We start from the raw sequence: 56,502 nt of genomic DNA on the forward strand, positions 1-56,502 counted from the left end.
GGGTTTTGTGTCTCTCTGTTTGAATATATGAAATTTCAATTGCCAAAGAAAATTCTAGGAATTTTTTTTTGTCCAAAAAAAGTTTTTCCTTGCTCCTAAAATATGTTATATCAGCAAAAAAGTAAAATCTGATTTTTTTTTAAATGTATTTTCTCAAAACAAAGAGAAAGCATTTACATTTTGAAAATGTATTTTTTGAAACGAAGACAAAAAATGCTTCCATATACCCTCATACCAACCCATATGGGTTCAAAGTACAAATAAAAATAAAAAAGAAAAAAGGATAAATTAAATAAAAATCATTCAATCAAAATCTTTATGTGAATATACTTTATAGAACATAATATCAAACCATTAATGCTTAGTTGGAAGGAGTACAAATGCAAATAAGCAGAATGCAAAACCTTATATTTTGTATGTATTTGCACTGTACATATTTATATTTATACTCTTTCCAAACTAGACCTAAAGGAAAATATATTTCTGATCAAGAACATGTTTCTAGTTTCAGTTTTAAAAATATGACTATACAACCAAAACATGTCTTCTGTATTTTTGTTTAAGAATCAAAGGTTTTTCAAACCAGTTGTAAGATCTTCATTTTGGGAATTAACCAAAAGAAAACAAATCATGTTCACATTGATGAGCACCCTCTTGATAGATTTACTAGCTCATGACCATATATACTCGTATGGGAAAATTATACATAAGAATTTTGTGTGAGACCACGACCCCATCAGCAAGTTAATTTTGAAGTATTTATTAAAATGCGTGATTTTTTTTTTATTTGATATAGTAAAATGGTATTTTGAGATTACTCGTGTTAAAATTTGAATCCTCAGATGAAATATTCGTACGTAGATCATGCGATCAACCCAATTCCCAACATTAGTCATATGGAGTCAATTTTGGACTCTTGGGCTTTCTATTCCTAATCTACTACATACCCAATAAGAATATTATTACTTTGCTCAATTCCATAACGAGTCACAGAATCATATGGATGCTTATTTGTACTACTCTTTAGGCCTTGTTTGTTTTTTTGGTAAGATACTTATTCGGATAAGTGTCTTTTATAAAAGAATTATTCGGATAAGTGTATTTATCCATATTCTTTTATTTTCTATATAAATAAAGTAATGATCATTTTAATTATAAAAATCCATTATTAAAATGGGTATTTTTATCCCATTCAATTATTGGTAACTTCCTGTCAGGTGAAAAAATTATTTATCCATTATTCCCTGGTACTCACATGAATCTGAATGTATTTTCTTAATCAAAATCACATTATCCAACTTTTCCCAAAAAATACTCCTTTACGATTGGACCTGTTCAGCCCAATTCCCAACATCAATTACAAGTTGGGCTTGGACTTGTTCGTTGCAATCCTTTGCAGCTCTTTCTTTTATTTATTTATTATTTTTCCTCGTAGAACTGCACAGACACAGCCCGTGCGTCCGAATTCGGATCAGCGTCCCATAGAGAATGCCCCCAACTCATCTCATCTCAGCCGTGTATTGGAAACATCTCCCCGTAACAAATACGTATGGGAGATGTGCGATTTGGGCGCCAATCTGATATCAGCTCGTTCCCAAGTCTCCAGACCTGTATATAAGACTATAAGCTCCCAACCCTGGGCCTGGTGGCGTGGCAGAAGTTGCAGCTCTTCATTTCATACACCCCTCTTGAAAACGACAAATTATATAGGAAACCTAACTTTAGGGTTCATGAATCCTAAACAAAGTAAATATACGGAAATGTCATGTCAAACTTGAAACCTTTTAATACGTACGTTAAAGGTCCCAAACCGACCATGGATGTATTTACATTATTTCATCAAACAATACAATAGGTTCAAATTAGACATTTAGAACCCATTCCGTGCACTCATTCAATGGTGAAAAGCTACACCACAACAAAACCCCAAGTGAAATTTTGATGTCGGTATTGGAACAATGCGTAAGCCTATAGGCCTTATACCTTGGGAGGATATGTCCCTTTCGTATCTTTTAATGTTTTAACTTGTTCCAAACTAACCGTTGCTACAAATAATAATCCAGAGAGCTTTTTCTACGGCTCATCTCCTACACTATACCGCTCTCAACTTGGATCATCGATCATCTACTTTTCCCTCTCAGCTCAGCCCAGCCCAGCTGTATCGATTATGGATTTCCATGCGGCCAAGAAGTCGCTTGGGACTTTCTTTGATGATGATGAAGAACAAAAGCCCATCCAATCACCTACTCATCTCTCGTTTGTAGCCCCCCATCATCATCAACAACAATCGGCGGCTGGTCATCAATATGATCCCCAGTTGAGTCCCGAAAGGCTTTCCTCCGCGTCTTTGGTCCACATTGCACCGCCCAGTCCGGTTTCGCCATGGACACTCTCTCCTATCCACACACCCTCACCCTCTCTACTCTACCACTGTGTCGCCTCACTCCATCGACACGAAGGCAACATCTTCTCCATCGCAGTCCTCAAGGGATTAGTCTTCACAGGTTCTGAGAGCAGCCGGATTCGTGTATGGAGGCAACCCGACTACGTCGAGCGCGAGTTTGTCAAGACAAGTTGCGGTGAAGTTCGTGCAATTTTAGCCTTTGGCAACACTCTCTTCTCAGCACATAGAGACCACAAAATCCGTGTATGGAATGTGTCGATTTCAGACAGTTTCAGTTGTAAGAAGGTGGCGACCTTACCTCGCCGAAGCGCGTTTCTGTTGTTTCCGAGAACAAACGCCCAGCAACACAAGGACTGCATCTCTTGCCTTGCCTACTACCATGCAGAAGGGCTGCTGTACACAGGTTCTTGGGACAAAACAGTGAAAGCTTGGAGGGTGTCAGATAAGAGATGCATCGATTCATTTGTGGCACATGAAGACAATGTCAACGCAATCGTGATCAACCAAGAAGATGGATGCGTCTTCACTTGCTCCTCCGATGGATCCATCAAAATATGGAGGAGGGTGTTTGGGGAGACCGCACATACTCTCACCATGACACTAAGATTCCAACCATCACCTGTCAATGCACTGGCCTTGAGCTGCTCCCAAAACGAAAACGATTGCTTCCTGTACTCGGGGTCTTCAGATGGGTTCATTAATGTGTGGGAGAAGGAGAAAGTTTCGGGTAGATTCAACCATGGAGGATACCTACACGGCCATCGCTTTGCGGTTCTGTCGTTGGTAGCTATAGACAAGCTGGTGTTCAGTGGGTCGGAGGACACGACCATAAGGGTGTGGAGGAGGGAGGAGGGGTGCTGCTTTCATGCGTGTCTAGCAGTGTTGGACGGTCATCGCGGGCCGGTGAGATGCCTGGCCGCTACCTTGGCGATGGAGAAGGCTGTAATGGGCTTCTTAGTCTACAGTGCAAGCTTGGATCGTACGTTTAAGGTATGGAGGGTTAAGGTTTTCCCCAGGAAACAAAGGTGGTGAATCTGGAAGACACAGAGAAGCCCGATCATCATAATAAGACAAAACTCATGGAGTACGAGATGTTTCCGGTTCTATCGCCATCGTGGGTCGAAAAGAAGCGTCAAGGTAACCATTTACGTTAACAGAGAAATGACTGCTGGTGAATGGTGATTATACCAGATCGAGAATGAAGAAGAGAAGCCCGGCCAATTGTTTATCCTGAAAGCATTTTACTTTTTACTTTTAATTTAATTTGCCTAGTTTTAGTAGGTACGTGTACGTAGTTAGTTAGTTAATAACTAGCTAGTGTTTATATTTTATACATAATAATAAGGGAATACTAATGTGCGAATTGATCTTTGTGAAAAATAAATGTGGCCTTAAATTCTTAACGGTGGTGTGGTTAGACAATGAATGCTTAAGCTTCTTCCCAATGTTATCATTGCTCTTTCATTTTCACACTTATATGTTGTGGACCACCCAGAAGGCCACAAGTCCAGAACTACTACTCTGGTGGCTGGTACTCCAATTGCTTCACTCTGCTGTCTGGTCGTGGCTTTCAACCAATTACATGTCAAAATTAGTACCGCCAGGCCAGTGCTAAATTGTCCTGCTATTTTCATTAGTCACTATGCCTTACGTGGGCTCTCATGGATTATTGGTTCCACAGCCCCTCACTGTCTTAATTACACACAGGCGTTCATGGAGCCAAAAAGCTGTGCACTGTAGAGAAGGAGGAATTTGAATTGAGGGAAGATATAATAAGAGTAAAGACGCGTCGACGTCGTTCATCCCTGTCTCCTGAGTCCTGACATCGGGCGTAAGTTGACGAATCCCGCAAAGTTTCATCCTAACAAGATTAACCCTCTTCATACTCCTACTCACATATATAGTCATAGAGCGATTCTCACAGCACTTGCATCTGCACCCAGTGAATTAATGAAAACATAGTACAGGGAGATGTTTCCATTGTACGAGCTGTAAGGTAGGTGTGAGGAGTAAATGATCTCGTCTTTTTTACAGTTTACTGTTATGTTCGTTATGTATATAAATATCCTTCAATGCCAAATTAAAACAGCGACACAGTGCAGCAATAAGGCAAACAAAATAGCGATCCGGGTCATCTGCACTCTACGTATAGGCGTGACATATACGTATATATAACATTCATTATAGGCGTGACATATAGGCGTGGTCCCATGATATACGTATATATAACATTCATTATAAACCTGAATTAAAACTACAGATCGGGCTTATCTTAATGCGGGATGGACTTAGAAAGATAAATAATTTAGATGGGCCTTGCACATAAATTTGAAGATATGTTTTGGCCTGTGCCTAGGCTTTACAAGGCTCTAGAAGGACCCATTTCGGGTATTTGCAGGAGAGTTGCCTCCCCTAGCTCCTACAGAGTTAAGCTTTAGGAATGGAGGCTGGCTCTCTGCCCGACTCAAATTCAAGCTCAACTGAGGTTGATCCTTGTTAGTTGGTTCTCTTCTTTGACCCCAAAAGTTTGAGCAGCTTAATTAGTTTAAGAGTTTGGAAATTGAGTTCAAGTGGACTTAAATGAGATGCACTGGCTTGGGGTTAAGGTTCTTAGTCCACCCCTCAGTAACACGCTATCAATTTCAGTATCTAAAAATGTTCACATCACATTAAAGCTTTATCAAAAGTCTATTTTACCCATTTTTTTAACCTTCATGTATATCATACGTATTAAAATATTCTCGTTTATGAGGATAAAAAGTTAAAAACAGGTTCATCAAAAAACAAAATTTTTTAAAGTGGTGCAAACTGGCTCAATTGATAAGGTCTCTCACTGGTTGTAGCCAGGGCTGCAACAAGAGGGATGGGTCGGGTTGAAGGTCACCAGCCCAACCCAAGTTTGACGGGCTTAGTCTGATTGAGCAGGTTTGAAAGAATTTATTAATATATTTTTATATGGTTAGCTTTTATCGAGTTTTATAGTTCAATTTAAAAGTAGAAATAATTGAAATATGTACAAATTTTATTAACAAATGTACACATACATGTTTTATATGTATATATAATTATAAAGAAAAAAAAAAGATGGTTTTATCTAAATATAATGCATGTATATATGTATTCGATCAGGCGGGCTCAGGTTGGATTTAGTTTTAGCCCGGTTGGGTTGGACTAGACTAAGGTAGGGCTCCAGTTACTTGAGATCTCAACCCAAGCCTAACTCAAGTTTAGGCCATACTCGAGCTTGAGTTAGGCCTGCCCAAGTTGCACCCCTAATTGTAGCAGAGACTTGTGATTAAATCACACTATCACTAGTGTTAGTGGGGGACCAATTTCCCCCATTGTGTAGTCTCATGAAGTAAATAATAATAATAATAATAATAATAATAATAATAATAATAATAATAATAATAATAATAATGATGATGATGATGATGATGATGATGATGATGATGGTGATGAGGGGTAATTTGGCTAGACTTGTTAGCATGCGGACATGTGGAATGACCTGATGATTAGATGACAACTCAGCATTCTTGGCCACCTTAATAGGCCAGGTCAACTCGGGTATCTTGGGCACCTCAGCCAAGACTGAGGTCCGAGCAGCCTGTGGTGACCCAACCTGCCAAGGTGCCATGTAGCCTACTTCTAGAAGCTAACTAATTGTCTCCGACCTTTCCGGGATCACACTACTCGTCCGCAAGCCCATCCTTATCCCGCTCGGATCGGATGGACTCGATAAGACTTATCAGTTCGCACGAAGTCCATCTCTGGGTGCGAAACGAACTCCGGGGATCTCGGATGTGTTTCATAACGCCTACGACAGCTCACCTTTATAAGGGCCTCACCTCCAACTTTACAAGGTACGCACGATAATAGCTCTCTTGCTTATAAAACTCTTTTCTCGCCCTACACTCTTTGCTAACTTAAGCATCGGAGTGCCCACATCGGGTAAGCCACCCCGAGTCCTCTAGTCATGTTCTCTTGTAGTTCAACCAGCCACTTAAACAAACTGACGTCCAAGCTGCCATCCAGCTAATAGTGACCAGATCGTGCACCATCAAATAATAATAATAATAATAATAATAATAATAATAATAATAATAATAATAATAATAATAATAATAATAATAATAATAATAATAATAATAATAATAATAATAATAATCATGATGATGATGATGATGATGATGATGATGATGATGATGTAATAATAATAATAATAATAATAATAATATAAAATTGAGATGTTAAAGGATTTATATGGTGTTTGCAAATGAGGGTATTTTTGTCAATTTTGAAATATATATTTTAAAGGCAAAACTAATACTCATCATTAATTAATGGCATTGATAAAGAATACTTATTTCATTCTTGATTCCATCTCTTCCCTTAATATACAAGTTATTAGTAGTAAAATATAAATATTTTGGATGAAATATGGTTACAAATTGAAAATACAAAATTACATTGTTAAAAAATTAAAAAAAAATATATCAAATAAATTAAATAAAATTAAACAATTTACAGTGATTTGAAAAAATAAAAAAATTACAATACTTATTTCATTCTTGATTCCATCTCTTCCCTTAAAATACAAGTTATTCCTTATGCTATTAGCGCCTACAATGGATCAACCTATCAGTGCATCTAGACTTCATTATATTTTGGACTTAGTTAAAAACTTATCTTCTATTCTCTTTGTATGTAAAAGCTAGGGATGCAAATGGATCGGATTGGATTCGAATCAGGGATATATTTGAATATGATCTGACATTGTTCATGTCGGATCTGATCTAATCCGAAGATCTGATTGGATGTGATAGGACTTGATTTAAATTTGAATCCTATTGGTAAGTCGGATCTTCGGATATGATCCAATCTGACTTGTTTTCTTTAAAAATTAAAAAGTTACTAAAGTAAAAAATAAAATATACTAATTTAAATAAAGTAAAAACAAAAATAACAAGTATTTTTTAATTATTTTCGTCATATATATACATAATTTTTATAAAAAATAAGTAATATAACAAATTTATAAAAATATAATTATAAATATATAATATATATCGGATTGAATCTTCTCAAATCGAATAAAGAGTAATCCTTATCTGATCCGATCCAAAAATCCAAATAGAAGTGATCCGAATTCGACTAAATAGGACCGGATCAATCCGATCCATTTGCACCCTTAATAAAGCAGACTTTTTACTGTGATTGCCCATTTCTATTTCTCAATGGGCTAAAACTTTTGATGGGGATGTTTTTTTGGTAGGACCGAGGGACCGAGCGCTGGACTGGCTGCCCCTAGTTGGTTATAATCAATATTGGGGGATTGATGTGGATTGCAGTCCACTTATCCCTATAATTCTTTTGTTTGCTTAATGATATATAGTTTTCAAAAAAAAAAAAAGAAAGAAAGAAAAAAAAGGTGTTTGGTTAAATGCACGTCATTCTTCTTAGTTCCAAAATACATCACATAAAAATGATTTGTTTAAGCTTATGGTGTGTACTAAAATGGGCTGATGAGGTTGGTTTTAGGATATAAAATATTGTAGATTTTGAAATATATCAAAGTCTTGTTTCAAAACACACCAAAACTTAAGGCTAGTGTTTTTGAACTGTTGTTGATTTCGACAATCAGACTTTTTGGCTTGAAAACCATTTAGGCAATCAGTTCCATTTCACTTCTAACCTGTTCTTTAGCTAAAAACCGTTAATTTAGTTAGCAACTTGTTGACTTAGGCATTCAAACCATTGACCCGAACAACGTTTTTGACCTTTTTTTATTTTTTTATTTGGAAGAAGCCATCCATTCAAATCGGATGGTCGAATCGCTGACCAAATACTGGTGGCCAAAGCAATTCCGATTCCGGATCAGTTTTTAAAATATTGTCTTGAAACACTCAATAAGCATTGATTTAATATATTTTAAGAATAATAAACATTGATTTAATATCCTAAAATTCACCACACTTTTGATGACCACAATTAATTCCGGTATGAGTTTCCCTATCTTTTTCAACACAGTCTTGGTGATTAAGACTTGAAGTCACTAGCTAGGTTAAGGTCTATATATGATCCTCATTCTCCTTGCCTCTGGTTAAGACACCTGAGCTGCATCACGGCACGATGCCTCAACGTGGAGTGATCCCACCAGTGCCCAACCATGTGCTTTGCCATTTATCCCTGAACCCTAAGATGGTATCTGAAAATGACATATCTTAACATTGGCCTTGTAGCTCTTTTAATAGTGACCTTAAACAACTTTGTGCAACGAACCAGATCTACAAACAACAGATGGCTTGTGCATTTCTCAACAGTACAACTTCCACACGTTTGTACAAAAACTATTTCTGCCAACATGTCTTAAGATTTGTGGACCGAATTAGCCTTCGTCTTAAAGTTTGGCTGACTGTTCTAAACAAACTTATTAATCGGAGCTGACCGGTTCTCTTCCTTCCCATGCAGCTCACTTACATGATCAAGAATGGAACCAACAAGGAAAACCAATAAAACCAGACAACTAACCTTCCTAAACTTACAAAAGTTTAACCGCATACATCAGATCAAAGAAAACACACTATACCAACATAGGTGGGTGGGATACAGAAATAACATGATCAGATAGAATGGAAGAGAGAGAGAGAGAAAAAGAAAGAAAGAGTGCTTAGAAATTTTCATCTTCGCTAGGGAGAGGAACATGAGATCTGACTATGAAGAAATTCTCGTAGAGGAAGCCGGCCAGGGCTCCACCCAAAAGGGGGCCCACCCAGTAGACCCAATGATCAGTCCAAATTCCGCTTACCAAGGCAGGTCCAAAGGACCTCGCTGGGTTCATCGAAGCCCCAGAGAAGAGCCCACCAGCCAAGATGTTGGCACCAACCACAAGCCCAGTAAGTAGTGGGCCCAATCCATCAAGAGAGCCTTTCTTTGGGTCCACTATAGTGGCATAGACGGTGAACAACAACGAAAAGGTAAGAATAATCTCCATTACGAGTCCTTGTAAGGGGCTCACCCCACTTCCGAGTGTGTGCGCCGGAGTCTCCTGCACCAATGAAACCCATAAGTGATAAGCCTAGTCAAGATTAGGGATGACAATTGACATGACATCTCGGATTAGGAAAAGAAAACAGACCAGGATGGGTTTGATCGTCAGGTCAACCTGACAACAGAAGGGTTAAAGGTAAAAGGCTAGCTAGCCTGCCATGTCCATGAAGGCATGAACTAGTTTCTACCAGAGCAGGAGTGCAGGACGATCGAGCAAATTGTAAGAGATGCTAGCTGGAAATAGCTTCTGTTCCTGTTCGACAATCTTAAAATGGATATGAGTCTCCATCCAACCCAACCTTCGGCCGGGTCATTTTCCTGGTCAACCGGTCGGGTCCAATATATGGATCTGAGTCCCCAGGCTTTGAAGTTTGAAGCAAATTATATGCCAGTGAAGCATTGTATTAATAATATAGCACTATAGTGGGAGTTACTCACCAACCCTCCAGTGAGATACTTGAGGAGAATACAAGCCAGTGAAGACGCCAACAATTGATCAATCCAGTACAGAATAGACCGGAAGATAGTTATATGGCCCCCTGCTGCAAGACCGATCGTCACGGCAGGGTTAAGGTGACCACCGGAAGTGCGTAGACCGGCGGAGATCATCACAGCCACGACCAATGCATGTGCCACAGCCACGGCAAATAGGCCCACCAGAGAACCCCCAAGCATCTTATCTGTTCAGGAAAACAGGAAAGTTTAGTATTACATGAATTAATGGGGTTCCAACTTCCAACTTCCAAAGAGGCATATATATACTGCGGCCGAAAACACATGTTAGAGCAGACCATGCAGATATACCAGAGGTCATAGCAGCTCCCACTCCGGCGAAGACGAAGAGGAAGGTGCAGATAAACTCGGCGACGAGGGCCTTGAGGCAGTCGGTGTCTGTGGCCTCTCGGGCGGTGCCCAACGCGATCTTCGCCATAATGATCACTACTCTCACCACTGGAGCTTCTCCCTTTCAGCTAGCTCAGGACCTTTTAACTCAACTCTGTTCACTACTCATCCTTGCAGCCTTTGCCTACTTAATATATATATATATAGGCTTAATAGGCCGAGTCCGAGTATAATACCATGCATCGATCTGGCATCTGCTACACTACTTGTTAAATTAAATATATATAAATTAAGTAAGCATGCAATATCATTTCGGTTCTCACGGTCCCACATGCTAACTTTGAAAGAAAATTGGTTCTCTGTTAAACCACGAAAATACCCTTTGACAATTAGGCTTGTGATGAAGCAAAGGATGGCCATTTTGGGAAATCTGTTCTTTTATTTTAAGGGGAAATTCCAGAACCCTGTACTTTTGGGCCAAGTTTCGACTTTAAAATATGCCAATGTGATATTTGAACTTTCAAAATGTGATAATTTAGTATCTGCCTTAACAACCGTTAGTAATGTATTCCCTTCAGCTAATCCGAAGACGAGGACGATGAAGAGGTTGAAGAAGATGAGAGAGGCTTCTGGTTTTGGATCAAGCCTTGTATAGTTTCGCTCCACCCCTTGCTGGTATCACCAAAGCCGTGTCTCCTTCTCTAGTCTTGAACCCGACTTGTTCTCCCAACAATTTTACATATTTTGCAAAATTTAGATACTAAACACGTTTTAAAGTTTGGAGACCAAAATAACTTTTGAACAAAGTACAAAGTGCTAATCTAAAATTTCCCTTGTAATTTGCACCCACAATAAGTGTGCTCGATGGATTGGTTGGCAAGCATGTGTTCATGTCCGATGAATTTGGATTTGAGTTAATTACATACATAATAAAAATTCTTGATTGCAAATTTTGAGAGTATTGATGAAGATAAGGTTGCTCATATGATCCCAATAAACTGTACTCTTTATATCCCATCACACTACAGAAAGATGAAATGTCTTCATTCCAGTGAGGACGTTTTTTGTCTGTCGTCTCTGTGTGTGTGGAGGTTTATGTCGTGTAAGGTCTCCTCTTCCACCTTTTCTTTTATAATTTTGTTGTTTGATTGTGTTCCTTCAAGTCCACATCTCCCTGCCTCTCCATTTGACTGTATAGTAGAGAGAGTGGGCATTCTGTTCATTAATAAAAGTGAATGCTTCATGATGACAGCGAGGCCACGAGACTTAGATTTGTCTTTTAGTCCATCACTATTCACTACTCTCTCTTCTTCTCCTGCGTGCATATAATATTTTTATATTGCCTATATATTTCACCTCTGCTGTATATTCTCAACCTATCGCAGAGAAAGAAGAAAAAAGGCTTAGGTTCATTGAACCCATATGTCAACTTAATCCAATCCAATTAAATGAACTTGCGTGTAATACCATGCACTTTGAATTAATTAACCATAGTCCATAGGACGTCGGTAGGATGTATACATCCATTTACGTTATTATTCTACGGGTCCAGAGTTTCATGTCTCTTTGGCTGAATTGTCCTAAGTCCTACCCAATTGATGAATTGCTGCTGCTATTGCCAAATCAAGAGAATATTGAAGAATGCTCTCAATACAAATACACCAATCCAAGATGAGGTGGAACATGGGTTTCGTAGGGCCATCTTGCAGTGACTCGTGAGGGAGCCCACACAGTACAGACACATACTCGACCATCATTTGATTCTCATCATGACTCTATTCTGTTTGCATTTAGCACTTGCAATGGTGGTAGTAGACGATTGATTACATAACGTTAAAAGAGAGCACTAAAAGAAAACTGAGCTGGCCATCCCCACATCACATACAATGATGTTGTTGGGCCATACACAGTGAGCAGCTGATGCTGATGATCATCCAAATTTTGCATTTCGTCCCAAATAAACACAAGGGAATCCTCAAAAGCTGTCTTTATGCTGCCGTGTGATTCCCAGTTCGATGGTGATCATGGAATCTGGACCAACTTTTCACGGAAACACAATTAACCTTCCACAACATATGGGGTCCACAGTATGATGTGATCATGTAATGGTGGGGTCACAATTGCACAAACAAAAGGGTTTCTTTCCTTTTTAATTTCTTGAATATTCTAAGTGATTCCTCCTTAATTTTAAATTCATTCAAGACTAAAAGACCATGGGAATCACAATTAATCCCCTTAGAACTACCTTTGGATTATAAATAATTATTATTTAACTTTTCACAATATTATCTCTTTTGTTCGTATGCGTATTAAGTTAATTTAATAAAAGTCAGCATGACATAAAAGCTGCAGATCGAAGATATCACCCCAGGAAGGTAGCACCTTCCACCTTGCTCTTTGCCATCAAATTAACCACCACCCATACATACTACTGTGTCCCCATGAGATTTTTCTAATAACATTTGTTTGCTTGGATCATTTACTCATAAAAATTTAAAATAATAATTGTCACGCCGATTGCTTCCGATTGGATGAAAGTTGAAAACTGAAAGCTATAGCTCAACCATGTGATGTGTCTATCGTAATTAACAGAAAATGGTACCACTATATTAAATATAACAATGATGATTTGGGAAAACTGGCCTTTGATATCAAATATTGGGGCTTACTATCACGACTCCACTAAGAAACCACAGTTCCCAGGTTGCTTTGTGTGTTTTGAGAATGATAACTCGATCGACAATTTGAGAGTTGAGAAAGAAATCAAATGAATCACGTCTTTGGGGCTGTTTAGTTTATAAACGTTTTGTTTTTTTTTTAAGATATCTCACTTGGTAAATGAGAAAATTTGTTGATAATATAAGCTGAATAGTGTAAAAATGCCTAAGCTTCGAGGAACACCAAGAAAAAGAAAAGACATTTCCCCAACAACAACAGATGCCTCTTACACAATATGAGAAAAGTGTTTCTTTGATAGATAATTTCATCAAACTCTATTGGAGGAAATGATTATGTGGTGCCGATTTTAAGTCAATAGTTGATTGCTGGATGCTTCTTGAACTTTAAAAGGTGTAGGAAGGTAAAGGAGGAGCAAATGAAGATATCAAAGATTTTCCAAGAGAAATCATGGAAAAATATATAGGAAAATTCTATGGTACACCATCCATTAATCCATTATAGTAATAGACATGATTGGTTGAACATGATGGTAAATACACTTTGTCAAATATAAAAGTACACTTTATGAAACTTAAACCAATGAAAAATAAAACGTACTTTAACGTGATTGATTGATTGATTGATTGAAATCTAGATTTAATGTTAATGTTCAACCAATATATAGTGAGTGCACTATAATTGAAACTCAAAAATATATAATAGATTTATTAGATTTACATTTACAATCTGGACTATCTCAAGTCTGAACGAGGCAATAGATGCAATATTTGCATAACCAAGTCTTCTCAAATGAGATTATAAGCTCAACATTCTTCCTTTTCCTCTCACCTGGGAGAATTTGTATGAGTACATTTGAGTAGTGCAAGAAACATTTCTCTGCTAAAAACAGTTTTCTAGTGTTTCAATTCGATTTCATTGGTGATGGTTTTTCTTGAAAGATTTGTAGATTTTCTTTTTCTGTTTCAAATATGACATCAAGATTCCGTGGTTCAAAAGTCAAAACAATACAAAAAAGAAAAGGATAGTTGACCAAATTTCACATGGTATCATCATCACAATTCAAATGGTTGCACCAAATCTTCTTTTTGTACAGGGTGCTTACATTTTGCTGCCAGTAAGTGTAATTGAGGTTCTGGTTCCAAACTTCCTTTTCTTGATTGCTTGATAATAATAGGAAAATAGAAAATCATCATCTCCGAAAATTGAATCTATTGCTGAAGAAACCTAAACAAAAACTCTTACGTTTCAATTCTGGTTCCAATTCTTGATTATATCCATGATTTGGATGTAACCATGCGAAGCCGACAGTCAACATGATCATGATATATCTTTAATTGATTGGTTGGAAAAAAGAATGGAGGTGCAAGAGCCAACTATCGCTTTATAAAATGTATAGAAAGTATGAAATATGTAAAAGAAAAAGTAGATCCGCCTTGTTAAAATGCCTAAATTCTTGAAAATAAACGTAAAATCAGGCTCGTTGGACTGTAGGCCCATTGCCTTTCTAAGGAATGAATATGTAGAGAAATCAATACTTGAACCACGTCTAATTCGGGTGAAGTTATTTGTCTCAACTCTCAAATGGGTTTTGAATGAAAATAAGTCAAGCATCATTCTCATAAAAACCAAGGGTTTAAATTTTAAACTTTTACCCTTTTCAAAATTTTTAATTACTATACTTTAGATAATATGAGAAAAAAAAAGCATTTAATAAGTAAGAAAAAAAAAAAAAAAAAAAAAAAACCACTCTAGTCAGGCCCGGCTTTGACCCATTTAACAAAAAATACCAGTCTAATTGCTGAACAAGTTTGTAATGGGTTGGTGCCATTTTTTTTTCATAAGGTCACACTATGGTCTATGGCATACAATGAAAGTTGAATATCTGCTGTTTTTGTTTTTTTTTTTTTCTTCTTATTCCTCATGGTAAAAGAAAATTTTCAACATCCCCATTCTCAATGACTGAAGTTATCTAGCTTGTTTTCCAACAAATCAACAATCCAAACCTTGATCATGTTATATAGATGAAGGAACCCGGACCAGCTGCAATACCAATCCGTTGCTATCTGCGTCATTGCCAATTAGGGGGTGCAAACGGGACACCTGATTTGAAGAATTTACAGTGCAGTAATCAGGCCAGGCCAGCCCTTCCAAATTTTCATTACTCATTAGTGTTCAACCCAGGTCCCAGGCCCAACCAAGCATGACATGGTCATCAAACTTTTCTTCCAAATCATACACACGTACGTATTTACATACAAGAATTCTCTGGCTGACCTATACAATGGAGCATCTTGGATAGTTATTTAAGGTTGCCAGCACCCAAAATAGCAACCTTCCTTGATTCCATTTACGTTGCAAGAACTGTAGGACTGCATCTCTATTATTTGTTTGCCAGTGAACCCGTCATCATTTTCTCCTCTGATGCTGTAAGTCTAGGACCCGGGTAATCTCAGTGAATCAAGTTGATCCGATTGGAGAAGTATGGTCAATCATGCATGTAAGAATCGGATTACCCATCCAGACCTTTTTACCAGTCTTCAAACCAGTCGGGAGTGTTGAGTTCTGGAATGTCTCGAGGCGGAGAGCATATAGGGTTGTAGGCATCCTCTCTCTGATTTTCTAAATGCTGAGCAATTCGCAAAGTGATCTCATGTGGAACAGGGAAGCTACAGTCTTCAAATTTTTTCCAGTCAATACCATTAAACCACGGATGACTTTTCACAGAATCGGGACCTCGGCTTCCCAGCCTTATATATTCATCAACTTCAAGCAACTAGACAGATACAAAAGAAGAGTCAGCTTTTGATCACAGCATCCTATTCCACTTCTTAGGCATGGACAGCTAAAAAGAAATAAGACCTTAGTTATGATATCAGCAGCTTGAGGGCTGAATGTTTGTGGAAGAGTGAAGTGTCCTTTCGCAATCCTTGCAAATGTTTCAAGCTCACTTTCTCTCCATGACCCAAATGGCATTTCAGCTTGAAGCATGAAGAAGATCAAGACTCCTAGTGCCCACCTGCAGATTGTTCATTGCGATCATTAAGTATAATTTGGAATTTTAATAATCAGCAACTCAATACAGTCTAGAGATACAGCAACAACAGGGAAAAAAAGTGTCAACATGAAACAAATCACTAACATGGTTGAGCAGCGCCAGGATTGTAAACGCACCCAGCCACTGATTTTTCAGTTTTACCTAGAGTGGAGATCTTATAAGGTTTCTGAAGCAAAGACTAAAATGCTCTCAGTTCTAAGCCTTTCCCAAGATGAGGAAAGATTCTGATAAATGACAAAAGTATTCCATCTTCCATGCATCTGTACAACTAAGCCTTGTCACAACTATATGGGATTGGCTAAACGAATCTTGTTCCACCAGTCCGCTTTGTTCAATGTCATATTCATGATTAAATTGTGGCCTCTTAAAGTCATTCCTCGGCAGTTTTAACCCATTTCCTTTGATCTTACTGCCCCTATTTATTCTAGATACTTCAACTTGTAACAAATCACTTCTAACTAATCTGTATGGACTTCTCTACACATGACTAAACCATCTTAGTCTACTTTCCCTCATGTTCACGTCTGTTGGAGCTACTCCTAGGCTCCTTCCAACAAGTTTGTTTCTATTTCTAACTTTTCTAGCTTTCTTACTCATCCATCTCAATGCTTGCAATTCTGCCAGTCTTTTATTTTACATGTTTTTTCTTTATTACCCAACACTCTGCTCCATACAACATTACAGACCTTATAACCGTTTTATAAAATTTTCCTTTCAGCCTAAATGGAATTTTCCTATTGCATAGGACTAGATCCAACCCATCTATTTTTCCAATTCTAATCTAATTCTCCCTTGCCATAGATTATCAAATCAAAGTGACAAAAGAGGTCACATGATGATATCTCTTGGTCTCCAATCCTAATTGTACCCTCTACTCCTATTATTATTAAATTTACATCGCATATCTGCTATTTTGGTCCCACTTATTTTAAAACCTCTTGTTCCAAAAGCATTTTTCTATAAATCAAATTTTGCATTTAATCCCTCTCTGGTTTCATCAATTAACACTATGTCATTAGAAAAAAAAAAAAAAAAAAAAAAAACATACACCATGGGACCTTCTCTAGTATGCATGTAATTAATTCAACCATAACTAATGCAAACAAATGAGGGCTAAGGTCTGAGCCTTGGTGAAGAAGTCCCCTCATAACTGGAAACTCTAGTGTCTCTCCCAGAAGTGTTCTAACATTGGTTGTTGCACCCACATATATGTCCTTAATTAGATTCATGTAATTTATTTGGTAGTATGTTCTTTTCCAAATTCCACTGTATTATCCTTCTATTTGTCACATTCAATTATTTAACAGCATAAAATATTTCAGTGTGGAGTAACCACTTTATTCAAGGTGAACAAAGATTTTCTCTGAGGTGCAATCATTTTTATTTTTTCTTTTTATACTATAAATGATGAAAGGAGATAATATCTGCATTTACACTGAATTCAAAGTAAGAATCTTTACCAGTCAGCAGCAAGGCCATGACCATTCCCCTGGACAATTTCTGGAGCCAAAGAGTCTGCCATCCCACATATTGTGAATGTTCTTTCACTGGATAACCTCTTCCCAAATCGGAAATCCACAAGCTAAGATACAGGAAAGATGCATGGTTATAAGCAACATGAATGATAATATCCATTTCTTTCTTTTTTGAATAAAAGATCCATTTAATATCAAATTGCATGCATGCAAATGTTAAGAAAATAATGTATCTCAGCATAATCCAAGGCAGACCTGTAAATGACCTGTTTGGTCAAACATTAGAACATCTGGTGACACGCCTCTGTAGAGAACTCCATGCTGAAGTACAAATAAAATGAAAAAAAGTGGGGAATGAAACCAAATATCAGTATAGCCACATTCTGCAGTAGGCTATTCAATAATAAATCATTTGTAATCCAAAACCTCTGGAAGAGAAGAGAAGGGTAGAACTTTGTATATCAGGACATAACGGACCTTGTGTAATTCTTCTAGTGCAATAACAACAGAAGCAGCACAGAATTGAGCAGATGGTTCATCTAGTGGTGTGTGAACTATTGAAGCAAGGGAACAAGACAAGCATGAATTTAGTAAAATGCCAACATGTTCTTGATTGGCACAAGTACACAGAACTTGAGGCACACAAGGTGAAGGGCTCAAACTCTTCATCAGATCTTTCTCTTTCAGGACATGTACTTCTTTCCCAAGCTGCTTAATCTTCTGCTTTGAAAATCTTTTCAAGCTCAACAAGTTTTCTGGTAGCCAATCAGATTTACAAGAAGGCAATAATCACATGGCTATTCATGATAAAGCGAATATCCATAATGTCATGCATGATGTATCCATGAATACCTCCTAAAGTAACAAATAAAACAGCCAATGGAGATTATGCTCTAGAAACTTTACTAAAAGAAAAGGTTGTAACGTTTACTAATATATGACAACCTGAGTCTTTCAAAAGTACAATCCCTATCTCACTGCAGTCAGTGGAATATATACACTTTTTCCACTCCTGGAAAAAGAAAAAGCCACATAATGTTAGATATCCGGCTATTTCTAGAATAAGACTGTAAACAAAAAGATGCCAACTAGGATGAAGCATGCAAAACCATTGGAGCTATGAAATCCTTACCAAATCAGAGAGCTGAACTTTAGCAAAACTTGCAGCATCTATATTTCTTGACGATTCCTTAGCAATACTCAAAGAATAATCTTTTGACCTGATTGCCATGACTTAGCAATGTAAAGAACATAGTGTACATGGATCAAAGGGTATAAGCATTCATAACATGTAAACATGAAACTCATAAGATAAAAGAGAAAAAACAATTTTAAGAGCTCCTCAAGAAAGATTTATAACATCTTCATGGGCAAGAATTATGACATACTTGTGATCATCCTCAGAAAGCTTTTTTAAGGGTCCAACAACAGAATCAAACTTCTCCTTTGATAAAATTGCGCAGACTACATCACCCACAGCTACTGCACTTAAGGAACCAATATGTTCACCAAGAAGTGCCCATTCACCAAAGTAACTTCCCTCTGCCTTGTCCACTGAGAGTTGTTTATTGATCTCAGTATGATTTTCCTGTTCAAGGTCATCAGATAAGAGACTGCAAACATTTGGACTTGTTATTAAGTCCATGTCACAAGTGATTCTGACTCGACCTTTCTGGATAATATACAAAGCAGAAAGACCTTCATTCTGCAAAAACATGCCAGTAACTCATAAGTGAATGAGTATAGTGTAAGAGAAATGGTTTGAAATGGAAAATGGGGTACCCTATCTATTATTGTCTGGCCATCTGAGAATGAAACTTCGGAAAGAGAATCTGCAATATGACTCAGCTGTAAGATTGTCAGCCTTGAAAGAAGCTCTACTGAGCGGAGCAACTTCAATGATGACAAGTTTGAAAATTCTGACATAAGAATTCCTCGGAAATCTTCTCTTTTCAAAGCCCAGAGAGTCCCACTAGTCACTGCTCGCACAGAAGCCTGGAGTGGTTTGTTGTACCTATTTTACCATAATTGCCCAAGAAAAGCATGGTCAGTAAACATTTTTTTTTAATCCAAATAATTTATTATTCAAAATTGTGTACTTTAAATCAATTGTAGCATAAGTTATGCTTATGCAACCAATCAAAAAAAGCGATACATATGAGATTCAGTAGACAAAACTGAGTTACATTTTACAAAAATGCTACCTGACCAAACCAGGTCAAATGAATCACATTCTTGCAAGGTGTTGCAAGTTGACTTGGTGTGATCAGTCACAGAATCGTGAGTAGGGGTGAGCAAAAAAAACCGAAAAACCAAACCGACTGAAACTGAACCAAAAAATCGGTTAACCGAACCGGTCAGTTCGGTTTCGGTTCGGTGTTTTTAAAAAAAACCGAAGGTACCGGCTTGGTTTCGGTTAACCAATATAGAAAACCGGCGGTTAACCGAACCGACCGGTATACATATATTTCTATATGTTTTATATATATTTATGTATATTATATATATTTTATATTTTTATATATTATAAATTAATAAATATGCATTATATATAAATATATATATGTGATATATTATTTATTATTTATTATTTAAAATATAATATTTTAGATATATATTATAATTTTTTTTATTATATATTTATAAATGTTGAAGATTAATTAGTTTTATGATGTTTTTCTGAGTAGATGTTTTATGTTAGTTGTTAGATAGGAGGTGGGGACCACAGTAGTTATGTGAGTCCAAATTTTATTATGTTTTTGAGTGTTATATATGCTGTTTTATGTTTTGTCGCCCTATAAGGGCATAGTTGTCTTTATACTGTTCTATTATTTTAGTATAAATAATAAGTGAAGGGGGAGGCCAGATTATTGCTCTCTTTTCTTTTCAACTTCTCTTCCTTCTCTCTTCAAGAAACTACTTTCTTTCATATTTTTTAATTCAGTAGATTCCTACTTGGTATCAGAGCATTAGCTAGGGTTTCTTGAAGCATTCTCATGCAGCCCTAGATCAGCCGACTGCATGAAATAGTAAAGGGCTGATCGATCTGCTATAGATTGCCCAGTTCTTGGAGTTTTTGGTGGGATCTAGACATCAGGAAGGTGATCTACTGTTCGGCATCAAAATCAGGAAGAACTAGAGTACGGGGAAGAGTCCCAGAAAAGTTGGACTCTTTGTTTTTGATCTAATCTTGGGCGCCCAGGTATTGTTAGTTTTCTTTTGATTTTCTGAAGAGGGTGGTTTGGTTTCTGGAATTTTCTAGGCCTCCCGGAGTGATCGATTCACTTTTTTCTCTGTTGGGAGGTGTGGGGAGGAGAGAGATTTCCCTCCGGCTAGGGTTTTCTTCTTTCGGAAGGGTTGGTTTCTGTGTGTAATATTAAATTATTTTTTGAAGGTCTCCAATCTATTTTTTCTTACTGTTGAACTGTTTGAAGTAAAATGGAGAGTTGGAATACCGAGATGAAATCTACCGATACTGTGGGACTGGGTGTTGGAGGTAGTAGTGATATTTTTTTGTCTGGGATCATTACTACAGTAAAACTTGATGATACAAATTATTTGGAGTGGGCACAATCAGCTAAGATGGCTATTGGTGCCCGTGGAAAATTAGGGTATCTCAGTAGGGAGGAGAAGAAACCTGATACAGACTCTTCCTGATGGGTGCAAGAGAATTACATGGTAATGTCCCGGCTGTGTAATTCTATGTTACCTCATATTGCAAAAAAATTCCTATGGGCTAATACTGCTAAGGAGATTTGGGGTGGAGTGACTGAAACCTACTCTCAGAAGCAAAATGAAGCCAAAGCATATCAGTTAAGAAATCAGGCGATAAGTATGAAACAGGGAGAAAAACCTCTTGCTGTGTATTTCTCCATGCTGAAAACCCTATGGCAGGAAATAGATCACTTAGAAACTATGGTATGGGAAAGTGTAAATGATGCAGCAACTTATCACAGACTAGTAGAGAGGAATAGGGTTTTTGAGTTCTTGGCAAGGCTGAACCCTGAATTTGACATTGCTAGGCAGCATATTCTTTCTAGGGAGGGTGTGACACTCTCTCAGGCCTATGCTTTTGTCTCTGGAGAGGAGAGTAGGAGGAATGTAATGTTGAGACAGCCTGGGATTGACCAGTTGGCTATGGCTGGTACAACAAAACCTAAGCCGAATGGAGACAAGGGGAGTAGTGAGACTAGAAGGGAAGATAAGGACTTGGTGTGTGATTATTGCAAGAAGCCTAAGCATACCAGGGACACTTATTGGAAGCTTCATCCAAATCTTATGCCTGTTCGGATAAGAAACAAGAAGGGAAATGCAAATGTAGCCACTACAGGAGACTCCTCAACCCCTCTCTCCCAAACTGATTGGGAATCCATTGCAGTAGCAACAGTGAGAACATAATTGGAGAGGTTTGGACAGTTTATGAGTAAGAAAAAATCACCCAGCTCTAGCCTTCCAGATGGACAGTAGAATGTAGGAGCCAACTACACCACTTCCTTTGCACATACAGGTAGTTCATATGCAACTGCAAATCTTGCATCCACTTCAGGTAAGGAGGGACTTCCCTGGATTATAGACTCAGGAGCATCTGAGCATATGACTAATGCCCCTACCATTTTCAGTTCCTATCAGTTGTGCTCTGGTAGAGACAGAGTCTCTATAGCAGATGGTTCACATATGCCCATTGCTGGGAAGGGGACAGTTAGAGTGACCAAAGATATAATTTTATCTGCTTTACATGTCCCTAGACTTCATACCAACCTACTGTCTGTTAGTTCTTTGACATAAATTTTGAATGGAGTCTACCTTCTGGATGAGATTCCGAGACATCAGGGCCATTATGTTAGCAACAGCAGTAGTAGTGGGTCAGAGTCGGTGAACCAGATTATGCTTTGGCACAATCGCTTGGGACATCTTTCTTTTTGTTCTTTGAAATGTTTTTTCCCAAAGTTGTTTGAGTCTGTTCAATTATCTACTTTGGAGTGTGAGAATTGTCAGTTAGGAAAGCATTGTAGACAGTCTTTTAAACCAAGTAATAAAAGAAGTACTTCTGCTTTTAATATTGTTCACACTGATGTATGAGGGCGATATCAAATCCCTTCCATGGGAGGATTCCGTTACTTTCTCTTGTTTGTGGATGATTATACACGATATTCTTGGATATATTTGATGAGATCACGTGATGAATTCAGCAGATTATTGCTCTCTTTTCTTTTCAACTTCTCTTCTTCTCTTCTTCTCCTTCTCTCTTCCTTCTCTCTTCAAGAAACTATTTTCTTTCATATTTTTTAATTCAGCAGATTCCTACTATATATATATATATATAATATATATTGTAAAAATTAAAAAACCGATGAACTGAACTGGTCAACCAGTTAACCGATTGGTTTCGGTTACCGGTTTTCCAAAAACTGGTAGTACCAGTTCGGTTACAAAAAAAAGGCCCACGGTTTGGTTCCCCTAATCGTGAGTTACAAAATTCATTTTAAACCCTTCTTATTGAAATTATTTTTTATTTTTTTTGGGGGGAGGCATCCAACCCCAGCCAGGAACATCATATATCTCTTGCAAAATAAATCTAAACACCATTTATTGCTGCTGGTTTCTACTTGTAAGAGGGATTAAACACATGCAAAAGATGTAGGAAAAATTAAAGTTTTGAGGTGCCCCATTTTTTCGTAATTTCTTAGTCTAAGAAGCACTTTTTTTCCACTATTTTCATCTTCTTTCATGAATCTTTTATATCTGGATAGACTTGAATGGAAAATAGTTGATGTTACATGGAAGCATTGTCAAAGGGTGGTTACATGAAAAACCACCTTGCAAGAACTAAAAAGAATAGTAAGCCTTGCAATACAAGAGGATACACAAAGTACCCATTGCAACCAAGTTACCAAATACATTTGACAAGAACACAAAATTTTTCAATGCAAACCAAACCAAAAAAGAGGATACACAAAGTATTATACTATCATTACCTATATCTTTATGCATTGTTAGGTGCCTAATTTGATGGCAAAATATACTAATGGATGTGAATTGGTTCATCCAACTGTTACTAGATTTTTTACTTGTTTCTTAACAATAAGGAGTTCATTCTTACAAAAGAAGCATGTAGTAACCATGTCTGCTTCTAAAGAATAACAAAGAAGCTGGTTTTTCCTTTTTTTTTTGTTTTGGAAGGCGCAGAGAAGCTGATTTGCAAAGAAGTATGATAAGGTGAATTTCTAGAATATTGCTTGTTTAATAACTTTAGGAATGTAATTAAGTATTGCTTATCACTAGCAGCTCCTCTTGTTAAGGTCCTTTGCAAGGTTGCTTCTGAGGAAAGGACCCCAGTAGACATAGTTACCTTTTCTCAAAAAAAAAAAAAAAAAGGACCCCAGCAGCCAGCAGAGCAGATATATCCATAAAGCAATGCATTGAGCAAATCAAATCATTGCAAGAAATTTAGGCAATGTAAAGAAGAGATATGTGCCATTTTGGAAGATAATTGCTGCATACTGGGATCTTCAGTTACATGGGCTTCCATGCACAGCAGGTTATTTCTTAAATCCATGCTCAATTTCAAGGTTGATATGAAGGTAAAATAAGGACTTTTTGACTGTTTTGAGAGGATGGTGTCATCTTCAAAAGAAAAGGCTTAAGGGATATGGCAGAGATAACAAGGAAAACAAAACAACCAGGTAAGTAATGCTTTCAAGTCTTAATTTCACTGTAACACTTAATTTGTCATATTAAGTTGATTTACTTATTATTAGAAATTCAGAATGCATTACAGCCCTTTGGTTGGATGCCTATGTTGATGGTCCTCCAGACTTGCAAAAATATGCAATATGAACTTTGGGCCTCAGATGTCATTCTTCTAGTTGCCGGCGTAACTATGAGCTTATTTGAACAAGAAATGTTTAGTTACATCATTTTTTATTTTTATTTACAAAATACTAACTATTAAACTAGGGATGTAATAAGTGATAGATATGTTTACTTTGAATTACATACACACAAAGAAAAGGAATAGGTTGGAGCAAAAAAGGCTAAATGGCAAATGCTCATCTAGGGAACTAAGAGCAACTTTCTACTAGACAAATAGATCTACCAACAGCATGGCTGATGCTTTGGCAAGGCAAGCAGTAGATAGGGATCAGCTCTTTTGGGAGATGGTACCTTAAGCTGCATCTGGTAAGAGTGCAATGCTGAACCAAAGTGAATTTGCACTACAGTTCAATTTTGCAGGTGTTTGGTAAGAATACATTTTTGTACTGAAATGAAAGTAAATATATTTTTCTGAGATTTTTGCATTCAAAACAGGAGCAAAGTTTAAGATCAAAGTTGGTCAATGTAAAAAAGTAGAATACTGTCTTGAAATTTGCGTTTGTACCCATCAGTAGGCCATCACAACCAAATTCATTTGGCAACAATGCAAAACCAAACCAAAAATTTGCATCTGCACTCTTGCCAAATGCAGCCTAGGGAAACTCATTATAACATAGAAAATGAATAATACAAATGGATTAGGTAGCAGGGGCTAACCTATCAAAAGGGATGCTTGGCACATTTACTTTTTGTGTTTCATCCTTTTCTTCACAAATCAAAAAAAAAAAATCCTTAATTTTTACCAATCAAAAAGACATATTCATAAAAAGATGCCAAAGCCAAGATGCAAAAGAAAATGGACAGAAATAGATCATACACAAATTATAATTCCCCTCCTTAAGAGTCAAGAATTATAGCATCTCATTCATTACAGAAATTAGTAAATCAATGACCATCAATTTTTCTTAAAATCAACAGTCAAGAGACTTTGGTTCTTTAAATAACTCTAACCACAACTTGGACAATGCAAGACTTTCCTGCAAACATCCTAAGGTTTGTCTCTTTATATGTACACCAGCATATGGCAAATGGAGTGAGATTCCACAAAATATGCACTCTCTTGCTATTACCTTTCAAAAGCCAAGCACCCACCAGGCCTTCTAGATCACCAAGAATGACCCATTTCCACACAAAAACGCTTGTTCAAATGCTACTAGATTTGAACAGAGAAAGTCACAATTAATTAGTAGATGTTGAACCAACTCATAGATGAATGACACAGCACATATTGGTTGTTCAGCACCTTCCCTTAGGCTAGGAGATTATAAATGATCAGAAATTTTTTGAGGTAGGTGGTCCACATGAAGAAATACACCTTCAAGTGGATGTGAGGATACCAAACCCAACAGCAGGATTAGAACCACTAAAGAAAGATTTGAAGGATTCCATAAAGTGGATCCTACTAAGGGACTCAAACCACCTCAGCAGTTATCACCCCATAAGAATCAAACACTGTAGCATCCTTGTCTCTGGCTATCTGGAACAAGCGTGGAAATTCTTCACAAAGTGCCTGACCACCGCACCATATATCTTTCCAAATCGCAAAACAACACCCAGTTGCTATCACCAACTTTAAAAGAGAAGTGTTTCATGTTTAAGGATGTCCCTCCAAACACCTGAACCATGAGGACCCAAGGAATCAATCATTGGAATCCCACCCAAAATGTAAGTTTGGTTCTCTTCAAAAGATCTTTGTTCACCACACAACAATGGAATACCAACATCCCCTGGCCCTTCTTTTGATAGTGTCATGTGATCATACCCCAATCAACCAGACAAATATCTCCTCTTTGTCCAGACCATCCTATAGAGTCTCCTTCTTCTAAAGATACTCCACCACTAAGGTATGAATTGTAAAAAGAAAAAAAAAAGTATACCAAAAAGTTGGACAAAGCACTTTGAGTAAGGATAATTTTAACCCCTTTAGGTAGAATGTCATGATCCTGCACAGCCAATTTTCTATAGACCTCTTGACTACAGGATGATCCAGGGGCAGAGCCAGGGGGGGACCCAGGGGAGCCAATGCCCCCCCCCCCCTCATGAAAATTTCCTAGCTTCACCCCTGGGAGGATCCAATATCATTATTGATTTGTAAATTGTCCCAATAAGAGATCTGATATGTTTGACTGGTATAGAGTTCGATGATGAATTAACCACTGAGAAAGGAGATCCAACCTTTCCTGGGGATACATCATCTTCATCTCTTAACGCAAATAAGTGCTTGAAAGAGGTAGAAGACATGCCCATGAGAATGTAAACTGTAGAACAAATAACTTTCTATTCCTTCAATGTTCAAATTGAGTAGTTTCTAAAATGTAGAAAAATTTTTACAAGTCCTAGGAATACGTTGTATGCAAGAGAGAAAAAGACAAAAGAAAAGGGAAAGGGAAAAGGAGAAGAATAAGAATGTGTTTTTTACATCAACATTAGAGAGTGAAGGAGAAGAGGATTTACCTCCTGAAGTTTTTTTTAATAAGGTAAGGTAGAAAATGAGGATGATTTCAACTGAAGGAAGACTTGACTGAGTTTTAATGTTTACAACTTCGCATTTTTTGATTTGCATATATAGACTTATTTATATTTTAGGTTGGGCATTGAGCAATATGCAGAACTCACAAACTTGACTATGCTTTCTTTTCAGTTGAGTTATTTTTTTAAAACTTAAAATTGGTTTTCGCAATCAGCAACATGCAGAACTCACAACTTTTTTTTGGGTCATGACTTATTTTTTGTAAATCTCAGGTTGATTTTGAGGATTGGGTGATATAGTGAACTCATGACTAGTCCTTTTATAAAGTCATGAATTATGATTTTCTATCCATGATTTACATGTTGAAATATGATGTGAATGATGATAACTTAAACTGATAACTAAATTATTTTTCTCGACTAAGTATGGACATTTAGAGTGGAGATGCTCATTACTCTATTGTTATTTAATAATTATCCATGAAACTTGTTATATAATTGATCAATCCAGGTTTTTTTAATTATATGATTTATAACATTTTTTGATGACTTTCAAAGTTTCAAATTGAATCCTTATGTTTTGAATCCCAATTCAATTTGAATCCTACACTTCAGAATTTTCCAATTCGATTCTACTTTAACAACATTGTTAGTAAATATATTAACAAATATAGCAATAAGATGGGCCATGAAAGGCATTCCTAGAAATCATCCAATTCAATGCAACTCAAAGTACCTAGTTTCAAAGAATGGTGCCAAAACCAGGAGCTCATGCAAATAATACAAAGAAAGCAACAATACATTGCCAACTTAAGGTTAAGAGATTATTTCTCACTTATTATTACTTGTAGAGATGTCAGTAGGTCGGGTTAAGTAGTAAACCTGCACTGGCCCAACCCTATCGGGTTTTGGGTCATGTTCATGTTGAGGTGAGCCCATTCTAAACTCAACCCGTTGACATTGCAGCATTGAAATATTTGTATCTAGGCTTGGTTGAGTATATGTCCACTACATATGGGACGGTCTGGTTGGATTCCCTCCCCCCCCCCCAACACACACACACTTATTATTATTTAGTCGGTCAAACCCATCCATTGAAATCCTGATATACTTGCACTATTTTCAATTTCTAAATTTTTTTCAAAGAGAAAATTGCATCTGCATGTTGACACATCAGAATAGCTCATTATGTTTCTTTTTTTGTCAACAAGTCAAAACATAACATACATGACATGGTGTAGAAAGGTACAGTAGTAGAAAGAACCATCTTACATTAATGCCAACTCTCCGAAGCATGACAACTTTTCAGCTGTATATCTTTGCAGAACCTTTTGCACTTCTCCATTTTTCTCGTCCTGCCATTTCATGTATCTGGTTAACAACCAACCTAAAGAAATTCACTGAAAGCAGGCAAGAATAGCTCAACAAATTGAAAAACAGCAACCATACTGTCAACAGGAAACTAGAAGAACAAAAATGGTTGGGATAATTTTACAGAAAAGAAATTATTGTTTCAGATGCCCTTTATCAATATCCATATATAAAGAAGATAAAACACCCAACTAAACTTAATTATCTAATGGGTGAAAACAAGCATGCCATGCATATCTCTAATAAAATGATTACCTGGGTAGCCAAGACTTCAAACTCCCCGCTGCCAACAACAAAAAAGCAGTCTCCTTCTCCACCCTGCAGTAAATGGAACTCATTATACTTCAGCAGTAATGACTCTGGAAAGGTAACCAAATATCAGAAAAGAAAAACATCCATCATTATGTAGTAACAAGTAAATTCCATGGGTTCTTGTCAGAAACTGTAGAGCTTCTCCCTGAATGAAAAGGCTATTGTTTGCAAGTGGCACACATGAAAAGGAATCTTCTCAGTTAAAAAGGATTGTACTTTTAGGTTTCTTTAATATCAACAGGAACATCCATTTGTACTTGAGACAGCCAGAAATGCCTCTAGGTTTGTTTTGTAGTTCTTCATAAATCTTAGGCAGCTTGTTATCTTGTTGCAACTTTCACTTTCCACTTGGAACTTCATATAATTAGATAATGAATATTGTTCTAAATCTAAATGAAGTTCAGCTATATTTTTAATTTTATACCATGCATCTTGAGGTAAATGCACAATATAAAGTCACCATTATCCACAACTAACAGGAAATTCATATTCTCAATATTTTATATAACTTAACAGAGACATTCTTTCTTGTTCATTTGTTCATCTAAATTTTCACTTTTTTGTATTGGTGCATGTGTGTGTGTGTGTGTGTGTGTGTGTGTGTGTGTGTGTGTGTGTGTGTGTGAGAGAGAGAGAGAGAGAAAGAGAGAGAGAGTAAAATAACCTGCTGCACAACAATGTCTCCAGGCTGGACCTCAACTCTTCGCATGCAATCCAACAAAACATGGCATTGAGAATCAGTAAGTTTTCTGAAGAGAAAATGGTCATGCAATGCCCGTTCAATATGTGCCTATAACAGAAGATGGATATTGAATGATTAGTTTCCAATACTGAAAATTAAAAATAGTTAAATTATTCAAACATTTTATACAAAACCCAGAAATGAAATCATTAAAAAAGAATGGTAACACTTTACTTCTTCTTCCCATGTTTTTCTATGCGATGGAGATGGAGGAACCCAAACTTGCCCATTCTCTAGGGAAGATTCAATGGCACGGAGACGAGCCCGTGACATATCATGCCTTACACGATGGTTCCTAGAATTCCAGCTTATGGTGGAAGGAGATTCAGATCCTGTCACTTCTACAACTTGAGGCAGATGATTAACGACAACATCTTGAGTAACTGATTGAGCACTGCCAGTCTGGGAGAAAAGACAAAAGCACAATTTACTCTTACAAGTACAGGAAAAGAATATGGGAAGCCAACTAGGTTGTGGATGAGAAGGCACCATACATTAGTTAGCCCATTAATATGAACAACTATGATTGTAATGTCATCGGTACGAGTTTCATACTGCAACCAAAGTCGATAAGACTCAGCAACAATTGCGGCACAAGCATCACGAGGGTCTTTGAATTTTGCAACCTGAAAAATCAGTAGCAATATAAGAAAAGAAACACAGAAAAATTAAACATAATAAGAAAAAAAGTAAAGACAAATGACACCATCATCATCTAAGCCTTATCCCAATTATAAGGGGTTGGCCACATGAATCCTGTTTCACCATTCTGTTCTGTTTAATGCCACATAGAAAAAGGTACATGTTCATCTTAGTTCAAAGCAAGTACTGTAGCAATTTGCTAGAAAGCTAAAAAAAAATAGGCCATAAAGAAAATACTAAGGGGTTATTTAATAATGGCTGAAGTGGCTGTACTGTAGCAACTGCCGATACAGCCCTCTTTCTCTCTCTCATGTCTCATCTTTCTTTCCAGTTCCACTCCTAAAATTTTTATATGCAGTATTGCATGTGCTAACCTATGCAATACTGCATATAAAAATTTTAGGAGTGGAACTGGAAAGAAAGATGAGACTTGAGAGAGAGAAAGAGGGCTGTATCGGTAGTTGCCTGTGGCTCTTCTCATGGTTCAATTACAAGTTGAATTTTTTACAAGATTTGTCAATTTGATCCAATTTCTTGACAATCTGTCAACGAATGCAAGTAGTGTCATGTTAATTTACAGGGGTTTATGCTTGCTATGAGCATTTTGGGCTTCCAATTATATATAGTTTCTGAACATCCTACCAAGTTAAACCAAACTTTAAGCCAACTCAACAGAAGTGGCCAAGTGTAAGTTAAGAACAACTGAGTAGCACCCAGTTTGTCTTACCTCAAAACCCACCAGAATTGCAACCAAGCCATAAGTATCTCACAGTAGCTCTTTTGTCCCGTTGTTGGATGCAAGGACTATTTACAAAACCAGTCTCTGATCAATGGTCAAAAATTAACCAATTGACTAGGTATTTAACACAGATTAAGAGTGATTAAATTTGAATAAATCAACAAGGAACTTTTAATGCTATTCAATTTTTAAAAAGTCATTTCCTAATTGTAGTCAAAGGAAATATGAAGGTTTATTAGAAGGCTGATAATTAGTTTTTTTATCAGTCTTGCAAGGAATTAGGATACATTACTTTGGTAAGACTTGATGGAATTCATAGATAATTTCATAGCACGTAGACACATTTTTTGTGTTATTGAATTCAACTGATTTTTTTTCCTTTTCAGTATTGTACAAACTAGACTTCTAATGCATTATAACCATCTCTATATTTGCTATAATGTAGTCCATAATATCTCAGCTTGTTCTTTTTCTTCTATTATCTAGATTCCTAAATCCTAATACATTATAACCCAATGTGACTTCTTCTGTTGCATTGGTTCAATAATCCATTACAAAGAAGAGATTGAGGATGATGTCACTCATACAATTATAGCAGGATGGGCAAAATGGAGGGGTGCATTAGGTGAATACCACTTCAGCTAGAAGGAAAATTCTATAAAACAATTGTAATGCCAACTATGTTATATGGAGAAAAGTGTTGGGGAGTTAAGAAACAGCATGTCAAAAAAATGAGTCTGCCAGAAATGTGAATGCTTAGATGAATGAATGGTAAAACTAGAAAGGAGAGGGTCAGAAACAAGCCATATGAAGGAACCTAGAGTAGCTCCAATAGGTGATAAAATGCAAAAATGTATATTGAGATGGTTTGGTTACATGCATAGAAGACCATCTATAGCACCCATTAGAAGAAGTGATCTATTACAAGTTGAAGGGGCTAGAAGAGCTAGGGGTATACCAAAAGGACTTGGGTGTAAATAGCAATAAATGACTTAAGCACCCATAATTTAACAAGGTTTGTGGCACTAAACAGAACAGAATGGTGAAACAGGATTGATGTAGCCAACCCATCATTTAATAGATTAATTACTAGTCTTGTTTGATTTTAAAAATTTAATTAGGTGTACTCTCATCTCGAATTTGATCAATTAATAGAAAAACGTTAAATATTCTTGTGTGTGTGTGTGTGTGTTTATTTTATTATTCTATTTATATTAGGTAAAGGGTTCTTAAACTTTTTTATTTTTTTCTATAAAATGTAGCATGTAGTATGGCAAAAAGAGAATGATGATGATGGTGGTGGTCTATATAAAACCGAAACCATTTCTTAAAAGCAGCATTGTTATATTATGGAAATAATTTGCTAATCCATTAAAGTGTAGAATGGATTCATATTATTAGGCCTCAAATGATGTTATATGGCACCAAAGAATTGTACCAATTGTCATTATTAGCATTTTTTAAAACACTATAAATAAAACGAGATCTAATTAGAAATAATTGGTAGAAGTACAACTTTTATATTAAGTAAAATTCTCATATTGGTGTTATTTATCAAAAAAAAAAAACTCTCATATTGGTGTTAATTTGTGAGCTTTTATTCTATATATTCATAGTTCTAATAAGTAATCGTTTTCCCACATCCTCTAGTAACATAGATCCCTAAATGGTAACCATACTGATCACCAAAAACTTATTTAAAAAAAAAGGAAGAAATAAGCAAATATAAATTCTGCCCAGCATCAATATAGGAAGATCGAGTGGGAAAAGTAGCCAATGAAACTAATATCGTACATAGACTTTGAATCATAAAGAAATGAGATGAATAAGGATTCCCTTACCATGTCAACCACAGTTTGACTAGAAAGAAACTCGAAGACTCCATCACTAGCAATCACAAAGAATGGATGATCTTGTGTAAGCTCCAAAACAACAACCTCAGGGGTGGCAACAACTCCAATAGTCTCAGCAATGGAGTCACCTATACTTCTTGTAAAAGCTGTACCAGGGTACATCCCATTTTGCACCCAGAGTCTTGGCGGATCACCATCATCACCTTCTTCAGTGCCCCAGCACTGCACATCCGGGTTCTTCAGCCCTTCTATCTGATCCAAGGTGAGAACCCTGGCTCCACAATGTCTTACCCTTTCAAGCTCATCTGCTCGGAAAGGAGTTTGGTCAATAGAGAGGTCCACAGCCACAATGTCTTTCCCTCTCCTCTCTGCTATAACAGCCCTAGAATCACCGGCATTTGCCACATATAATGTCCTACCCCGAACCAATATTGTTACTGCTGTGGTCCCACTCATGCTGTCATCTAAGCTGTCTGAATGCAACTGCGAGTTTGTTGCTAAGAAGGCTGCATGACATGCCTCAACGGCATTCATATGAAATCGACTATTTCTAAGCAAATTTTCACACAATTTCCTCTTCACAAACTGTGAGCACTGTGCTCCAAATTCTCCATGCCCATCAAACACCCCAAAGAAGTGGTCATTGGGGTTTGTCCCAAATGGGGTATGAATGCAGAAACTGTCCTGGTTTGCTTTGTCAAGTGCTTCTGGGTAGTACCCTCTTTGGGATAGATACGAGTATTGCAGTTCATAGCTTCCTGATGGAACCTTAACCGTACGGGACCCATCAAGAGGTAGAAACTGTGAAGAAACTCTTGATAGCCTAGTTATACCCATTTCATAATCCCTATTTAGACTTAGGTGACTCAATTGATCTCGGAGTTCACCTTCATGGCCGCTTGAAGAACTAGGAGAAAAAACAGGAACCCCACCTGGTCTCCCATCTTGATTTTCTTTAGTCCGAGAACCCCTTGGAGAACTGCAAAGATCCCCGATACAAGCTGTGGAATAGATACACCCCATTACTGAAAACGCCCAAAGAAAATAAACCCAGGTCCCAGAATTGCGCAAAAATTCATCGGAATAGCTCCTCAAAATTCCAAGGTACCGCCAAATGCAAAATTAAGAACTTGTGCCGCAGATGAAGCAAGCCGAAATCCCGCAATCTCAGGAAAAATGCATCAGGTTGCTTCAACAACTTCTTTGTATCCTTGAACTGGTTCTCCGACCCAATTGTGAGTCTTCCGACGTGCCAATTCAACATAAGCAAACTAAAAAACCAAGAAAATGAAGTAAATCCATCAGAACCTATTCATACCTTCCTAATCAGGCGAGCTGGTCATTAAATTGCAGTTATGTTCATGTACTGATTTCGAAATAGACAAGACTCAGATGACACAGAACCGAGAAATTTTATTAATTCCCCGTGGTATTTAAATTTGATCAGTTCAGGTGAAGCGTCTTGTCTCAATTATCAAGTTGCAGATTCTTTCCTGATCTTACTGTAGAACAATTGGAACTAGAAAGTACGAAAAGCAAAGGTAACAGTAAAAAAATCAAAAGCAAAGAAAAAGAAAAGAAAAATTAGCTGAAACAGTGACCACACCTTTGATACGAATACTTCCAAGTCGGGGAAAACTCAAGAACAAAAACCCAGTAGCGGAAATTCAGTAAACTTAGATGATTTGCTCAGATTTCTTGTCCCTTGGCCGAGTTTCCCGGTTCTGTTGCTCCCTCCATTGGATACTCTCAGTAAGGCGCCGGAGGCGTAAATACGCGCACCCACTATAATTCGAGGACGGATTCCTTACGTGGAACCACGCACCATGAGAAGGGGCAAGCCCACCGCTGTCCATGCGCGTACCTTAGAGAACTCCTACGACAGCCATACTTGTGGTGGGAGGAAAGAGTGTCCCTGGTGGGTGGAGACGTAGCGCATATGTGGACTTGGACTGTGCCACTGTGGAGAGTGGGGACTATCCTCCTCTGCTCTCAGGGCCTCTGCCCTGCCCCCTCAGCTTTTGTTCTGACATTACTCACTCCTTTAGCTTTTTGTTGTTGTTGGCTTCGGAAAAAGAAAAAAGAAAAATGGCTACGTCATTTGCCACGTGTCTCATGGATAGAGGGACCCACCATACCTACGACTGAACCACACATGCTATTTCTTTTTTTGCGAGTCAAAATTTGGAACATAAAACCACTACCACAATTCACAAAGAGATGGAATGATTTGGGCACATCTCTGGTTCTGGTTAAAAGACAAAACACCAAAAAGAAAATTCAAATCAGATGTTATTTCATTTTTAAAGCATATAAATATACTTTTTGACCACTCACACGTCAGGGGTGTGCCCTCCCTCCTTCATCAATCAAGAAACAAGAATGGAATGTGCTCAAATCAGTTTTAATTTCTGGATTGCTATTGAATGGTCACAGAACTCACAGGTTCACAGCAAGCTAAGACCTTGGAGGCATGCTAACTGTCTGTTTTCTTTATAGTAGAAATAAGTATAACTTGTTGGCAAGATATTAAGCCCAATTTTCTACACAAGTATCTAATCTAGCAAGGGTTAAACAGAGCATTTCTATACATTGATTAACTTACACACAAAGCCCCAATAATCCAATTGAAACTACCTCCACTTAATCGTTCTTTACATCCCACTAGAGAGTAGAGACCCCCACCCCTTGACATTTACCTGGTTTTTTAATGGTTTCTTATTGCAAAAGGTCCAGGGATTACCTACCCTAAAGTCATAGTTAAATTCCACTTCACTTTTCTTACTATTCTATCTATAGTCATTCCGCTTTGCTCTCTCTTTGCCAAAAGGTGGTGGAGGGATGAAAAATAAAATTGACTGAACCTAACCTCTTATTTTATGAAATTCTGTCAACAGTTGGGTATCCATTATTCAAATAGGAGTTATATATATATATATATATATATATATATATATATATATATATATATATGTGTTTTATCTCTCTTTTCTTTCTATTGGACAACTGGAGTGCCTTCACATCATAGGCGATAGGCCCCCTTCAGCAGTAATTAATAATAAACAATCTCCATTCCCATTCTAGCCATGGCTTTTGGCCATATTCAGTTACAACATTCAATAAAATTCCATAGAAAAATGGGTCTCCATGCTATTTCAAATCGGTGTAACGGTTTAATAATATTGTAATTCCATACAAAGGGAGGCTCTTCCACTGACATCTTTGATAGAGTATGGATATATATGGATCCACGATTCAAGGTTTTGATCCTTATCTTTTTTCCTTCTTTATTATTTCTTTCTAGCCATGCCTCATTGATTAGATTTCCAACTGATAAGTCTTTTTAAGAATGACAATTTAAGCTTTATCATCCACTTGAGCAATTGCATAGTTAAGTGGTTTTTCAGCCTATCACCATCTTTGAATAATAGCACCAGAGTAGAACAGGGAGCAATTAGCTTTATGTCCACAATCCTCACCTACTATCTTTACAGGTTAGACTTGATTTGGACCCTCCAAAGGAAGAGACCTACCAATCCCACACAAGTAATAGTTCCCCCCCCCCCCTCCCCCTCCTCCCTCCATTCTCCTACCAAACACCAGGACCTTTATTTTGTTTGTTCTGTTTGGGTGGTTGTTTAAGGGAATTTTTTACTGATCAAATCATTTCATATAGAGTACCCTTTGTATCTAAATCCTGACCTAATGAAACCAAGTCTTTTGATCCTTATAACCATCTAACTATACCCACAGACAGTAGTTGGCCTGTTAGTGTTGATTTCTTTCTTTTTATTTATTCCCTTCTTCTAGAGCAGGGGAATTATACTTTTCACCTGAAAATTTCTCTTGTCCATTTGCAGAGCCAACCATTAATTCCTTCATCCTGAGGAGAACCCATTCATGGGCATAGCCTTATTGGTTGTGCAAACAGGTAGATATATTGTAGAACCATATGCTCTAAATTAAATGACCTCGGTTCTGATCCGAGTTTCCTACTTCATTTCCACCATTCAATTTAGAATTTGGTTGTTCGGAAGCGAAAAGGAAAGGAAGGAAAAATTTGAATTGGCAGAAGATTAGAGGGCCCCGCCCAGCTACATATCGATGCATAACTGTATAATTAATGCTCGTTTATAAAATGAATTTATTAGATAGATCATAGATGGGAAGGGGGGATCAAAAGAAGAATTCTGCAGCAATTATTTGCCAATTAAGTCTCACTCCTTTTACTTGGAAGATCAATTATTGATGAAACACCTCGTGAAATATATGTGTATTGACTTGTGTGTTGAAATTTTGTATGTATCTGTAATTTACCTCACCAAACAGATGACTCGATGAGGAAGACTCAGAACCCTTCACTCCTGCAGCATCAGAAAACTTCTGTGCTGCCTGTGCCTTCCACTGCGGCACTGCCCCAGTAAAAAGGTGGCCTGGCCTAGCTTCTCTAATTGCAAGAAGATGCGGCTAGCGTTGCATCTGATCTATATATCAGACACACGAAAAAGGTGCACTGATATTTATGCATTCAAACGTCAATGAAAACTAAGGTGCGCGCATCAGGTCTTTTCATGCATGCTTCCATAGAGCTATCCGGCCACCATTTGGCCTGTAGAGCTGGGTACGTTGTCTGGTCAAATTTTGATATATACATGGAGGCTGGGATGGAGCTACCATTGGAGGAATTCCGACCGATTAATACCGGTAGTTTATAATTGGCCTTGTTTGATTATATGCATGATTGATGTCGCCGGAATCAACCCTCCTGCTGGAGCTGGCGTGGTTAAGTCGTTCACCAAGATGGTCCATTGATTGGTTTGTCAACAAAAAGAACAGGAGTAAGTACTTCAGTTCTGGGCTTTCATGGTCTGCAACAAGCCAACGACATGGAGTTATTTTTCTTGGCATAATAGTTATTTTCCTGACCAGCACCGTCCTTGAAAAGCTCAAGACGTAAATCCTGTGTGTCTGAACGTGTCATATGTCGATAGAACGAGAATACGAGATGGGTGTTGGTCGTTCTTGTATCAATTGGCCTAGGAGGGCTTATGACGTCCATTTTTATGGATCGAGATTCGAGAGACACTGGTTCATATTTCAGAAAGTGGGAATTTATCAGAAATTAAGCAAAATAAACAAGAGGAAGCGGAAGTAGAAGCAGCAGCAGAAGCAGATTAAGCATCATGCTATCTATTAAAATGTTCATGACTTTTATTAGAATTTTAGCTTTGGTCAAGGCGGTCGACCAATCGCTATATGAGATATATTTGGAGACTTGTTTCTACCCAACTTTCATAAAATTTTGAGAATTTTGGACATTTATTTTCTCCAAAATGTTCGTGCGATAATTTTGAACAATGCAGTTGCTAATGGACGGCATTAGAGTTCTCCATTTTAGCTTATGAGGGTGCAAATCGGGCCGGATAGGTCAGGTTGAAACCAAACTTAGACCAACTCGAACCCGGACCCTAACCCAACTTTCTTCCATCCTTTTAAAATCTCGGAAGATCACTCAAGTTCTCTTAATATTTGATTCAGAGACCTAAACTTAATTTTATGACTAGTTTTTTAAATATCATTTGCTTGTTTGATGTTTTTATTGGCTCTTTTTTGTACAAAAGTGAAATTTAACAAAAAAAAAGTAATATTTCAAATTGTTAGAGTCTAAAGGTGCTACCTAGCCAGTCAGTAAAGTCTCAAATAGCTACCCGTTGTTGCATAGCACATTATCAAAAAAAAATGTTGTGCGGCCAATTATCAAGAAAAGAAAATTATTAGAGTCTATTATGAGCTATTATAGATCTTCTATTGAAAACCTAAAATCATGAAATTATCAATAATGAAATATGAATTATGGAACAAAAATCACTACTGACATTAGGGTTGTAAGAGGATGGATTTGGCACCAATGGTTAGACTCCAGAAGTCTGAAAAAGAGGTTTCGGTCCGAAAAGGAGAGAGAGAGAGAGAGAGAAATTAGGTCTCATGTGAATAATGGGTTAAAATGGACTCCCATATAGGACATTTGATTAATGGGGACAAGCATTATCATAACATCAAATGGATTGTCTTGAGATTAAAATGTTTTCATTGTAAATATCAAGGTTTTAAAAACTGATCCGGAAACGGAACCATTTTGGCCACCAGTTTCCGGGTCAGCGGTTCAATTGCTCGGGTCAAACGGTTTGAACATCTTATCCATTAGATTGAAATATTAGGGTAAGATGCATATTATATAAAAGAAAATAAAGGTTAACTTTGAATAAGAGAGATTTGAGAAAATTGTCAACTGAACTGAAAAAGTTAGAAGAAGATGAGGACTTGCAGGTTGCAGGCTTACAGCGGCAGCGATCTACTTTGTCTCTTTCTTTAATTGCATGTATGTTTAGCTCTGTCTCAAAGTGGAACTTTAGACTCAATTTTTTTATTTTTTTATTTTTTTCCTTGATTTTTCCAATTTTGTGGATTTACCGTCAATTTTTTCTGTGTTTAAGGTCACTTTGGATTTATCTTTCAAGGTTTTGGAATCCCTTGCAATGTCCACCCTTCCCATGACTACGATTACAAAGTTATTTCATCTAATTATTGGCATCTAGAAAAAACGACTCAAAAACATAACCGTTCTGGCCATTGGTTTGTAGAACGAACGGCCCATTCTAACAACAAAAATTTAAAAAAATTAAAAATGGCCAAAAATGGTTGCCTAGATGGTTCCGAGCCGAACGATCCTAATATCCGGATCAACTAGGAGTTCTTGATGTGAAATAAAGGACAGCTATGAAGTAGAATTTAGAACTATCATTGTATAATCATATTCTTTTATATAAAATGCTTTGTTGAAGCAATATTTAAAAAACAAGCACATGATGATCTCTTGTAAGTCTTTATATGAGTTTCAAGACTTGAGTACTTATAATTTCAAGTTTCTTATTAAGAAACCATTGTATTTTTTAATGTAGCAAATAGCAATGTTGCAATTCAATTTCAACCCCTGCGAAGCAAGGCCCTCCACTAGTTATTATATATAAAAAGACATAGGTTTCATGTTTTTTTTTTTGGTTTAATAAAAATTTGCCTTTAAATTTAAAATTATTGACATACTTGTACACATACATACATTTATGGCACAGACATGCATACATAAAATACATGTTTATAAAACATTTATACATGCAAACATGAAGTTAAATCTGGTTTTGGTCCAGCCCATTGATCAAAGCCTCAACCTTGACCCAACCCCAACCTGACTTTTTTGGGTTGGGTTTGGGCCATCCTAACCCAAGTTGCAGCCCTAGTTACTTGAAACATTTGGATTTTATTTATCCCTGATATTCTTTTCCTTTTCTATAATCACTTTCAATACTATTCTTTGAGGATGGAAGAGATATTCTAGGTGTTGACCCCCTCTTTCTTCAAACCATGGTTTTCAAAACCAGACCGGACTGGACGGTCGGACTGAAAAAATCAGGAATCGGTTAGGTGTCCGGTTCCGTTTTTCCCAAAACAGGATTTTTTCCAAAAACTATTGATTTTGGTCAACGAACTGCTGATTCAGGCAATTAACCGTTGAAACCGTTCTAATGGTTTTAACCATTTTTTATTTTTTGTCAAAACGGGCCGATTATTCGATTTAAACAGTCAGACCATTCAACCCGAAAACTGGACCCAGACCGATTTGTTCTCCAAGTCGGTTTTAAAAACCTTGCTTCAAACACCACATGCAGATTTAGTATGACTCACTTTTGAGTAGATATTAATTGTCAACATTAACGGTATCAACTATAAGAGAGAGATGAAGAGATGAAGGGCTGAGAGCAATTGGTAATCAAGAAAGAGAAACGAGACAAGTTATGGACCTTATGGCCTTCTTTGTTAATTTCTTTTGGGCGGGATTTTCTTTTCTCCATCTATGCTGAAATCTGAACTCTTGCATTGAAAAGCTCATTATTAAGCACTGCTGTGCCTTTAGTTGATTCTGTTCTTCTTGAGCAATCATCCGGTTGTTAGGGTTAGGGGTGTCAATTGGATTGGATTTGGTCCAATCTGATTCAGTCCAATGTGAGTCCGTTATAAATGGATCAGGCCTAATCCAATTCAATGAATATTTTGGACCATTTTGGATTGGTCTAATTTAATGTCTGGACCATCCAATCTGTTCTAATTTAGATTAATTCTGACACAAACCTGATTCATTTACACCTATATTCTTATCTTTTATCAATGGATCAGATATTGGCTAATCCAACCAAACCTAATATAAATTCATTATGGATGGACCAGGTCCAATCCAATCCAGCAAATACTTTGGACCATTAAGTTTGGACTGGGCCAATTCAATATGCCTTGTTGGTCCATCCAATCCATCCAAATTGATTTTGGTTTGAACAGGGTCAAATCCAAAATGGGTCCATTGACACCCTTAGTTAGGGTGTGTGTAACAAAGAGAGAGAATACCTCTGATTTATTCACTGCCTTCATCTCATCAAATTCGTTCTTGCACATAGAAAAGGTTAAACTAATGTGAGTAGACATGTGGTTTCATTTGATTGGGGACACAGCCCTGTCCAAACCACACTCGACAGATCTGGATTCATTTTCTTCCTTTCTGCTATTTTGTTTAAGATGACATACCAGAATTGGAATGTGCAACTGTTTGGTTGGGTGGAATATATAATTACTCCTAAAATATCAGGTATGTTCTCAGCAAAGAATGTCATTATTGAATGCATAAATTTGTTTGATAGAAAGTTTGAGTGAAAGTTCTTAATAAGTTTCGCAAAAATCCTCATCAGTAACTTCCCCCACCTCTCTCTCTCTCTCACCAAGAAATATACAAGCACTTGTATCACATTAAGTCCCTGTTTGGTTCATGGGAATAGGGATCTGAAATTGGAACCGAGATGGATTATTCCGATTCCAATTATTTGAATGGGCAGAATCAAAATTCTATTTACATTTCTGTCGGAATGAAATTCCCCCATTTAAAGGAATGGCCATCCTGCCCCTCCATTGTTATCCTTTTTGCCTCTCTTGTGTTGAGTGAGATGAGATTAGTTAGGTTGAGGCTGTCCAATTGCAATAATTGTAGGTGATGGTGAAGCATGGATCCCTCTTAACAATAAAAAGCCGATGACCCAGATGTTCTGGTGGTCTCTCGTTGTCCCTCTAAAAGATAAAAGATGATGAAGCATGGATCACAGCCGCGTATCTGCAGCCTTCATGCTTTCCTCTAGCTAGCTCCACGAGTCCATGGTTAGGTCAATGGAATATATATGGACCTCATCAGGGGAACCTGCTTTGTCCCCGCTCCCCAGTCCCCACTTCAATAAAAAAACACATTAATTATAGTGTGTAAGTAATTAGACTAGCGCGTCTGATCCAGAAGAAGGAAGAAAGAAGGAACATTGATTTAACATTCACGGTGTAAGACCTGCTTCCTTAATTCCTCCCTAAAGAGACGTAAGCGAAGTCAACCAATTTAACTAATTAACAAATACAATAATATATTAGGATCCGTTTAGTTTAGAGTTGGAATTAGAATCAAAATTCTCTGGAACCAGAATTGGAATCTGTTTTGGTTCAAACAGAAATAGAAATAAAAATTAAAATCAGCAGGAATGAGATTTCATTCTCAAAAAAAGAATAGGGAATGACCATTCCCTCAAATGAAGGAATGTCATTCCAGCAAAAATGGGAATGGAATTCCGATTCTGCTCAACCAAACAGTTAGAATCGGAATTTGTCAAGATTCCGATTTCGATTCTGATTTCAAACCCCTATTCTCGTGAACCAAACGGAGCCTTACTTTTTTCTTTCAAGAATTTGTAAGATAGAATCGTTTTCGTAGATACCCACCACCATCAGGATAGAAGATAGAACAAAGTGGCCGATGGAGGGCCGCGGAAGCTTCGGCCAGTACCCCGCCCCACTAGCGGTACAAGCTCGGAAGCAGCTGCCTCCCAGTTCTTGTCATGCATCATCGATCGGTTTCCTTGGAAGTTAAGAGGTTGACTTCATAGTCCTGTTAATTAATTAATACGATACGACTAATATATAAATACTGAAACTGGGGGGCTCTACTTTCTCCTCATCTCTCTCCTCCCCCAGAAACAACCAGGACCAGCGCTCTGATCTTTGTCTTACCCGAAATATTCAGCGGTGCTGGACATGGATCGGAAGCTCCATGAGGCAGTCCTAAGGGGCGACGTACCCGCCTTTCTCAATCTTATTAGAGAAGACGAAAGCATTATCGAGCAAACAACCTTCTACCTTTTGAACACTGTATTACACATAGCTGCCAAGTTTGGACACCTGGAATTGGCTTCAGAGATCATTAAGTTACGGCCAGAAATGGGATCGGCAGAGAACGAGAAGATGGAAACTCCATTGCATGAAGCATGTCGTGAGGGACATGTGAATATGATAGAGGTGTTGTTGGAGGCTGACCCTTGGGCTGCCTACAAGCCAAATCGCAATGGTGAGAGTGTCCTCTATGTGGCTACTTATCATGGCAAGGTCGACGCAGTGAAGTATCTCTTGAACGATCCCCGTCTCCTTATGTTGGAAGATGATAGATTTGCAACTTCGCTTCATATTGCAGCATCTGCTGGCCATTTAGGTAAGTAGTCCGATCCGGCCATGATTTGAACTTGGTCTTAATTAGTGGATTAATTGGTTATTTATATTTAATTACTACTTGATCTTGATCATGGAGTTCTTAATTAATTATATTGTGTGTTAATATATTCCATATTAATACTCTTAAGAGAAATTAATTTGTGTATCTGTGAACAGTACTGAACACCCATGCATGTTTTGTGGGTTGGACCTAGTTGCAGAGAGCCCCCAAGATTATGGGTGTTGTTAATTAACGGAAAATGATAAATTATTTTGTCATTTCTTACGTGGTTAATTAATTGGCTATGTTCTGAAGCCTGGTGGGTTCCTGCCATTCCGAATTCTAGAGAACTTGGGTGGGGTTGGGTTGGAATTTGGAAATTTGAAAATTTTTTCAATGGGCCCAAACCCTAAGCCAAGCCCAATGTAGTTGAAATTCTTTTAAGTTGGGTTGGGCCTGACTTGTAGCCCTAAAACGGGCTTCTCTATTGTGCTGTTCTGTGACCTGTGACTGTTGAGAAAGTCCCACCTATCGCGATCATCTGCTTGACAAATGACATGACATTATAGTACTGTTTGATCATGATCACAGACATTGTTAAGGAAATAATTGAATTACGCCCAGATTTTGCATGGAAAAGAGACTTCCAAGGACATTCTCCCTTGCACTTGGCTTGTAACAAGGGCCATTTAGAGGTAACAAGAGAGCTTCTGAAGCTGGACCCAGACCTGTCTTTCTTGCAAGATAACGATGGTAGAACTTCACTCCATTTAGCAGCTATTAAAGGCCAAGTAGATATCCTAGATGAGATCCTCTCAACCAGTCCAGAATCGGCCGGTATGTTGACGGGCCAAGGAGAAACGGTTCTACATCTTGGTGTCAAGAACAACCACTACGAAGCAATCAAGTTTTTGGTGGAGGCGCACAACATCAACGAACTTCTAGACTTTCCAGACCACGACCGCAACACCATACTGCATCTAGCGACGGCTAGGAATCTCACCAGAGTAAGATATCGGAACATACATGATACATGCATACATCAGCTGCTAGCCCAATCGCATGCAACACCATGCCTGAGCTGAGATGTTTATTTATTACTTATTAGTTTCTTATTTACTTCATTTGGTTTGACAAATGTACAGATTGTTACGTACCTCGTGACTGAGACAGATATTGATGTCAATGCTCTCAACCGCAAAGGATGCACGGCTCTCGACATTGCCGAGTCCAGAGCTGGAAATTCCGGTTCTCTCAACCTTATTCTTGCACTGAAGGAAGCCGGTGGTAAGAGAAGCCATCAATTGACACACGGATCGACCGATCATTCACCCAATATCCAGAACAAATGGGAAAGGTTGCATGGAAATCATTTGCCTGCTGCTCCATGGTCGAAAACTATCTTGGATTTCCCTCCAATCAATCGCCTACAACAAAGACACTACAGTCGCCGGAGGAAGCAACATAAACTCCACTATGCGAGTGTACAGAATGCTCAAAACACACTAGTCATAGTTGCTGTTCTAATAGCCAGTGTTACATTTTCTGCTGGCGTTAACCCTCCCGGCGGTGTTCACCAAGATGGGCCATTTGCTGGGAAGTCAACAATGGGAAGGGCCACCCATTTCAAGGTCTTCATGATTAGCAATAACATGGCACTTTTCCTGTCACTTGGCATCGTCGTTGTCTTGCTCAGCATCATCACTTTCAGACGGAAACCATTGATGAAACTATTGACCGTGGCCCATAAGGTCATGTGGGTTTCCGTGTCATGTATGGCCACAGGTTACATGGCAGCCACGTGGATCATCATGCCACATGGCAGAGGAACAAACTGGGTTTTGGCAGCTCTATTGTCAATTGGCGGAGGGTGCATAATGTTAGTATTTGTGGGCCTCGGGTTGATGTTGGCACGCCACTGGCTTAGGAAACGGGAATGGAGGAAGAAGAACGACAAGAAGAGAAAGAGGACTACTGGTCGTATCATAAGCCACAAAATCGGTATATCCTGCTGCCACAAAAGGAGTCTTGGTTCTGGCATAAACAGAATGGGAATGGGGAGTCCTTTTAGCAGAACAACCTGCAACAACTATTCGAGCTTTGACTCCACTAACTCTGATTTGGAGAGCTCAGAGTTAGAGGGTCTTCATCCATTGTAAATTTGTAATGTCGTCCCTCTGTAATTAACGATCCGTTTGTTTAGTGCAAATTTCATTTGCACGTACGGGTGTAAATGCACTAATGTAGGGAAGTGCCAATGGGTTTGAGTGTAAATTCTGATTTGCTTTCTTTTCCATATTTGACTTCGCCTTATTTGGCTGTGAAAAGTAAAATAAGATGTAAAATTATGTGGTTCTCGCTTTATATGAAAAATAATAGAGGCAGATCAAGGTATGAGGTAAAATGAGGTGGTCCCATTTTATATAAGATTAATTAAAAATTTGGTAGGAGGTAGAGCCGTAGAGGTGTACATTTTGAATCTGCCAATTTTGCACTCTCAATGAATGCAAAAGAGGCAAATGGTGCAAATCATAATTAAAATTTACATTTTATGAAAAAACTATAAAAGTAATTATCTCCTTGTTATAACATATGATATAGTATAGGTTCGCTATAAGATGTGCAGCATTGACAATCCAAATCTAATCATGATAAGAGGCATCACTTAGGTGGAGTTTGATAAATCTGAAAAGTTAAAGAGATATTAAAAGTGTTTGAAATCTGAAAAGAGCCATAGATGTTTTTCTACTTTTTAAAGGATCTCCACAAGTTTGTTTGTGTTGGATCAATCCTTTACCATCTGAAATTTACTGATTTTACTATTTTACCCTAAAACATACTATTTGAAAATGTTGAATTCAATTTGCATTATCTCATAAAAAATAATTTTCAACCTCAAAATAATATTGAAACAATACAGATAAAAAATAATAAATTAATAATTACTAATTACTAAATGAAACAATTAAAATTAAAAAATTAATGACTATAAAAATATTAAAATAATTAATAATTGACACAAATAAAAATTAAAATAATTTTTAAAATTTAATGAAATAATTAAAATTTACTAATTAATAATTAATAAATAACATAAATAAATTTAATAAAAATAATTAATAATTAATAAAAATATTATTATTTTTCACCGAACCACCACTGCTGCATGTTGCAGTGGCGGTGGCGATGGCGGGAAGACAAAAGAGAGAGAGAGAGAGCCACCGCTGCAATTTGCAGCGGCGGTGGAGAGGAGACAGGGCGGAGAGAGAGAGAGAGAGAGAGAGAGAGAGATAAGATCTGAACCCAAATCGATCGATCTACGCCTCTGAAAAGACAAAGGCACATACGGTTTCTGATGATCAATTAGAGTAATAGAGATAAGGGGAACAGAATACAGATGAACAAATCCACGGATGTTAGAGAACACAAAATAGATCAACAAAGTTGAATTGATCCATCGGGATAGATCCAATCTCTGCATCGGGCAAAGTTCTGACGCCTCGTTAAAACAGACCTTTGATTCCAGGATCTCGCCATATAGACTGAAAGCCCTCTCGAGAGATTGGTTGTCGGTGGCCCATGTGAGCCTACCAATGAAGCATTACTCAACTTCAGCAGAAGCCATGACAGAAACCCTGTGAAATTGAACAGAGAAAAGGGGAAATAACAAAGAAATGAGGAGACAAAAATCGAAAGAGGGGGATAGATAACCTGCCTCCAAGAGCACGATAAAACCCTCAATCCCCCAAGAGAGAGAGAGAGAGAGAACTGGGAAGACAGGCTCAAGAGTCACCGCTGCAAGTTGCAGCAGCAGTGGCGGGAAGATAGGGAGAGAGAGCGAGTGTGAGAGTGAGAGAGAGAGAGAGAGAGAAACCAAATGAGTCTGAGCATGCGAGAAGACCGGGGTAGTGCGCATCATTTCCAAAATATTGTAAGGGTATTTTGGACTATGCACTGGCTTTGAAATGCGTCTGAGCGCGTTAAGAGCCAGCCTAATCTCTATTATTTTCATATTTAAAAATAAGATTCAGATCAAGTTTAAGAGGTAAAACCAAACAAGTGTAAGGTCTGAAAAGCAACATTTTCAGATTTAGACCTCTGAAAAGTGCAATCAAACAACCCCTTAGGCTCAGTTTGGAAGGGGTACAAATACAAATATGTACATGCAGTGAAAATACATATAAAATACAAGATTTTGCACTCTACAAATGTATATTTATACTCTTTCCAAACTGAGCCTTGATAGGATATAACCACCTATCACAAAAACACAACTCATCTAGCTGAAAATTAAAAAAAAAAAAATCATTTGGTATGACTGAAAAGGATAAAATATGTAAATTGTTCACCACTTCCATTACCATTAATTTTTTTTCTCAATCCTAATAACATCCATACTCCAACGCTACATTCTCATTGAACCAACCTAAGAGCTCAGATCCACTACGTTTTAGGGGGCATTCTACAACATGAATGTTTTTATTTTCATTTATTTTAGGAATTGTCACATTGGCAAAAAATAAAATAAAACATGTTCTTGCATCTACTTTTGTTTTCAAAGGAAAAACAAGTTGGTTTTGTTTTAAAAACAATACATGTATGTTTTTGAAACCAATAAAATAATGGTTTTTAAAACTGATGAAGGGTGATTTGGCACGACCTAGTAAGAACAGGTCACGTGGACGTGATCTGCTCGAGGAGTGACAACTCAGCCAAAAGAACCCAGTCTACAACAATTAGAGCTCGAGTATTCGGTCACCTCAGCCCAAAACCACCTCGGCATAAAGGCACCTTGACACCCAATCCAGTTTGGGGCTATAGAACCGAAGTACCAATTCGGGGCTAAAGAACCGAAATGCCACATAATCAACTTTAAAAGCCTCCCCAACGGACCCCGAATTTCTCGGGATCACGACAGAACTCATCCTCACTTCGCCCGAATCGGAGGAAAGCGACAAACCTTATCAACTAACACATTGCTCTCCTTCAAAAATGGAACAGATCGCAGCCCGAAGATCCCAGAGCTTTTTCGTAAGATCCACAACTACGCCACTATATAAGGACATCGAACCCCAAGGCAAAGGTACGTGCGATTATTTGCTCACTAGCACTCTAGCATTCAAGTATTCAGCTCGCATGTATAATATAATACTGATTTAAGCATCGGAGCGACCTCGTCGAGTTAGCCACCCCGGGTTCTCTGATCTATTATCTTGCAGCTTAGTTCAGCTCGCCATGTAACTGGTGTTCAGATCATCTTCCAGCTAGGAGTATCCAGATCGCACACCATCAATTGGCGCCGTCCATGGGAACCGATCAAAAAGCCATCCCAATTTCAGTTGCAATTCTAGCTTTCGATTTATCTCAATAGATTCTTCCAACAACACTGGGAAAAGCATTGAGATGAACGTCACCGGGGGGCAAGATCAGCAATCAACCTTCTCCCAAGGTCCCACGGTATGCATCGGTCAATTTACTATTCCCCTTACAGCTTTAGGGGTCCCATCACTATCCGTACTGCAGGGAACTACGTAAGTGAGTGTCCCGCTCCCCCCAGTGGGCATAACTTTCTCTGAGCCTCCGTGGTCCCCCTTGGAATTGAGCACTCCCAATTCCATGACCTGGTTCAGTGCGTCCGGACAATACAGATCCAGATGCAACAGGTCCAACAGTATCAACAACAGTTCCCACCACTACAGCCGAACCAGCAGCCAATTCCACCCCGGCACCCAGGGTTGCGCCAGGTCTAGAACCAGAATCGGATTGGAACTAGCCAGAACATCCACCGATCCCCCCATCGGGGTGAGGGGACCTCGCAGGTGTCGGTTCCTCCCAGGGATCAAGCTTCACCCCGTGGGAGGAGAGATGGTCAACACACTCCTCCAATCTCACAAGGAAATTTTAGAAATAGACCCGAGGATAGTCAGCTCAACAAGGCCAATCCAGCGCAACGCTCCCAGCAAGAAAACAAAGGATCGCGAGGAGATAACAACCAGCCTAGAGTTCGAGGTGCGAACTCAAGGTAGGACCCCTCGGTGCCTCGTGATAACCGGTGTGAACTCCACAACCAGTTGAACCCGACAAGAAGGAACCAGGATCCACCTCGCGACAATGTTCGTAATGATGTCGAGATACCAGATCAGACCGAGGTCAACAGCACCAACGCTGAGCCGGTGAAGAAGCAGCAACGCCGCCGCCGCAAGACACGTCACTCCTCGGCAAAAAACAATCCGCCGGCGAAGCCAAGCCAACAAGCAGAGCGAGCTAAAGAACAGGAAGAAGTGAGCTCAGTGACAATGAAGACTACACCTCCCTTGCTTTGTCGGTCATCTCCTCTGTCTCCCGAGCTCCTAGAAACCCCGATGCCGAAAGACTTCAAGGTACTCCCATTAGATAAGTATGATGGATCGTTTGACCCCAATGATCATGTGGATTCTTTCTAGTCTCAAATGCACCTAGTTGGGGTTGACGAATCCTGCATGTGTGTGGCCTTCTCCACTACGTTCAGGGGGGTAGTCCAAACCTGGTATCGGAACCTCGCGCCAGGCTCCCTCAAAAGCTGGGCACAGATTTCCGATCTATTTACTGCACATTTCATTACCAGCAAAAAATGTCCGGAGTCACAAAAAAGCCTTCTAAACGTGGTTTAGAGGGAAGGAGAATCAATCAGAAGCTACATAAAGCACTTCAATGTTACTTGCTTGTAGATACCGGACCTCAATCTAGCGGTGCAACTCATTGCGGCAAAGAAAAGAATCAACCATAAAGAGTTCAAGTGGCACGTGGTAGCCAACAAGCCAAAAGATATCACCGAGTTCCTTAAGTTGGCAAACCAGTTCATCAGTACGAGGAGGAGATCAACCAAAAGATTGACAATCCACCGGCAGAAAAGAGGAAGAGATAGAATGAAGGGACGAGCAACGGTGGGCAGAAACGAAAGAAGAGAAAGTCCCCGAGCAGGGGAAGAAGCAAGTCAAGAAGTCAGTCCCCTTTGCGCAGGCACAAGTCAGGTTGGTGTTCCAGGACCCCGCCCGTGGAGAGAACAAACTATACACATTTGAATGCTAAGCGAGGAGAGATATTAATGGATATTAAGGATTCCTCCTTCATCAAATGGTCTCCCAGGCTAAGGGGAGACCCAACAACAAGAAATCCGAATGTCTAATGCCATTTCCATCGAGATCATGGACACAACACGGAAAATTGCAGGAATCTCCATGATGAGATCGAGGAACTTATTCATCACGGGTACCTGAAGAATTACATCCTACAAGAAGAGAGGGGGCAAGCAAACCGACAGAAAGACCGACAGGGGAACCAAAGGAGGAATACCCCTGAGACCAGCAGACAGAATGAGCAGCCACCTCGACAATTGGCAAAGGAAAGGCCAGCTCGCGGAGTGATCAATATGATCACCGGCGGGTCCATCATTGCCAGATGTACATCAGCAGCTGGGAGGACCTCGGTTTGCGAATTGGAGAACGAAGGCGAAAACCCGCCAAAGCGACGATGCTTTAGTAGTGAAGCTAAGGATGCTTTAGTAGTGAAGCTAAGGATGCTTTAGTAGTGAAGCTAAGGATCAACGACTTCGAGGTGAAACACATCTTAGTAGACTCAGGTAGTTTAGCAGACATACTCTTCAAGGAGACCTTCGACAAATTATAGTTACAGCAGAGCGACCTGAAACCGACAGATACACCTTTGATAGGGTTCAACGGCGAGGAGGTCATGCCTCTTGGTCGAGTCATAGTACCCGTGGAAACAGGCACGTGGCCAAACATTGTACGATTTGAGCACACTTTTTGATAGTCACGACTCCCTCCCCCTACAATGCGATAGTAAGTCAGCCTATCATGCACGTTTTGCGTGCGATAGTGTCCACTTACTACTTAGCGATGAAGTTCCTAACTGACTACGGGGTGGGAGTCGTGCAAGGTGACCAGCTCGAATCCCGCAAGTGCTACGTGGCCGCTTTGAGAGGAAAAGCAAAGCTAGCAGAGGACGTCGAACTTGAGCAACCGATGAAGTATACCGATGAGTGAGCTGCCCTGAAAGAAGAAACGGTCCACATACCAGTCTTTGTTGTCGAACCATCCAAAACTCTTCAGATCGATGCCTCGATCAATGAACCACTTCAAACCCAACTAGTAAGTTTTTTACTTGAAAACTTAGATATTTTTGCTTGGTCCACGGTAGAGATGCCCGGGATTGATCCAAAAATTATAACTCACAAGCTTAATACTGACCCTTTACTCAGACCAGTAAGACAAAAGAAACGCAACCTCGCCCCGGAACGTTGGAGGGTAGTCGATGAGGAGGTCGAGAAGCTCCTCACGGCAGACTTCATCAGGGAAGTCCATTACCCGAGTTAGGTGGCCAACCCAGTTCTGGTGAAGAAGGCTAATGGCAAGTGGCGCATGTGCGTCGACTACACTGACCTAAACAAAGCCTGCCCGAAAGACTACTTCACGCTGCCCAAGATCGATCGCCTAGTGGACGCGACCTCAGGGCACGAGTTGTTGAGTTTTCTATACGCCTATTCCGGTTACAACCAGATTAAGATGGATCCCACTAACGAAGACAATACTGCTTTCATAACTGAGCTCGGGCTATATTGTTACAAGGTCATGCCCTTTGGATTGAAAAATGTTGGGGCAACATTCCAGCGCCTTGTAAACAAAGTTTTTGAGCCGTTGATCGGCAATTAAGTAGAATGTTATGTTGATGACATGGTCGTGAAGACCCAGTTTTCAAACTCTTTGTTGAATGATTTAAATGATATTCAAGTTTTAAGAAGATATAACATGAAATTAAATCCAAATAAATGCGTCTTCGGAGTCACTTCGGGTAAATTCCTAGGTTGTATAGTCAACTGACGTGGCATCGATACCAACCTAGAAAAAATAAAGGCGATCCTAAATATGAGACCACTCTAGAAAATAAAAGAAGTCCAGAGGCTGACTGGTCAGATAACTGCCTTAAGCCACTTCATGTCTAAATCGGCAGACCAATGCCTACCCTTTTTTAAAGCTATAAAAAGGAGCAAGAACTTCGAATGGACTGAAGAGTGCTAGCTCACTTTTGACGAGTTGAAAAGGTACTTAAGTACCGCTCCAGTTTTAACTCGGCCTAAAGAAGGTGACGTGTTAAAACTATACCTCTTCACAAGCGACGAAGTAGTTAGTTCGATATTGATCAAAGAATTAGATCGGGTCCAACGACCCATGTACTATGTTAGTAAAGTTTTGCAGGACACAGACACTAGGTATCCGGAGATCAAGAAACTAGCGTACGTGCTGGTCATAGCAGCTCGGAAACTTCGCCCATACTTCCAAGCCCACACTATTGTTGTTCTCACCAACAAACCCCTGAGGCAGATTCCTTATAAGCCCAAGGTGTCTGGAAGATTAACGAAGTGGTCCATCGAGTTGAGCGAATATGATATCCGGTATGAGCCATGACCAACAGTCAAAGCCCAGGTCTTGGTGGACTTCGTAGCAGAGTGCACGTTCAGCACAGTGACCCCCGAATTGATCGAGCTCGCTCACACGACAGGAGCGTCAACCAGTGCGGCACCAAGCCCAATTAGAGTGGTACTGACCTAGGACGAGGAGCCCTAGATCCTCCACGTTGACGGCTCATCCAACCAACGGAGAAGCGGTGTAGGACTGATATTGTACGGCCCAAAGCGAGGTGAAGCAGGAGTATGCTCTCTGGTTCGGTTTCGAGGCACCGAACAATGAGACAGAGTATGAAGCGTTGATCGCCGGGTTGACCTTAGCAAAGGAAATGAAAGCAAAACACCTTATCGTATGCAGCGATTCACAACTAGTGGTCAACCAAGTCACTGACGAGTACGAAGCCCGCGACCCAACTATGGTAGCTTACCTGGCCAAAGTCAAAGAGATCTTACATAGCTTCATCTCCTGCTTTATCAGGCAAATTCCGAGGTCCGAGAACGCTGAGGCTGATGCCTTGTCACGTCTAGTGAGCACGAGCGACAACACTATGCGAACTGTGTACATAGAGGACTTACCTCGGCCTAACCTTCTTGGGGGAGCAGAAGAGGTCGCTCCCGTGGAGCAAGCGGAACTGAGATGCATCGACCCACTCGCTGGTTATCTGCTCCACGGGACCCTACATGCAAAATGAAATGCAGCTCAGAGGGTAGAAGGTCAGTCAACCAAGTACGTCCTCATAGACAAACAATTGTACAGAAGATCCTTCACGCTCCCTTACTTGCGCTACCTGCGACCCTCAGAAGTTGAGCACGTACTTCGCGACACCCATGAAGGCTTATGCAGTGGACACTTGGGGGGCAGAGCCCTCGCACAGAAAGTGTTAAGGCAATGCTATTATTGGCCCACAGTAAAGGCAGATGCACTCGAGCTCGTCAAGAAGTATGACAAATGTCAAAGGCATGCCAATATCCACCACCAACTTGCTACTGATTTGAAATACCTCACCAGCCCGTGCCCTTCGCGCAATGGGGAATTGACATTCTCGGTCCTTTCTCACCAGCAACAAGGCAGAGGAGGTTCTTGGTTGTAGCAGTAGATTATTTTATGAAGTGGGTGGAAGCCGAACCCCTACTAACAATCACAGCCCGTAACATATAGAATTTCTTCTGAAAAAGCATAGTATGTCGTTTCGGACTACCCCGGGTGCTGATATCCAACAATGGGAAGCAATTTGAAGATGTTAAGTTTCAAAACTGGTGTGTCGAGATGGGGATTCAGCAAAACTTCACCTCGGTGGCTCACCCCCAAGCGAACGGACAAGTAGAAGTAACTAACAGGGCGATACTTCGCAGATTAAAAGCTTGCCTAGCTCGAGCAAAGGGATTGTGGGTGGATGAACTACGCAATGTCCTTTGGGCCTACCGAACTACTATCAAGACCGCGATGGGTGAGACCCCCTTCAACCTCACGTATGGCACAGAGGCGGTGATCCCGGCATAGAGTGAGGTACCCACATTGCGATTTGAGGCCTATGATGAGGAAGCAAACGACGATGAGCTTCGTACCAACCTGGACCTGGTAGAGGAGGTGTGAGACCTGGCCTACATTCGGACCACAGCTTACCAACAGAGAGTAGCTCGATACTATAACACCCAGGTCAAGAAACGATAGTTCTGTGTCGACGACCTGGTTCTCCAAAAAGTTATGGTACCTGAGCCTGGCGTAAGTAAGCTCGGACCAAACTGGGAAGGTTTGTACCATGTAAGGCAGGTGGTCGGGGAAGGCACATATGAGCCCGAGACTTTGGAGGGCAAGCAGATACCTCGAGCATGGAACATCGATAACCTAAGAAGGTACTACTTATGAGTCCACCGATAACCGAACTAATAAAAATGACGACGGACTAGAGAGAGGACTATGAGTCACACCCAGAAGCCTAAGGGCTACGGTGTCGAGCTGACAAGAGATCTTGACACTACAATAAGTCCTAGTCGCCTCTTCGTAATGGGCAGATAAGTCCTAGTCGCCTCCTTGACATAGGCGCAATGACTCCCAATCGCCTCTTCGGCTTGGGTAAGTAAGTAGCCCGTGCATAGACAGGTCGGGTATATACCCTACAGTGTCTATCCACCTCAACGTACAACAATACAAGGTTGTTCCTACTTGGAGTCCAGCTTGCTATCTTGGTACTTCGGGATAACTAACACTTAGAAAGATTTTTGCACACATAAGACTTTTGAATTATTTTGCTTCATTAACAAAAAGTTCCGAGTACATGGCAACTATTATTATAACCGAGCTCGGAGGCCTGAGACATACACTATATATGGGGGGTCCAAGAAAAGAGGCATGTTCAAACATCAGACTTTCTAGAATCTCATCCAACAGGTAGGTCGGTCTCCATGTGGTCCTCCTCTATGTCGTCTCGACCTACCTCCTCTGATGGTCTTGCTTCGAAGAGTTCGTCATCACTTTCTCCCTCGGAGGAGTCAAGTTCCTTGTCAGCCTCCTTCACCATCTCTAGAGTAACGGAAGACATGGAGATGGATCCGAGGTCAAGCTCGGGGAACTTCTGCCGCACCAACCACCTGCAGAGCTTGAAGCCCGATTGGTACAAGCTGGAATCGTACTCGACTTGGAGGTCGTGAAACTCGGGGAACTCCTTGAACTCCTTGATGGCATGATCTCTCTCCTGAATCCTTGCCTCTTGAATTGGGTGTCGAAGATTTCGATGCGCTCCTTGATCCCTCAAGGTTTTCGTTCTCCCGGTGGAGAGTTTCCTTCTCCCCCTTGAGCTTCTTCTTTTCTTCCATTAGCAGCAGAATCAGCTCCTCCTGGCTCCGAGCTCCCTTTTTTGCCCTAAGAATTTCACCCCGAGCTAAGTCTAGCTCATGGTAAAGCTTCCAAGTGTTATCTTCGATCTCCCAAGGTTGCTTCAAGCGAATCTCTGATTGATAGACTAGCGAGTGGATAGCAGAGTTCACCTAAAAAAGAAAGCAAGCATAAGTATCATTAACAAAAGGATAAGAAAATAAACGAAGAGGCATGTTACTTACCACCATACAGTAGCTAGCTACTCTTCCTCCGAGCTGACTTGTTGGCATGTCAGCCCACTCCGCGACCTTCACATGAAACACTGCATCTTTGCTCTTAAGGAGCCCGAGCCTCGGAGTCATTATGCTTTCCTTTGCTGAGGGGGGCTGAGGTTCGAGCATTGAAGTACCTATGGGCTCGCGAGGTGGGGTCTCCACATCCTGATCTTCTTCTAGGTCAACAACCGAAGGTTGGGGATGAACCTCCTCCCCTGAGAGCTCGACAGAGGTTGGCTCTGGCGCTGTGACCTCGGGTTCAGCAGGAACCGAAGAGGTAGCCTTCTCTCGACGGGACCTTTTCGAGGCCTTTCTTTTCTTCCCCTTCTGAACACTCTTTAAGAGGTTAGCGGCATTGACACCCATTATAGCTCCTGCAAAAGAGAAGAAAAAGAGAATTTTTTCCAGTCAGCTACGAACTAAAGTAAGTGCAAAAAGAAAAAGAGGGAGAAGTAATGTGTGTGCCGAGGTAGAGGTCTACTAGGAGGACTCAGCCCAGCTCGCACAAGCTTCTCCTCGGCCAGGAAATCTTCCATCTCAAGGCCAAGGTCCCTCCAAGAATGGATGACCACCCTGGTCTCTGCATCCAGCCTTACCCCAGGGTCCTTAATGGCCACTCACCAGTGAGTCGGGAATGGCCATCCTTCGAGGTTCCGAACAAAAAAGTATCTTCTCTTCTAGGCTGATACAATGTTTGGGTTACCGAATAGAACCTTGAAACCGGGGCGAGGTGAGATATAGTAGCTCTGTCGGGTGTCGTCGAACAAGCAAGTAGAATTTTTCTTAATGGAACAAATTGAGCTAAAGATATCTAGAGTGAGAGGTCG

At 39.2% G+C, this 56,502-nt stretch overlaps 3 protein-coding genes and 1 pseudogene across 3 annotated transcripts; 2 read left to right on the plus strand and 2 right to left on the minus strand.

Annotated features, from left to right (window-relative positions):
• Positions 1-2,036: 2,036 nt before the first annotated feature.
• On the plus strand, positions 2,037-3,773 carry LOC104592110 (protein JINGUBANG-like; annotated as a pseudogene).
• Positions 3,774-8,692: 4,919 nt separating this feature from the next.
• LOC104592112 (aquaporin TIP4-1) lies at positions 8,693-10,493 on the minus strand. The gene is made up of 3 exons (XM_010251310.3): positions 10,259-10,493; positions 9,893-10,134; positions 8,693-9,452 (listed from the first exon to the last, which is right to left on the minus strand). The coding sequence occupies exons 1-3, from the start codon at positions 10,383-10,385 to the stop codon at positions 9,075-9,077; spliced, it is 747 nt and encodes a 248-aa protein (XP_010249612.1). The 5' UTR covers positions 10,386-10,493; the 3' UTR covers positions 8,693-9,074.
• Positions 10,494-14,773: 4,280 nt separating this feature from the next.
• Positions 14,774-34,423, minus strand: LOC104592113 (protein phosphatase 2C and cyclic nucleotide-binding/kinase domain-containing protein). Its single transcript, XM_010251311.3, has 16 exons — positions 34,114-34,423; positions 32,496-33,778; positions 29,768-29,899; positions 29,448-29,675; positions 29,196-29,321; positions 28,475-28,537; positions 28,121-28,203; positions 19,289-19,520; positions 18,895-19,211; positions 18,639-18,726; positions 18,452-18,518; positions 17,984-18,261; positions 17,762-17,827; positions 17,492-17,613; positions 15,836-15,992; positions 14,774-15,749 (listed from the first exon to the last, which is right to left on the minus strand). The coding sequence occupies exons 2-16, from the start codon at positions 33,528-33,530 to the stop codon at positions 15,504-15,506; spliced, it is 3,240 nt and encodes a 1,079-aa protein (XP_010249613.1). The 5' UTR covers positions 33,531-33,778; positions 34,114-34,423; the 3' UTR covers positions 14,774-15,503.
• Positions 34,424-42,578: 8,155 nt separating this feature from the next.
• On the plus strand, positions 42,579-45,417 carry LOC104592114 (uncharacterized). Its single transcript, XM_010251314.3, has 3 exons — positions 42,579-43,125; positions 43,717-44,132; positions 44,271-45,417. The coding sequence occupies exons 1-3, from the start codon at positions 42,675-42,677 to the stop codon at positions 45,282-45,284; spliced, it is 1,881 nt and encodes a 626-aa protein (XP_010249616.1). The 5' UTR covers positions 42,579-42,674; the 3' UTR covers positions 45,285-45,417.
• Positions 45,418-56,502: the final 11,085 nt, after the last annotated feature.

This window comes from Nelumbo nucifera, chromosome 8 (genome assembly GCF_055504915.1).
Source record: "Nelumbo nucifera cultivar China Antique chromosome 8, China Antique-T2T, whole genome shotgun sequence".
Lineage (NCBI taxonomy): Eukaryota > Viridiplantae > Streptophyta > Magnoliopsida > Proteales > Nelumbonaceae > Nelumbo > Nelumbo nucifera.

Coding starts and splice junctions, on each gene's coding strand:
- LOC104592112 (XM_010251310.3), bottom strand. CDS start 10,385: ATGGCGAAGATCGCGTTGGGCACCGCCCGAGAGGCCACAGACACCGAC. Junction 10,135..10,258: donor GGGAGCTGCTATGACCTCTG/GTATATCTGCAT, acceptor TTTCCTGAACAG/ATAAGATGCTTGGGGGTTCT. Junction 9,453..9,892: donor AGTATCTCACTGGAGGGTTG/GTGAGTAACTCC, acceptor TCATTGGTGCAG/GAGACTCCGGCGCACACACT.
- LOC104592113 (XM_010251311.3), bottom strand. CDS start 33,530: ATGGGGTGTATCTATTCCACAGCTTGTATCGGGGATCTTTGCAGTTCT. Junction 17,828..17,983: donor CACTAGAAGAATTACACAAG/GTCCGTTATGTC, acceptor TTTGTACTTCAG/CATGGAGTTCTCTACAGAGG. Junction 17,614..17,761: donor ACCAAACAGGTCATTTACAG/GTCTGCCTTGGA, acceptor CCTGTATCTTAG/CTTGTGGATTTCCGATTTGG.
- LOC104592114 (XM_010251314.3), top strand. CDS start 42,675: ATGGATCGGAAGCTCCATGAGGCAGTCCTAAGGGGCGACGTACCCGCC. Junction 43,126..43,716: donor AGCATCTGCTGGCCATTTAG/GTAAGTAGTCCG, acceptor TCATGATCACAG/ACATTGTTAAGGAAATAATT. Junction 44,133..44,270: donor CGGCTAGGAATCTCACCAGA/GTAAGATATCGG, acceptor ACAAATGTACAG/ATTGTTACGTACCTCGTGAC.